The sequence below is a fragment of the Erythranthe guttata genome, chromosome 5 (genome assembly GCF_056151865.1).
Source record: "Erythranthe guttata isolate IM_541 chromosome 5, IM_541, whole genome shotgun sequence".
Lineage (NCBI taxonomy): Eukaryota > Viridiplantae > Streptophyta > Magnoliopsida > Lamiales > Phrymaceae > Erythranthe > Erythranthe guttata.
Window position 1 is genome coordinate 10,881,276 of NC_142537.1, and position 72,089 is coordinate 10,953,364.

The 72,089-nt window shown below is 36.6% G+C and overlaps 4 protein-coding genes and 1 non-coding gene across 6 annotated transcripts in view; 2 read left to right on the forward strand and 3 right to left on the reverse strand.

Moving 5' to 3' along the window:
- Nucleotides 1–208, reverse strand: part of LOC148770604 (uncharacterized) — a 591-nt gene extending 383 nt beyond the window's left edge. The window contains exon 1 of the mRNA XM_088817935.1: nt 1–208. This exon is cut by the window's left edge and continues 383 nt beyond it. Coding sequence (XP_088674061.1) covers nt 1–208 — 208 coding nt within the window.
- Nucleotides 209–45,522: 45,314 nt separating this feature from the next.
- LOC148770605 (uncharacterized) lies at nt 45,523–50,729 on the forward strand. 2 transcript variants are annotated; one of them, XM_088818798.1, is made up of 17 exons: nt 45,523–46,060; nt 46,258–46,365; nt 46,445–46,511; nt 46,592–46,755; nt 46,977–47,228; nt 47,746–47,829; nt 47,930–47,977; nt 48,068–48,132; nt 48,627–48,681; nt 48,827–49,022; nt 49,168–49,286; nt 49,450–49,530; nt 49,618–49,692; nt 49,808–49,862; nt 49,969–50,029; nt 50,153–50,302; nt 50,422–50,729. In XM_088818798.1, the coding sequence occupies exons 1-17, from the start codon at nt 45,626–45,628 to the stop codon at nt 50,477–50,479; spliced, it is 2,073 nt and encodes a 690-aa protein (XP_088674924.1). In that variant the 5' UTR covers nt 45,523–45,625; the 3' UTR covers nt 50,480–50,729. The 2 variants fall into 2 exon arrangements, with proteins under 2 accessions (XP_088674924.1, XP_088674923.1); XM_088818797.1 differs by having other exon boundaries at nt 46,258–46,314; nt 50,421–50,729.
- A 552-nt stretch (nt 50,730–51,281) lies between these two features.
- LOC148770606 (uncharacterized) lies at nt 51,282–56,345 on the forward strand. The gene is made up of 15 exons (XM_088817936.1): nt 51,282–51,950; nt 52,226–52,327; nt 52,420–52,486; nt 52,599–52,789; nt 52,914–53,171; nt 53,325–53,408; nt 53,490–53,537; nt 53,613–53,677; nt 53,820–53,868; nt 54,006–54,279; nt 54,432–54,907; nt 54,995–55,069; nt 55,451–55,554; nt 55,677–55,827; nt 55,917–56,345. Exons 1-15 carry the CDS (start codon nt 51,867–51,869, stop codon nt 56,115–56,117), a joined length of 2,229 nt encoding a protein of 742 aa, XP_088674062.1. The 5' UTR covers nt 51,282–51,866; the 3' UTR covers nt 56,118–56,345.
- Nucleotides 56,346–56,446: 101 nt separating this feature from the next.
- On the reverse strand, nt 56,447–58,843 carry LOC105975061 (uncharacterized). Its single transcript, XR_016031420.1, has one exon. It is a non-coding gene; the product is annotated as an uncharacterized LOC105975061 (transcript).
- A 10,352-nt stretch (nt 58,844–69,195) lies between these two features.
- Nucleotides 69,196–69,633, reverse strand: LOC148770607 (uncharacterized). The gene has a single exon (XM_088817937.1). It carries the CDS (start codon nt 69,631–69,633, stop codon nt 69,196–69,198), a length of 438 nt encoding a protein of 145 aa, XP_088674063.1.
- Nucleotides 69,634–72,089: the final 2,456 nt, after the last annotated feature.

Here is a 72,089-nt window from a genome sequence, read left to right on the forward strand (position 1 = left end):
GGAGGAGATTCCATGACTTGTGCCTTTGGGATTGGTCCGCAAAACTGTAGAATCTAGTAAAACGCCATTTCGTCTCATTCTCCTTATCATGAACTTCAACGTTAATATGATTAGGAGAAAAACTACGTAGATCAACAACCATATCTTTATTCCAATGTAATGTTAGGCCTCCTGATTGTCCAATACCATCCACCACTATACCAAACATATTCCATTTGCTTTTTAAGTGTTCGATTCTTTGAGCTGAAGCTTTGCTTTCAGAAAGGAACATGAAACACGTGGATTTCCACAATTTTTTTTTAACTCTCTTATTTTCAAAGTAAATTTTAGTTATGGAATAAGTAGTTCTTAGTGGGTTAAGTATAATGCTTAGTGGACTAAAGTATAATGCTTAGTGGGCTAAGTATAATGCTTAGTGGGTTAAATTGAGGATATTATCTCAACTACTAAACTAACCCACTAACCCATGTTCTTGAGTGTTCTTGTAGTCAGTTTTCTTGCAGATCATGGGCTGAGGAGTGGAAGCTTGGAATGTATATAAATATCGGTTTCAAGACTCAAGGAAAAGATAATTGATTCTAAGAAATAAAAACAAGAGCTGGAGAGAATACATGAGAGTTTTAGTGTGTTTTTAGAATCAGTTATACGTACTCCTCGTGAGTACATTCTTTGTAGTCTAGACTGTTTAGTATATAGTTTTTATGTTTCTAGATTTGGTTGTAAGAATGATCAAGATAGTGATTCATTCATAAGAAAGAAGTTCTTGTACTTCTTCTCTTTGTATTCTTGTAATACTGTTTTAATATTATTTTTACGTCCTTTAAAGGGCAAGTTCACAAGTTTTACTTGTGAACATTTTTTAAATATGAATATTGTGTTTATATTTCCACTGCATGTTTATACAAGTGTTGTAACACTTAATATAACACCCCTGTATTAAAAGAATTCGGGACCATAAACTCTTTCAGAATACAAGACCGGGGTGAAATTTTTGGATAATTTCTCCAAGGACGTGAATTGTCAAAAGCACCCCGAACACTTGGCAATTCCAAAACAAGTAACTCATTGATGTCGGCGGGACTGCTCCGCACTCTCCGCCGTTGAACTAGATTCTTCATCCCGAAGTACGAGCTTTTGTTTCTTGCCACTCCCTGATTTTCTTTTATCGTGTTGTCATCTCTCTTCTTCTTCCTGTTTGCATTCGGTACAAACACCATCTTCCTCTCTGTTGTGCCCGTAATGCCCTCAAACACCAAGGAGACTTCATTGGTAACTAAATTGTTTTCCTCAACAATGCCAAACTCAGATTTTCCTTCTCTCCTCTACCGTTGCGTTGAGCTTGGTTGTTCTTCGAATATGAGCAAAAATAAAAAAAACATTCCCTTCTCTCACCGAGTTCCTAGCCCCACCTCCGCCAATCTCTATAGAGTTAGGGTTCATTGTTTGGGTAATTTAGGGCTTCCAACGTCATTACCCAATGATGCCCGAAGCCACACTCCATATGGAAGATCCTCCCCAGGGTCTGCAAGACCATCCTCATAGTGAAGAGGGCATTTATTTTCCCCGTGCCCAATAATACCGAAGAGAAAGCAAAATTTTGGAGACGTTTGTAAGTAAAATACACCCATTGCTTGGATCTGTCGGCGCTGTGAATGTAAATACCTCATTTAAGATTGTGCGATACATCCATAACCACCTTAAATCTTGCAAATTGAGCCATCAGCAATTGCTTTTGGTTCAATACTTCCAATGCCTCTCCCCAACCCTACTCCCGATTTGCATAGCCACGTTATTGCTCTTCATGTGGGGTGGGATCTGGTGGATGCGATGAATCATCATAATTTTGTTAACCTCCACGGTGGTTGGGTCTTCGTCATATGGGATATCTTGGAAGAAGAGGGCGTGTTTGTCGAATAGCCAAGGGCAGCCACCTCAAGCGTGTTTATAGTCCAACACATGATTGAATCTGATAGTAAACCTATTTGTCCCAATGGAATGGATCTCGCACCCTTTCACCGGCTGAAGGAGCCTCATAATGTTGGCCTTAAGAGTGAGTTGAGAGTACTCTTTAATAGCCACCACTCGTCCCACCAATCTCAAATCATGAACTCGATCTACGGGAGTGTCATGTGAAACCTAGATAGTGATTCTTTCTTCTTCCTCCAACGTCAAACGAACTTCTTGGCCAGGGATTCGGTGATATTTTCCATAATTTATATGGAAAAAGTGGTCCTTTTGAAGAATAAAGATTCTCAGGTCCCTTAAAACTCAAAATGTACTTCTTTCTCTTTTCCATGTGACCGAAAAGGGCCGAAGAGTTCAAATAAAGAGGGTATCATCTACATTTTGTCCTTTACACAAACATGCCAAAAGGACCAAATAGTTCAAACATGCTTCCTTGTTGTTTCTTATCTTTTGAGTTTTGACTTTAAGCATACAACGGATTTAACGATCTCAAAAAAACTTTATTAAAATATGGAAAGCTATGCGGTCAATATAATAAAAGAAAATTGGATTTTCATAGTATATTACAATAGGGGTTATTACTTATTAGTGAGACCACCCTAACTCCTAACTCATTTGGATATATTAGGGTGGATCCATCACGTTTTGTGTTATTAGTGAAAGCTCCCCAGTTGTTTAATTAAATAAATAATTTACGTAATTATAAATGATATCAGCAACCCATTCCCCACAAGTCACCATATTCGCCTCTTCCATCTCTGCTCGCTGACTATGTACTATTGTCGTCGTTTCCATCTCCACCAGGTGCCGCTAAAAGCCGCGTATCAGCATCCGCATGATGAAAAATGCTCATCTTCACCTCCAGATCTGGAGACCTCTTCGCCGCCGCATCCGCTGCAATTCTCGATCTAGTTGTAGAAGACGACATCAAGTACTTATAAATTCCTCTCTACCTCCACCCCTTCTCTTTGCTGTCGGATTTGGTGACCTTGCCAGTGCCACCGCCATCGTTTTGATTTTTTTTATAAGGCTTTTGATGTTGGGTATCTTTCACAACAATATAATTGTTTTGTTATTATGCTATTCTTTTTATAGTTGTCAACAAGAGTAATATTGCTGCCAACCACAATAATATTATCCTGTTTACAGTAATTTTACTGTCAACCACAATAATATTACAATAGTAGACTGTATTGTAATATTATTGCGTTGACCGAGGTCAACAAATCAAACAAAATAAAAAAGATTGTGTTTATTATTACTGTGGTTGCCAATAATATTGTTGTCAACCAGAATAATATTAAACAAAATAGCTAGCAAAATATTGATGTGTTTGACGGTAGTATTATTGTGTTTACACTGTACAGTAGTTTTAACGTCAACCATAATAATATTAGAGTGAATTGCATTTACTACCCCTGTGAAATTCGCAAATGCACGATTCCCCCTGTCATAAAAAATTAGCAAATACCCCCCTATGCTTTTAAGTCAAAGGCGAAAACCCCCCTTGGAGCTGATCGTGCGACTCACTCGCCGCATTTGCGATTTTTTCTTCCCTTTTGCTTATGAAAGGACAAAACTACCCCGTGGTTATTTGCAATAAAAAATCCAGTCCTTAAACATATATATTCTTAAAGGGGAAGAACTAAATTGAAGTTTTAAAACAAAGGGCAAATTACCAAAACCCCCCTGAGGTAAGGCTGAATAACGAAAATCCCCCCCTTGTTTGCGTAATTACGAAAATCCCCCTGAGGTATGTTGTCATCTTACAAATTCCCCCTACGGTGTTACTTCTGACGGAATCTTTTTGATTCCATGGAATATTCCTCCGAAAATGACATTCTTGCCCTTGAGGGGTAATTGTAAGCATATTAATTACTTAGGGGGTAAATTGTAATGTATTTAAAAAATGTAGTTATTTTAATTTTAAAACTATAATGTATTTCTTCATTTTATAATTATTAAAAAGATAAAATGTATATAAAATAATTAAAGATAACATTAAAAGTTTTTATTTCTTTTTTAATTTTTTTATATATTTTTTTATTCAATAAAATCGAGGTTACGTATTTTTGAAATACTCTCGTATTTCTTATTTTATGCTACAAATATTTTTAATAGTTTTTTTAATATTATGGTAATTGTCAATGTTTTATTATATTTTTTCGTCAAAAGTAACACCGTAGGGGGGCTTATAATACTTAAAAAACGTAGTTATTTTAATTTTAAAACTATAACGTATTTCTTCATTTTATAATTATTAAAAATATACAAAAAGAATATATAAAATAATTAAACATATCTTGTAACATAATTTTTTTTACTTGTTTTGTATTTTTTTTTTATATATTTTATATTTTTTTATTCAATCAAAACGAGTTTACATATTTTTGAAATATTCTCGTATTTCTTATTTTACGGTAAAAATATTTTTAATAATTTTTAATATTTGTTTAATTATATTTCAATTTTAAACAAACGAAATGTAAAAAGTATATATTAAATACAAATAAATCATAATATTCCATTGAGGGGGATTTTCGTAATTACGCCTTACCTCAGGGGGGTTTTCGTAATTTGTTTTTTTTCTTTTATTTTTTACATATTTAACAGAAGGGTATAATAGACTTTTCACGTTTTCTGTTAAAAAAAATTGGTCAACCGTTAGTCAAGGGGGATTTTCGTAATTACGCAAACAAGGGGGGGATTTTCGTTATTCAGCCTTACCTCAGGGGGGTTTTGGTAATTTGCCCTAAAACAAATGCAGGGGTTAAATTGCAATTTTCCAGAACTTAATTAAAATCCTAAACCTATCCCCTAATTTCTTTCCTCGTCTTCTCTTCTTCCTCTCCAAACTTTCTGAACCTCAAGAATTGCAAGGATTAGCTTAGGAAGGTCGAGGAGAGAGAGGGGTTGAGAGGCAGAAATGGTGGATGAATAAATGGGGGGTGCTGCGAGGAAGACGACTGTTTGCAGGGAAGATTATTTTTTTTCCTTTTTATATATTTATATTTAATAAGTTTTTGTGTATTTTATTTGTTTAAAATAGAAATAAAAATTACGATTTTATTAAAGAGTTAATAGCATAGAACCCATGTGTAATTTTGAATTACCAAAAAAATCCTTGTATTCAAATAATTAGCAAATAACCCCCTATCTTGTGTTTTTTTGAGTAAATTCAAGTCCATTACAAGGAGAAGTAGGGGTGGGGGGACTCGAACCCTAGACCTTTACCCTATTGATAAAGACTAGGTACCAAGTACCAACTCTCCTAGTGAGAGTTGGTAGATTTTGCTATTAACTTAGTTGAAATAACAAAATTACCCCTTAATTAAAATAGAATAAAGTACCTCCCAAACTTAAAATTGTGAATGAAAAGTCAAAACTCCAATTCATCTTCCTCCCTCTCACACTATCACACACGGGTTCAGACTTCACTCTCACCGTATAACAAAAAATATATATAACAAAAAAGAATTAAAAATAAAAGAAAAACTCATACTATAATTAAACAACAGTAATAGAAGAGAACGAGGCATCATATTAATAGATATCTGACTTGTTCCTTCGTAGATAAATTGATGGATCATCCATTATCGGAATCTTTGTTAAATGTGTGGACGTTCCATTTGCTATTGGCGGAGGAGGAATTGATGGAGTTCTTGTGGCTGCACTTACGAGTGAGGGTCAGGGCGCAATAGAGGATTTGGTGAGATCGGCGGAGACATAACAGAGTGGACGGTCGTAGACAGCGGCGTAGTGTGGCGAGGCGGGCCGGCGGAGCCGAGGTGGTAAGGGGAGCTTAGGTCTGATGGAGAAGAGGGCTTATCCGAGTATTTTTTTCGACAATTAGAGATTACACAGGAGAGGTTCTTGAAAAAACCCTTTTATTAAATATAATGAATTTTTCCCAATGTGTAATATAAGAAACTTACTCAGGGTATTTTGGTCTTTTCATATCTGGTCAATAGACAAAAAGTAAATGGGTCGAATGTGGATTCTAAAAGTAAGGATAGGGGGTATTTGCTATTTTTTTTATGATAGGGGGAATCGTGCAGTTGTGAATTTCACAGGGATAGTAAATGCAATTCACTCAATAATATTACATTGGTAAACAATAATATTATAAAGTTGACCGGTCAATAAATCAAACAAAATTAAAACGTTAAAAAGAAAAAAAAAATATTGATGTGTTTAACCGTAATATTATTGTGTTTACAGTAATTTTTACTGTCAACCAGAGTAATATTACAATATTAGACAGTAATATTATTATGTTGACTGATTAGCAAATCAAACAAAATAAAAAGACAATTTTTTTTTAATATAATATGATTGACAATAATATAAGTGTGTTTAAAGTAATTTTACTGTCAATGACAGTAATGTTACTGTCGGGGAAAAACAATAAATAAAAAAGGCAGAAAACAATAATAATAAAAAAAAAATACATTATGCAATCACACAATCTGTACTGTGACCCAACAGTCAACACCATAGCTACAAACGGCAGACTGCTTCCATTGATTGAATTTTCACCTGCAGATACGTAATTAAACATCCAGACGTCAAGGTTGTAACTAATCATTGCATTCTTTGTTTAAATTGCAAGAAACTTTTCACCAAATTTGTTGCACGAGAAATAAAGTAAAATTTAGATTTATGTAAGAAAACAAAAAAAGAACATTCCTCTAGCTTTTAGAGATGTAAATGTGTTAATTAAATCCTCCTATTCAAGATGAAAAAAATAGTATAAATAATTGTATCTAAAACACGATCATTAGAGCTATTTAATTAATGGTTTTCTCAAAAAAAAAAAAAAGAAAAAAAAAATTCCCCTAAATGAAGACAAAAAGTAATTTAGAAGAGATGAATGACCTGGGTAGAAGGGTTGGAGTTGGACCTCGAGAGAAAGAATTTGGCGCCATCTTTTTGAAGACGGAATGAAGAAAACGGTGGTAAATAAAAGGCAGCAGCCTCTTATCAGTTACCATAAAAACCCAGAAGGGGAAGAATAATAAAAATCTAACAAACTCAGGGAATAAAACAGAGGCTAACAAACCAACAAGAAGTTTACCGGACCAGATCATACAATTGCTAGATATGACCGAAGCAGAGTAACCACCGAATGCAAAATCCAAGTGCCCGCTAATTGCTAAGAAGTAAACCAGCAAAGCGCAGCCTGCGAAGCTTATAGTGATGGTGTGATGGGAGAGTTGGAAACTCAAACCGAGAAGGGCGATTAGGGTCGGAACTGTGAATCGAATGCTTTCGTGAAAGCAATTCGTCACCGTCTGAATAGAAAGATCCCCCGGAAAAAAGTGTCGTAAAAATATTAGCGGTGGAGTAGACATTGCGAAAAGAAAAAAAGAAAAAAAAAAATCTAAGTGGTTTGAAGATTATAGATTTGATAAAGTATTTATAGAAGTTTAAATGTGGAAAATTCAACTGGAGTGGAGTGATGCTAGTATTCATGTCATTTCAAGGCCAAATAGTTCAAATTCCCATCGAAAAAGGCCAAAGAGTTCAAATGCATTTTAATATATATATATCCATGATAAAACGTGGTTGCGTTTTGTCATATATACGAGTGTTGGAGTAAGGCATGTTTATTCAGGCGCAACTTCTAAAAGGGCCAAAGGGTTCAAACAGCAGTCCAAAATGGACGAGGTTCGATATAGTATAGGTTCAACTAGTTCTTTTTTTTGTTCATTTAATTATTTTTGCTCAACTAGTATAAGTCAAATTCCCCAATTTCTCCTTTTAGTGTGATTCTTTCAATTGATTATCACCGAATAATCCTTACTGACATACACCGGTAGAAAAATTGCTCTTTAATACAATTGTCTTTGCTACAGTAAAAGTCCGTTATAAAATGCACCTTTTACTAGGGGACAATCTAGGAGTTGTAGTAAATGTTAGGATTTATCGTAGCAAAACATTATTTGCTGCGGCCGTTTTACCATGTCAAAGTTTTTGTAAGTTTTTGTCACACCCATATCTGCTACAGGGCAAAATCATAGCAAATGTGTAGCAAAATCTTTTTTTGCTACAAATTTAATAAACATCGGGTGGGTCTTCTGTTGCCACGTGGAATATTTAATTATTTATAATATATTCCCCACTTGAGTTTACTTTTAGGGGTTTTAGAAAATAAAAATAAAAAATGACACGTTGCAATAGAAGACCAACCATTGTTTATCACCGGGTGCAGGCCAGGGTCGAAGGAGCTGATAATTTGCTAACATTCTTCATAAGTTTACTATATTTATCTATTGGCAATTTCGGTTCTTCAAATGGTACCATAAACATTTCCACGGAAACATCCAGAGTTGCCCATGTGGTCCCCACCCCTGCACTTACTTATTTGCTAAAAGTGGATGTTTTGGTTCTACGATTACCTCTTCTATTTTTCAATATAATCCAAAAGGGGCAAAGAGTTCAAATAAATTGAGCTACTAAGCATCGTCTATTTGGTCTTGTACTCAAACATAGAAAAAGGGCCAAAGAGTTCATTTGAGTTCAAGTGAACTGAGGAGTTGTCAATTTGTACTTCTAGTCATTTGTTTACTTCTTGTTTCTTATCTTTTCGACATTGAATTTGAAATATGGGGCAATTGTGCAAATATCGCCGCTTCTTAAGAATTAAGCAGAAGTAGGAACGTCAATTGAGCCGGGCCTACCCGAAGCTCGATTGTTCGCCCCGATTTTATTTCAGTCGAGTTTCACTATCTGCAAGCCAGATCAAGTTTGAGCCATTCTATTAAATCCAAAAAGCTTATGAGCCGAGTCTAACTAGGTGTGAGCCAGATCAAGTTTGAATGTGATTTTATCAAATCTGAAAAAGTTTTGCACTTGAAATATTTGAAATGGGTGGTTGTGGCAAAACCTTTTCTTTTGGCCTGGATCTGATACCATGTTAAATGACCACCTCTACCAAAAGCTTAAGTTATGTATCATTTAACGTTAATATCTCCAATCGATTCAACTAAAACTAATTACACAAATACTCTAGTGATAAATGGAAATTTGAACTTACATTCATCCATTGTAATTGCTTTCAAGCTTATATTAAAGTAATTTATTGAGCTCAAATTATTTTAATACCAAATATTTACGCTTATCATTGATTTAAATTATTTAAATTATCTCGAATTATTGCAAATGATTAGCAAACAAAGCATTCATAAACAATCTTAGAATCTTAATACACGCGAAAGCGAGTTACGATTGATTTAGCATATTAGGGTAGTAATCTGAAATAATTACCTATATAATTGAACGAATTGAGCGATCAATAATCACACAAGGGGATGATAAAATCTTAGGCTCGTTTAATTTGATAATCTTCATGTTTACTTACTTTTCCTATTTGTTTCTTGCTATTTAATTTTAGAGAATTTAGTTTAACTTAAGATAAATCATATCGATTTTCGACTGTGTAGAGTGGGCTTGAACATAATTGGTAGAATCTAGCGCTTAGGATTAGACAATTTTATATTCTCTGTGGGATAAATACTCGGACTTTTAGACCACTATATTACTTGTTCGATACGTGCACTTGCGTATAAGTATTTTTACCAAACAAGTTTTTGGCCGCCTTGCCGGGGAATATTTTAAATTTTCCATTATATTCTAATTCTATATCTGAACAATTCTCACGATCTACATAAAATTTTAATTTTTTTTTCTTTCTATTTTTTGTTTTCCTACATAGAGTCTTGTACTAAATCCGATTAAGACCATGTTGACTCAACAATGAATACGAATTTTATATTCATTTCCAAACTCACTCACTCTCTCTCTCTCTCTCTCTCTCTCTCTCTCTCTCTCTCTCTCTCTCTCTCTCTCTCTCTCTCTCTCTCTCTCTCTCTCTCTCTCTCTCTCTCTCAGATTTATATTTTCCATTCGTCAAATTCATCTTCTCCGGCGAAAGATCGGCGCTCGGTGGATTTTCCGGCTATCAAGGGAGTTGTGCTTGGGAGGTCTTGAGGGTGTACATCTTACACTATCACTCTTCTACTCAGATATATGGCAATTTATGAGAAATTGGGGGCCCTAGACAAGTTTTAAGAATTTGTAAAAATAAGCCCATATTTTATTGTATAATATACACATTAATTCATTATAACGAGATCACGATTAGATAAAAAAAAGTTTAAAATCTTGAAATAGATAAAATTTGATAGAGAATCTCAATATCAAATTAAATATAATGAATCTAAGACATTCCACATCAAAAGCAAGAATAAGTGTAAAAATTTGCAACAAATACTTCAACTATTTAAAATAGTATAGTTATGGTTATTAAAATTGTTGAACTATTTATATATAATGAATATCATTGAATACTATGATTAGTGTATATAAAGAGTAAAAAATATTATTTGGGGACCCCTTTTTTTTAATACTTGGGGTTGTAAGTATTTATTCCAGAGCACGAAACTCTGCAAATTCTTGGAGTGTTCGTGCTCTATAGCTCGAAACCATAGCAAATTCAAGTTTTTTTTTCTCTCAACTCCTAAACCTGATTGTAAACCTACATTTGTTAATTAATTTGTAAATAAATTGCTTGAAATGAAATAAGTTACTTAAAATTACCGTAATTGAAGGTCGTAAGTGACGTATTGAATGCCAAGAGTTTAGTTGTTTGGAGAGAGTTTGGGAGAGGTAGAAAGAATTTTGAAGGAAAACAAGTTTCAAAAGACTAAAATCATACTGCAACAGTAAAAGTCCCATTGCAAATAGTAACCCCTAAAATAAGCATAAAGGGTATTTGCTAGTGTTTTTTTATGAGGGGGAAAACTGCTCACAGGGGAGATATTTGCAATAAACTCCTTATTATAATAAAGGATGCAACCAGTTTGAATTCTTTTAATAAAAGAATCGCTTATTTCATTAACCAAAGTAAATATAATAATACATCATACATGATTCAAATGTCTCTTTATTTCTGTAATTTCAAAAAATATAATGCAATCTCGTAATTAAAAGAAATTACACAGTACAATCAAACAATCTGTACTCTGACGGAACACCATAGCTTCAAACGATAGTATATATGCTTCCAGTAATTGAATTTTCTTGCCAGTTGCCTCGCCAGTGTAATATAAATTCACCTGCAGATATATAGGTAGTAGAAGTTCATTAAAAAGAAGAAAAAAAAAGTAATTACGAAGAGAATGAATGAATGACCTGGGTAGTAAGGGACCCCCTCGAGAGAAACAATTTGGCGCCATATTTGTAAAGAAGGGGCGAAGAAAACGGTGGTAAATAAAAGGCAGCAGCCTCATATCAGTTACCCACAAAATCTAACGAGGTCAGGTAATAAAAGAGAGAATAACAAACCAAAGAAAAGCTTCCCAGAGCAGATCATGAAATTGCTAGATATGACCGAAGCAGAGTAACCACAAAATGCAAAATCGAACTGCCCGCTAATTGCTAAGAAGTAAACCAGCAAAGCACAGCCTGAAAAACGCAGAGTGATGGTGTGATGGGAGAGTTGGAAGCTCAAGCCGAGTAGGGCGATAAGAGTCGGAACTGTGAATCGAATGCTTTCGTGAAAGCAAGTCGTCACAGTCTGAATAGAAAGATCCCCCGGAAAGAAGTGTCGTGAAAATATTAGCGATTGAGAAGACATATTGCAAAAAGAAGGAAAAGTGTTTTGGAGCTATAGAGCTGATACATATAACATAATGCAAACTGTATATATAGAGTTATTAGTAAGAGGGATGTTTTCTTCCATATAAGGAAAAGAGTTCAGAAAGTCAAATGGGCCCCATCTTTACATTTATTTATTACATAAAATTTATCAGGCCCTTAAAAGTACCTCATCTATTGTTCAAGTAACCCAAATAGGCCAAAGAGTTCAAATAAACTGAACTCACAATCGTCTATCTAGTCTTCTACTTAAACCTGTTAAAATGGTCAATTAGTTCAAGTAACCCAAATAGGATTTGTCAATTTTGAGACTCCCAAATATGCCTAAGAGATGGTTAGTTTGCTTTTTCAATATTCTTAGTGCTTTGAAATAGTTTTTACATATCTTAATACCCAGGCCCGGTTCTGATGGAAGACGAGAAAGGCGGTCGCCTCGGGCCCCCGATTTTTTATGAATTTTAGGGGCCCCCGATTTCAGAAAAATAGTCCTTACACCTTAGTATTTATTGATAATATATATATATATATATATATATATATATATATATATATATATATATATATATATATATATATATATATATATATATATATATTCAGAAAAGAGAAATAAAAGAACTATGATAAAAATTTGTCAAGTCTTTGTCTTTTATTCTCCGTTATCTCATTCTTCTTGTTCTAAGATTGCGTAAAAAAAGTCCAGATTTTCGTAATTAAGATGATCTTATATAGGTGTAATTAAGACTTGGATACTACAGTCGGGAGCACGGGAATTCTATTAATTTAGTGAATTATTAAATTACCGAGTTAATAATTTGACACATTTTCATCGTGTCGGGATCGAGAGAAACTATTATTTAGTCGAGATTATTAATTTATCGAGGTAGAATCGAGATTATTAATTTATCGAGGTAGAATCGAGATTATTAATTTATCGAGGTTCTACTGTATATAAGAGTTTCTTTGTGCAATTAAAATTCCTATAATGCGCCGTTGGGGAACTTCGGACGACTCTATTAGATTATTTTTCCTTTCGGGACAGCCGTCGAAGAATCAGCTGAAATCTCCAGACGACCGTCTCAGTTCTTATTTTGGTCTGCGGTTGGTTCTTTTGCCTTCATGCCCGTTCTATACCGTTCCATCCTCTAGACGTCCGATTTTTCAATTTGTACGTAAAATACAATAACCAAGTCATTAAACATCATTCAATCAATAAAATTCCAAAAAAATCCTCATAAGAAAATATAAAGTGCGTGTAAAACTTACACTCATGACTCAACACCTCTAAAACAAAATCGGGGGCGATGCCCCCTAACCCCCAAGTTTTTTAACCTACTATATTATATTACTTCGAACAAAAAAAATAAAGACAATATTGCCCTTGCTAGGGGCCCCCGTTTCAAAGATCTACATAGTTCGCCTTGGGCCCCCGAATTCCTAGGAACGGGCCTGTTAATACCAAGGTACGTAAAGATTTCTAGATTTTTTTTTTTTTTTTTTTTTTTTGTTTTTTGAGAAAACAGTATTAGAACTTACAAGTAATGAAATGGTTTCAAACTTTCACCTCAATTTCTGAATCAAGTTCCAAATAGGGGTGAGCAAAAAAATCGAGAAACCGAAAAACTGAAAAAACCGAGCCTATATGCACCGTCCCGACTTAAAACCGCATATACGGTAATTTTTTTTTTAAAAACAGAAAATTTCGGTTTGTGTATGGAGAATAAAAAAATTACTGAACCGATTACCCGAACCGAACCGATTTATACAAAACGACGTCATTTTGAAGTATAGTATTAGTATTTACCGTCTTCCGCTAGCGCGCCTATATCCTTCTGCTAATGGTTCCGCTAGAGATATGTTTTTTATTAGTTAATTTTGGGTTGTGACATGTTTTTTATTAGTTAATTTGGGGTTGTTATCTGCTAATTTTCTCAAACAAATGTAACAAAAGTCCAACTTCACTGTTAATCATATATCGGTTTCATGCCTAACCGATTCGAACCGATAGACAAACTCCAAACCAAAAATAAACCAAATTGATACCGAAACTGTTAACTGAAAACCGAAAAACTGATTTACACCGAACCGAAAAAAATCGACTTGTTCGGTTTTTAAAATATGAAAAACCGATATTATCGGTACATGTTTGGTTTATTGCAAAAATCGAGCCGTACTGACCCGCGAACACCCCTAGTTCCAATAGTAAAATAGTATTTATTTTTTACCCAGAATCGTAAAATAGTATATGATATGCGAAAAATTAAATGCAATGAAATAAAGTGCCTAAAATGAATGACACCAAATTTACAGTAGTTCGGAGACATTCTCCTACGTCCAAACTTTGAGGTCCTTCAACTTTTATTCGTCGTGCTTCCATATAAGGAAAAGAGTTCAGAAAGTTCAAATGGGAGTCCAAAAGAGTTCAAATGGGAGTACATCAGTTGTTTCAATTCAGGCTCATTTTTGTCTACCGCGCGTTAAAGTCAAATGGGGCCCATCTTTACATTTATTTATTACATACGATTTATGAGGCCCTTCTATTGTTCTAAGTAACCCAAAAAGGCCAAAGAGTTCAAATAAACTTACTATCGTTTCTCAGTTCTTCTAGTTAAACTTGCCGAAATTGCAATTAGTTCAAATCAATTGAGGATTTGTCAATTTTGAGACTCCAAATATGCTTGAGAGATGATTAGTTTGCTTTTTCAATATTTTTAGTGCTTTGAAATAGTTTTCACATATCTAAATACTAGCCCTGTGTTATGAAAAATCTGCACCAAACCCCCTTGTGTTAATTTTATTGCGTAAAATCTCCTTGTATTTTATTGTATCTTGCATGAAATCCCCAATTCGGTTACTGTTAACTATTTAGCAAGTATTTCTTAACACAAGGGGTGTTGGTGCATGATTTAAGCAAAAATATTTTATTTATTTAAAATTTTAAGTCAAACACATATATTCAACCGCAACATAGAAAAAATTAAAGACTAATGGTAAGGATGTAAAACAGGGAGAAAATAAATTTAATAAATTAAATGTCAAGTTGTTTGATTTAGTGGAAAATGAACCTCAAAAGTGTGTTTTGCAGCTTCTACTGGAGAATCTAAGTAATGATCGACGGAGCTCGAATGTAATATTTGAGAATATAAACGGGAGTTCAATAATTATTTGGTAGTGGAAAATAAATAATTATTTAATGATTAATTAAATGAATTCTTTTAAGAGTTTGGATTTAATTAATTATTAGTTGCCCGGTTTATATTTTTTCCTATAGTCCCTATTGTAGCCCAATGGATTTTTTTAATTAATCGAGAAAATAAAAGTTCAACCAATATTATATATTGGAATTAATATAGCCGAAAATTAAGTCTCTATTGGATTGCAATTTTCGACTGTATAGAGTCATAGAAGGAGTGGGATTTGTTTCCATGTAATCCTCTCTATGTGTGACTCTAATTCCTTGAGATATCGTTAATAGTGAATTTCTTAGTTACGTGAGAAATTTAGAACTATGTTTTTATTTGTAGCCATATTAAAAGCCTCTTGAATACATGCATATTTATTTGGATTATTGGTTAGTCTTCATGTTCGAAAGACTATACGTCTTTTGACAGTTCATGAATTCTTAGAAACCAAGATCAGTGGGAAACTGTGATCAACTTAATCAAGAAGAAATCTATTGAATTTTAATATTGAAATTATTATAGGGAATTCAAATAGAGTTTATTCTCCTCTGCAGATCGAAGAATGCACTTTTAGAAGTCATATTCGGTCAATCCTTCAATCGTCAGCTAGTAATTAAGCTTCTTGTCACTCACGTGACATCCATAATAGTAGTAACATTTAAGTATGTTGAAATCGAAAGTAGGATTTTATATTTAGAGATTATCATTTTATGTCTTCCAAATAGAAGGAATTTATTTTTATTTTATATGATGGTTCAAAATAAATAGTTTGTTTATTTCATAATAAATGACTTGGTCATTGTGGAAAATAAACAATTTTTATTAAGCCACGTTGATTGATAATAAATATATTGAAATCTTTTATTTCCTACACTACTATTATATTCAATGAATAACTCTATTAATTAACCTCAATAGAGTATATATATATATATATATATATTCATATCGCATCCATGGCATGATTATTTGATATTTACAAGAGGTTGGATTTTACTTTAAATAAATTATTGAGGCTGATTTACGATGAACCTTTACGGTTCATGAAAAGTGAAGGCACTGTCAGTCTAAGAATTTTATTTGGAAAGTAAAAGGACCATGTGACTGGTTGATGGGCCTAGTGTAAATAAGATCAAATAATTTTTGGATTTATTTTATTTTATAGTATGTGAACCTCAAAATACCCTAGTTAATACATAGTGATTCATTGAGTATTATTTATTTTTCTAATATATACATTTGAGACGGTTAATTATTTAAGAATTTAAGATCTTCTAAGTTAGTATCCAATGACTCTTGCCGAATTAAATATTGTTTAAACGTACAATCGGTGTAGTATTCGGAACAGGAGTCAGTTAGCATTTATGCTTCGGGAGAGCACGGTTGTTAGAAGATAAGTTAGAAATAAATGTCTCTTGTATGGAATAGTAATATAAAAATAATAGTGGTCCATTTTGATTCCTAGAGTTAAGAAAACATTGAATTGTATCAATGTTGGATTCTTAAAGGAAGATCATGTTTTGGACTACATAGCCTAATGACGAAGTTTTAAGGAAGTTTGACCGTCTTAATCTTCTAATATACCCTAAATACGTTATGATTTTCGCTTGTATTCTAGTATAGAAATTCCAATGCCACTTTCCAGTGGGAGGAATTTTAGTTACTACTGTTACATTTAGGGTGATTTATCCTAGTGGGAGGATTCATAATGAAATCGTAAGATTGTATGTTTATAGAATGTTAGTGATAACAAGATTCTTGATGAACATATAATTCTTTCCTAGAACTATGAATGAACACATATTTCTATAGATGCAAGAAATTGACTTAGTGCTATAAGAATTCAACATGGAAATGAGACTGAAAAAAGTGAAAACCTTTTAAAATTGTTAGGCTTAAAGTAAGAATGTTCTGTCGGAAAAAAATGGATCGACTACGAGAAAACTTTCTAGCTAGTAGCCACACTTTAGTCTATTCAAATTACTAAAATCTATCAGTGCCATGTTTTAAATTTGGTAGATGGATGTCAAGATTTTGTGTCTCTTGACGAGTGCATTTGACGATGCAAATTAAATGGATTTTAGCTTAGAGCCATATGCATTGTAATGCAAACTTAATAAATTCATTTTTGAACTTAAGCAAAGTGCGCATATCATGTGATACTTAGATTGATCATAGAATCAATGTTTTGATTTTGATTAGGAATTTAGATATATCACATTTTGTAACGGAAGCGTGGTGAAAGTCTTAAAAGACGTATTAAATAATAATTTCCTTTTAGAAAATGATTTGGAAATTATTTAGGTAAGGGTATTGTTTCTCGAGTCAAATCAATATATATAACTTGAGTGAAACTAGTTATGTCGTAGGGATCATTTTATATGATCTATGAAATAGGACATTAAGTTGTCACAGACAAGTTATATTGATTTAAATACTTGCCAAATTTAGCATGTACAAAATTCGAAGAAAGAATTGTTTCTTTCAGGCACGGAGTCACTCTATCGAGAAATTAGTGTCTTTGAACACGTAATGCGATAGAGATGATGAAGGTAGTTCTTTTTGTGAAATAAGCCTTACATATGTTGTAGTAAATAATTAAATTCAAGTTTTGCTTTGCATCTTGCATAGTTAGCAAATGTGAATTTATTTTGAGGCTAGTATGTTAGACTGCGGTAAAGTATATTCTTAAGTATTCAAGAATACAAGATTATATACTAGTTTACTAGGCGAATAGTCATGGTACGACCCAATAATTAATGGTCGAGTATAGTAATTTTCCTTTAGCATGTTATCACTTTGGGAGATTTATTTTCCTAAGAAAGTGAAACCGCATGGTGGGAAGTTTATGCAATCCTGCGATTGCGCAATATTCTGCCAGATATACAATGCATAATTTTACATCGGATGATAGCCCCATAGATATGTTCTATGAATCGGTTAGAGATGTTGAGCTGCGAGTCTTTGAGTCTAAGTGGGAGATTGTTAGGATAGTAGACTAAAAGTCTTGCTTTTAGCTGCATAATTTTATTATTGAATTAATAAAATAGTTTATTATCATTTTATGAGAATCTGTACTAGGGTCTTCAATGCATTTAATTGATTGTTTGTCAATTAATTAAAAGCATAAGTCTAATATTCAAATAGTATTCGAAATAGTGTGCTACGGCACACCGAAAAATTATTTTGAAAGTTCGTTAACAATATAAAGATAATCGTTCACGATCTAGATGGAAATGGACTATACATTGGTAAAAGATTGTATGACAATATTTAAGTGATTGGTCTTGATCACAGTAAACACAGAATAACTTTTGTAGTTATTTTTTTGACTTATTGTGCAAGCACATCCGGCATGTGTTGAACCGGACAACGTGAAATAATTATTTCATCACTGTTCATAAATGAAATTGTATTATTTCTAGTAGACAGTATATTACTTACTCTCTGAATCCCTAGATACTTAACGTACACATTTAATTGATGATCTCTACTTTGATGTCACAATGGGAGAAATTCCTATTGAAATATGGGATTGATAATAACCATTGAGTAGCTTATAAGATTTGTGTATGTCAAGTCCTGGCCAGGCGGATTTCGTATCCGGCATACTCAAATAAGTTATGCGGGTAAAACTCGTGAAAAGAAACCATTTAATTTATTAAGTAGTGAAAAAATTATTTGGTGGTTGTAAGATATCTTAATGTGGGGAGAATCTAAGTAATGATCAACCGGAGCTCGAATGTAATATTTACGAATATAAACAGGAGTTCAATAATTATTTGGTAGGGAAAAATAAATAATTATTTAATGATAATTAAATGAATTATTTTAAGAGTTTGAATTTAATTAATTATTAGTTGCCCGATTAATATTTTTTCCTATAGTCCCTATTGTAGCCCAATGGATTTTTTAATTAATCGAGAAAATAAAAGTTCAACCAATATTATACATTGGAATTAATATAGCCGAAAATTAAGTCCCTATTGGATTGCGATTTTCGACAGTATAGAGTTATAGAAGGAGTGAGATTTGTTTCCATGTAATCCTCTCTACGTGTGACTCTAATTCCTTATGATATATATAATAGAGATTGGGTTGATGAGAGAGAACAGTTTTTTACACGCCTATTTCTGTTGGGAGAGAAAATATTTTTTTCTTCTTTTTTTCTCTCTAAGTTTCTCGATTATAGATTTAGATTTCTTCAAGTACAAGTCCGCCCTTATAGAAGAATTGTTAATCCGGGATATACAATAGAAGATTATAGGTTTTTAGAGCAAACTATAATTCCCGAAATTTATGAGCAGTCCTGCGAGGAAATTCACCATAAATCAACCTTTCATCAGATAGGCTTCAAATTTATACAATAGCTTCCTAACCATAGTATTATAATCCTTCTGAAATTTTTCTCAATCAGATCAACCATCTCGAAGATATCGGTAAAGGAAGATAGTTGGAAATTTCTGGACAGCAGTTTTTCGAGAATTGAAGGCTTGACGTGGATCCTCGTTCGTGCGCCGAAGATTGAAACCATTCTGCTCGTGAAAAATGTAAATTGCTAGACTAGATTTATTCCACTTTAAACTAATCTAATCAAAGCATGTTAATAAAATTAAAACCGGTTAATCTAGAACCTCATGCAAATTTTCATTGTTGTGTTTTCTTACGCTACTCGTAAATAATCTATTTTGTATTAATGATAAATACCCCCTTTGCCATTCTATATCTTTCTCCCTTGCATAAGCATAGATATAGTCCTTACGGTTACTTAATTACTATAAATAGATCTAGTAGAATCGTGAGATTATTTATTTCAGTATAGTAACTGTTAAACATAGTTCCTAGTCAATGGGTTACGCCACTAATGAGGATATCAACCTTTCCCATTCGAGACTTGCACTTAGTGTATGTGTATTGCGTCTCATCAGTCAACGGTGTTGTGACTTCGGCCTACATAAGTGGGTCCTCATAAGTTGATGAGTTCACAGAACTCCCTCAATCTAGAGATCTCTAAGTGGTTCCCAATAATCGACTAGAAGTTTCTATGATATAATTGTACACCATTAATCCTTAAGACCCAGACATCACCGTGACTTCACTAGAGGACCAGGTGTATCGTGACTGTCCCTGAGTTCCACCGAGGACCGCCCCAAGGGCCAGTTTCGTGCAGTCTGAAATCTAGTGGGAGGTCTGTGCATTGTAGTAGGGGATTCGATCGCTTGATAAGTCATGGATATCCTGTGTGTTCTTGCGATTAATAATCCACGAAGTCTGTGGCCACATCTGAAAGTGTCGTGATTAGAGAAATGTGCTTCTCTAAGTCAAACACGAACGGATTATGTAATCAAGAACGTCCACACAGTTATTGAACTCATAAAGATGTCTCGACGAACCAATGCCTCTAGTTCAATCGGGATATATGTATCGAAGGGATCGTACTGTACGTTAACTATATCACACGGTTCTTGCAGACCCTTCATTTGTATCTAGGGAATCATGACGCGTAGTTGCTAGACGCCAATCTTGATTCGTTGGGTAGTTAACTTGAAACTAGCTTCAACTTAAATATAACTCTAGGGACGAGTTTAAACCACAATGTGTTGTGGGCCCACGGCTAGCTTACACCTGAACCATCGAGGGTCACACTGCTCGTGTACTTGAGATCCTTAATGCAACCAGCTAAGATTGACTAGTTACTCTTAGTGTAATTGGAAGTCAATGTGATTGAGTCCAACATTCGTGATTATTAATTACGGATGAGAATAAGTAGAGGAAAAGAATCCAACGGAAATTTAGTGAACTTTCTATTTTGGGAAGTTTCCCGATTTTGCAAGTCCGAAATTAGGGTTTCCAATTTCGGAAATTGGAAAATTGCAAAGTGGTACTCTTATCGACGAGAATTTGTGCTCGTCGTCAAAATAATTTTTTTATATTTGTATGAGCATTCGTTTGTTAGAAATGAGCCGAGAAAGAGAGTAGACTTAAGCTGTTGGGCCTGACCCTACTTAAGCCTGTTAGGGTTTTCACAAGGACCGTATAAATAGGACTTTTATGTCTTGTGAAAGAGACACAGCACAAGCTTGAAAACCTATCCTCTCTCCCTCCGTCAGCCATCCACCTTGCAGCCGAAACCCTACCTCTGCCACCAGCCGCCGCTAGTCGCCGACGTATCGGCATCTTCCTTTTCCCTTCGTTCTTCTTCGTTGTACTTAGCCTATCACGTATCTAGTGCTGCGTAGATAGTGGATGGAATATACGAGGTGAAAGCTAAGAGAAGGAACATTATTCTTCCGCCAACGCCGCCACCAGAGTCGTCTTCACGCGGCCCACGCGCCGCCACAAGCCGGTGATGCGATAAGGAAATTCTGAAAAACTGCTCTCGGATTTTCTGCGCAGTCCAGCGAGCAAATTCGCCATAAACCAACCGTTGATCGAATCAACGTGAAATTTTGACAGAAGCTTCATGACTCATGGGTCTACAATTTTCGAGAAGAAATTGTGCATCTATTCTATAATAGTGGAGATATTTAAGTCGGAGCAGACCCGTAATTTCAGATCAGAAAAGAGTTTTGATCAGTAGGAGTGGGTAGAGCAGCTAGCCATCTTCTCGAGTCTCCGTTCGATTCACGCTGCAAGGGTAACATCTCGTTTTCCCTAATTAATATACATATATTAATTATTTATATTAATTGAGATTAATGTATGTTAATTGATTATTGAATTACATGAATCTATGTGTTCGATTATGTGTTTATGTGAATCGTTCGTTGAACATTTTTATTATTTTATTTCATTTCGCGAGCATGCTATGATGACTTAATTTATTTTATTTAAATTAATTATATATGCAAGCATGTTTGCCGGTGATTGGAAGTGAAACGGTACGCAATTAATTGTTATTAATGTGCACGTGTTTATTTATATAAATTAGTTTATATAAATAAAATATAATTTTTTTTTTGTTTTCCGCTGTGTACACGTACCTGATCCCCAACATTGCTTACTTGGTATGAGGACCAAGCATGAGCCGGCCTATCCTTCTCTCTCAACCCTTTCTTAGTAGACGTCGCAAAACGGTTTGGGGTTCCGTTATGTCGCTTTTCTCCCAATGCGTTAAGTATAATGAACCCTTTTTTTATGATATGGACCCTCCTTAATATCCAAAATATCTGCGGCGGACTATTTGATTATTTTTTCTACGCCCGTCGCAGTGGGTCAATGTACAAGCTTTCCAATCGGCGAGATAAAAATATTTTTACCAATATCCCGAATAAAATCAACTACTGGCACCGAAAATTTGTCTTCGTTCGAAACCGTGAGTCTTGGCCTTTTAACACAATCTCCGGCGGTGTTCAAACTCCACCCCCCCATACCGAGGACATGCTCATCGATATCGCGTACATAGAGCTTTTTCTTCGTGTACACTACTTAGACATAGAAAATGTTATACGGACGCCAGGGCTTCTCGCCGCCTTTAGCTTGCTTCAACCTCAAGGTCCCATCATAACTCCCGTAGAACGCGGTAACTATTTTACCTTTATGTCGATCATCTTCTCTTGGTTATATTTATTTGTCTAATTATCCCCCCCCCCCCTTTTCTTTTACAGAGGTAGCGATGTTTGCCCACTTACGCTCCACACCCACACCCAAAAAGGCTCTCGAAGCAGCCGTCGCCGAAGCCCCCGTTGCTCCCTCTGCCACTAACGAAGTGAGCCCCGGACCTTGTGCCGTGGCCGACACTACTGTTGTACCAAAGGTCTCATGTCGCAAGCGCGGTGCCGATCGTCCCAGCGCTCCACCAGCCCCCAAGAAAACCTCGACGGCGAATCCGTCGAGCTCTAAGAAGAACAATCCGCCACCACCTGCGAAACTCCCCTCAACTTAAGCGACCGCCCTAGCTCGGCCATCTCCCAAAACCATCTCGGTACCAGCCTCCTTACTTATACCGAAGTCGGGCTCTAATGAAATGGTAGACTTCATTTGAAGCTTCCGATCATCAAACGATCAGAAGGGGCTTGAAAAGTTAGGAGAAGACGAGCTTCAATGCCAGAGTTGCGCTGCTCTTAGCCACCTGGTGGGCTTAATTGCTAACCGAGGTCTACCATCGGCCCAATCACAGCTTAAGAGATGGGCCTTAATCGGGCTATGTTTTACATTTCCTAGGCCCAAAGCCGCCATCCTACCATTGTCTACTCTGCCACGTGGCCAGTTACCATTGGTTCTTTTTACCGTCCCTCGGCCAGTGTAAGTCCGCCACATGTCCTTTTTCTTCTCAGAGCTGTCCCCGTACGGCCTCTGCAGTGTCGAGGAAGTACCCCTTCTCCGAGATATAGAATTACCTCGTCCAGTCACCTTGCACGTCCTATTCTTACTTCATCTGCAACCTTCCTGTCTACCTCGTCTGTCTTGGCCCATCATGGTATTGGGCGTTCCCGTCTTGGGCCCACAAGCTTTCTTTCCTTTCTTGGGCTTACTTCAGCTGGGCTTATCCCTTTTATCGTATGGGACAAAACAGTCCGGATCAATGTTTAATTAGGACTATCTGTTACATAGCTACATACTTTTCACATATGTGAACGGTGAACCCACAAATAATTGAAATAATCAAAATAAAATGTTGCTATGGATAGATGAAGGGAAGCATTGAGGTGATTTTAACTTTACTCCACTTTACTATATCAATCAAATAACAAATTATTTTAATGGGTTCATTTGATATACACCCCTCAAATGGAAAATATATAGGGATAGGTTCATCCCTAAAAATATTCCTTTGAGATACCTCTGAAGAGGCAAAAGTACAATTGTGCCCTTATGTGCAATCTTCGCCCAACTGCAGTCAGCATTTTCACCAACTGCATTTATCATTTTGGACCTGCATTAGTATTTTTGTACTGCATATATCATGATTTTTAATTTAATATTTTTTATAATTCATTTATATATATCGTACTAGTTTTCTATTATTATTATTGTATTTTTTTATGTTTTTTTAATATTTCGATTTGTTTAATTTTATAATTTTTAATTTCTTTAATTTTTAATTTTTTTAATATTTTTTATTAATTCAAATTTTGGAAAAAATATTGTACTGAAAGTATACTACACGTGACTATAGTGTCAATAGTCATGTATAGTTATATATAGTCGTGTACTGTCTTTTTACCCCAAAATTCATCTACACCAACAAAATTCACCATTTGGATCTTGATATTATAAATCAACTAACAAACAAATAATGAAAAAAACACAATCACATGCATATGTTTTTCAAATAGGAACAAGCATTATTGTGCATTAAAAAACCTATAGCATACATATAACTATATGTTACTACATGTGACTATAGTTATCTACAATCACCTATGGTTATATATAGTGACATAAAGTCTAGACAACTGTAGCATGAATCCAACTTCACAAGGCACTTCACCGCATCTTATTCTCTGCATGTCATAAAATTATAATAAAAGCAAAACATGCGACAAAAAAATATGAGTTAAAGAGCAAAATGGAACATGCAAGTTAGATTACATGAAAAATATAAAAAACATGATTTTTTTTTTTTTGATAAATTTACTGTACTAAAATCAATTACAAATGACTACAAGTCCTATAGTCATGTACAGTTATATGTAGCCATGACTATACATGACTACATATGACTGTATATGACTAGATATAACTCAAATCACCCATCTAAGTAACAATTACTGATTAAATTTCTACGACAGACAAACAATGCTCTCACAGTTGAGGCATTTCGAATCATCTCCAAATAAATACAAAAAATAAATTACATATGATTTATAATAAAAATGAACAAGATAAGAATCAAACAAAATAAAAAAAATCAAATTAATCCAAAGAAAAAGATTTTAATATTAATTGTTCACAGATCTTTATAAACATAGTAGATCTGGTTTTTTCTTATAAGAAATAGTAGATCTGGTTTGAGCCCTACCCAGCAAAAAAAAAAAAAAGACGAAACTAAAACAATAACATAGAAACCATTTCAAACGGAAGTAGATGATTTAATACAGAGTTCAAGGCGGTGGGAGGAGCAATGACGGCGGGTGCAAGCCGGTGGCGGAGCAGTGACGGAATGCGGTGGCGGACAGCGGCGGAATTCGGTGGCGGAGCTGCGGTGGGGGAGGAGATCTGGCCGCGGAGAGAGAGAGAGAGAGAGAGAGAGAGAGAGAGAGAGAGAGAGAGAGAGAGAGAGAGAGAGAGAGAGAGAGAGAGAGAGAGAGAGAGAGAGAGAGAGAGAGAGAGAGAGAGAGAGAGAGAGAGAGAGAGAGAGAGAGAGAGAGAGAGAGAGAGAGAGAGAGAGAGAGAGAGAGAGAGAGATGAAGAGAGAGGGCGAGAGTTCTAACGGTTGTGAGTGGAAAGAGAGAAGGGTGGGCTATGGTTTTATGTATTGAATTAGAACTAAAAGGGTAAAACATGTACTTTATATTATCCAGAGAGATCTCACTAACTAAGATCAGAATTTGGGTTTTTTATTAGGGCAAAATTTTTATTGAGCCTCCTTATATATATTTTCAGAACTACGGAGATATAACTCATTTCCCCTATTTTAATTTACAAATTTCTGCTTCAAATTCGTGGGTCGTAGATATGGGCGGATCCTTATTGGGGCAGGGGCTGTGGCCCCTCAAGATAAAAAATAAATAATTATTTTTAGTGTTTTATTATATTGTGTAAATATGAGCTTTGCTCCCCCCACCCCTCTCCCCACCCATACTTTTGTAAATCAAAGTTTTGGTCCATTTTATTTTTTTGTTTTCGGATCTTTACAAATAAGCCCATTAATGGGTACTTATTTATAAAGAGATCCAGATAATAAACTTCTTTATAAATAAGTCCACACATGGTCCAGATTTCTGTAAAAGATTAAAATAGCCCCTCATACTTTAATATGCTCCAATTTCATCATTTAATTTAATTTACCCTCAATTTGACCCTAAATTTCACAAACTATTCAATTTGGACCCAAAACATATTTTTATGGACAATTTCGTCCGTCACCGCTGGTCTTCGGCGCTAATTATTTTTTTCTTTCTCCTGATTTTTCCGCCACCGGTTTTCGGCATTGACCGGCGGTCAACGGCGATCTCGAGCGGTCAATTATTCGATTTATTTAAACAACAAATGTAAACATAATAAAAAGCCAAAAGAATTAATATTACTGCGAGTGACAATAATATTACTATAACAACAGTAATATTACAATAATAAACAGTAATATTATTACGTTACTCCGTGAATAACTCAAACAAACAAAAAAATTCAAACAAAATAATAATATTGATGTGGTTGACAGCAATATTACTATAACAACAGTAATATTACCGTCAACCATAGCAGTATTATTGTGTTTACAGTAATATTACAATAATAGACAGTAATATTATTACATTACTTCTTAAATAACTCAAACAGAACAAAAAACCCAAAAAAATAATAATATTGATGTTGTTGACAGTAATATTATTGTGTTTACAGTTATATTACTGTCAGCGGCAGTAATATAATTACATTGGCTCGTCAACAAATCAAAAAAAATAAAAAAAAATAACAAAAAATTAAAAATAATAATATTACATTAATTTAGTATCAACGACAGAACAATTACATCAATGTATTGTCAAGGGCAGTACAATTACGTTAATGTACTTTCATTGACAGTATAATTACGAATTTATTGTCAGTGACAGCACAATTACGGTCAACATTTAGTGGCGGACGTAAAAAAACAAAAAAAATAAAAAAAAACACTAAAAAAAGTTAACGCCAGAATCCGGCAACGGGAAAAAACAGACCAGAAAAAAAAAATCGAAAAATCAATGCCGGAGACTGGCGTTGACCGCCGGAATTCGACAGCAAAAAAAAAAGTTTTTTTGAAAAAAAAAACTCAAAATTGATTTTTTGTGGTCAAAATTGATTAAATTGGAGTTACAATTAAGAATTGGGTATAAATGGTTGGCAGTAATTTTGCCATATACGTGAATATTTCCTTTATTTATAATAAATATTAAATGGATGGGCTTAATGGTGAAAGAGATAGAACCCCTAAACCTAGAATAATAAAGATGTTTGATTAGGACCTATGCACAATAAACCCTTTGGTTCTAAATTGATTTTTTTTTTCTCTTAAATATTCGTCATTACAATATCAAATATTGTGGTTCAAAATCTATACAATTTTAAATAAAATTTATAAATATTGACTATATTTTTCTACTTTTTATAAATACCTTTAAAAGAATTCGGGGCGGTACCTTTAAAAGTGGATCTTTTGATTCTATTTCTCAAAGCGATCGAATAGGGCCGAAGAGTTAAAATAAAGCGAGTTACTAAGTTCGTATATTTGGTCTTCTACTCAAACATGCAAAAAGGGCCAAAGAGTTCAAATGAATTGATGACGTTGTCAATTTGTACTTCGTCATTTGTTTACTTGTTGTTTCTTATCTTTTCGACATTGAATTTGGAATATGGGCCAATTGTGCTAACATCAACGCTTCTTAAGACTTAAGCATAACTCAGAAGTAGGACCGTCAATTGAGATGGGCCTACCCGAAGCTCGATTGTTTGGCCCGGTTTTATTTGAGTCAAGTTTAACTAACTGTGTGAGTTAGATGAAGTTTGAGCCTTTTTATCAAATCCGAAAACCATATGAGCCGAGTTTCAGCCCGATCGGATACAAAATTAATCATTTAATATTAATGTTCCTATAATACACCCCTTCAAGTGTAGGGGAATTATATTTGAAGCCTTGCAATTGAAATATTTGAAATAGGTGGTTGTGAGATTCGAACTCAGGACCTTTTGTTTTTGGCTTAGCTCTGATACCATGTTGAATGACCACCTCAACCAAAAGCTTAAGTTGTTAGTGAAATGTATCATTTAATATTAAAATTTCCAATAAATTCAACTAAAACTAATTACACAAATATTCTGGTGATAAATGGAAATTTGAACTTACATTATTAATCCATTGTAGTTGCTTTCAAGCTTATATTAAAAGTAATTTATTGAGTTCAAATTTTTTTAATACCAAATATTTACGTTTATCATTGATTTGGATTATTTAAAATATCTCGAATTATTGCAAATGGTTAGCAAACAAAACATTCATAAAAAACTCGTCTTTATGCTATTTTAGAATATATTTACTACATGACAAAATTTGTGCATTAATTTTTTTTTAAGTAGTGTTATAAGTGCAATTAGAGCCTGATTTAAAAGCGAAGCCGAAATTTTATATGAGCTGAGTTTGAGCCTAAGGCTGGTGATATGTGAGTTTGAGTTTCTAACCATAGAACCAGGCGGTATTCGAGTTTGAGTCTCCCTAGGCTCGACTCACATGGCCTGATTGCCACCCCTAAGTAGAGTGATATATTTTTTATTCAAACTTACTGCAAACATGACGATGTGAAATATTTAATTGTTTGATTTCCCCCGTCGATGATCCTTGTACGTAAAATCGTCAAAGCCATCCACATCCCTCGAGGCGGATCGTGTAACACACACACACACTCGCGGTTTGTGTTATTATTTTGAACTTTGCTTTTGAAATGACTAAATTCTCTCTTACAAATAAATACATACTTGGTTACTTGGGTTTCATTTTGAATAATTTAATTTCTTTGCACCAAATTATATTTTTCAAAACTCTTTAAAGATCATATTTTCTACTAAACCTTCCTATTCTCTATACGACTCTAAAGGCCAATTCTGATTATAGGCGAGAGAGGCGGTCGCCTAGGACCCCGGGTTCTTAGAAAAAATTAGGAGGCCCCAAATAATGGTTTATACTCTTTATATATACATACTAGTCATAATATTAAATGATACTTAAAATTTATAAATAGTTAAACAATTTGAATAACCATAACTATATTATTTTACATAGTTTAAGTATTTGTTGGAAATTTTTACACTTATTCGAGTATTTAATGTGAATGAAATGTCTTAGATCAATTGCATTACAATTAGTTAGATATTGAGTTTTTCTATCAAATTTTTATAACCTTTTCTCTAGCAATCTTTGCATTTTTAATAACTTCAAAGTTTTTGACAAGTTGAATGTACTATATTTTATTTTATTATATTTAAACAAAGATTACATATATTTACTTGTTCAATAATATTTTTATACTATTTTCAAACTCAATATCGAATTAATTAAAATGGATCTACGACATTTCACATCAAAGCAAGAATAAGAGTTAAAATTTCCAACAAATACTTCAACTATTTAAAATAATATAGTTATGGTTATTAAAATTATTGAACTGTTTATATATTATAAATATCATTTAATACTATGACTAGTGTATGTATAGAGTAAAAATACATTATTTGGGGCCCCTATTTTTTCTAATTCTTGGGGTTGTAGTATTTATTCCAGAGCATAAAACTCTCAAAATTCTTGGTGTTTGTGCTCTACAACACGAAACCATTTCAAACTCAGGTTTTTTTCTCTCAAATCCTACACACAATTGTAAACCAATATTTGTTAATTGATTCGTAAATAAATTGTTTAAAACGAAATAAGTTACTTATTTTGAAATTACCATAATTGAGGGTTTTAAGTGACGCATTGAAAGCCGAAAGTTTAATTGTTTGGAGTGAGTTTGGGAGATATTTGCAAGTTTTTTTTTTTTTGAGTTTTTGTGCATAAGTCCATGGCCAACAATCTTTATTATTCTGGATTCAGGGGTTATATCTCTTTCGTCAATAAGCCCATCATTTTAATATGTATTATAAATAAAGAAAAAAACAATATATATGACAAAATTACCCCCAGCCCTTTATACCTAATTCTTAATTGTAACCAAAATTTATTCAATTTTGATAAAAAAAACAATCAAATTTTGACTTTTCTTTTAAAAAACAATTTTTTTATAATATTATTTTTTTTCATCGGTTTCCGGCGTTGATTTTTTTGATATATTTTTTTCAGCTTTTTCCGCTGCCGGTTTTTAGCGTTGGCCACCGGTCTCCGACGTTGACATTTTTTAGTGATTTTTTTTCCTAAATTTTTTATCCGTTTTTGTACCCCCCGCCGTTAAACGTTGATCGTAATTGTACAGTCATTCACAATAATTATACTGCCACTCATAGTGCATTAACGTAATTATACTGTCGTTGGCTGTACATTAACGTAATTGTACTGTTGTTGACAGTACATTTAAGTAATTGTACTGTCGTTGACAGTACAATTAGAGTCAGCGAATTTTTCTTTTTGCTTTTATTTATTTATTTATTTTTTATTTTGTTTGATTTGTTGACAAGTCAACGTAATTATATTACTGTCGTTGACATTAAACTAACTGTAAACAAAATAGTATTACTGTTAACCACATCAATATTATTTTTTTTGGGTGTTTTGTTTTGTTTGGGTTGTTGACAGAATAATGTAATAATATTACTGTCTACAAATATAATATTACTGTAAACACAATAATATTACTGTGGTTGGCGGTAATATTATTGCTGTTATAGTAATAATATTACTGTCAACCACATCAATATTAATTATTTTGACTTTTTATTATGTTTACCTTTGTTGAACAACCAACATATTAATATTATTCTATTACACAATGATAATGACTTTTGTTGTGTTAATATTATTATGCTAGAGATTAATATAGCAATTATTTTGTGTTAAACTGTAGTATAGTTAATATGATTGTATTTAACAGTAATATAGTTAATATTACTGCCAACGACAAAAATATGGTTGTTTAAATAGGGGCAATAAGATATTAAAGAAAGAAAAAAAAGTCAACGCCGGAGACCGGCGGTCAACGGTGGTGACGGACGAAATTGTACTCAAAATTTTGTTTTGGATCAATTGAATAATTTGTGAAATTTGGGTTCAAGTTAAGGTTAAATTAAACTAAATGATGAAATTGGAGCATATAAAAATATGAGGGGCTATTTTAGTCTTTTACAAACCTCTGGACAATGTGTGGACTTTTTTGTAAAAGAGTTTTTTGTCTGGACCCCTATATGAATAAGTACTCATTGATGTACTTATTTGTAAAGTGCCCTTTTTTCTATAACTGGGGAGAAAGTGTAGTTACGACTTTCAGAGGGGAGATATTTGCAATAAGCTTCTTGTTATAATAAAATACGGGCTATATGACAAACACCCCCCATTGAAATTTTACTTCTTGATAAATACTTTATTTGTAAATGATATTTGATATCAATCCAGTGAGCCTGAAAAATCACATATACCCCCACTAATTATTAATTAGTATCATTATTCAAATTAAAAAAAATTATAGCCATAATTTACACCCAAATTTTTTCCTAAAAATTATACCCCTATCACGCTTCAGATTTATGCCTAAAAATAATGCCCCCAAATCAATTCTAAAAAATCTCATTTTTATTTGTTTTCTTATTTACGATTCTTCATAAGAAAATTTTGAGTTTGTTTTGATAAAAATGTTAATTTGTCATTTTTTTAATTTTGGTTTTTGATTCTTTATACTTTTGTTTTTCAAAGTTAAATTAAGAAAAAAAATGTTTTTAACAAATTAAAATCCACTATAAACTTACCAAAAACCACTATGTGATTATAGTATTCAGTTACGAAAATATATTATAAACTTATAGAAAATCTATATGTAATTAATAAAGACCACTCTATAAATAATGAAAACCACTTTGTAAATTAACGAAAATCACTATGTAATTAGCAAATTCCATTACAGAAATTCACTAAAAACTTATCAATTAACAAAAACCACTCTATATTTATTGAAAAACACTATGTAATTAACGAAAATCACAATGTAATTAATAAATTTCATTACAAAAATTCACTAAAAAATTATCAATTAACGAAAACCACTATGTAATTGATGAAAACCACTCTGTAATTAATGAAAGCCACTGTGTAAATTAACAAAAATCACTATGTATTTAGCCAATTCCATTAAAAAAAATTCACTATAAACTTATCAATTAACAAAAACCACTCTGTAATTAATCAAAACCACCCTGTAATTAAAGAAAACCTTTTGGGCCCCTCCTCCTTCTTTTTCTTTAATCTCTTCGCATTATCTAAAATTCCTCCCCGCCGCCATCGCTCCGCCTGTGAAGAAACTTTAACAAAGAAAAATAAATCAAAGACATGCCAATTCAATTATTCAAAACATCCCCTTTCAAAGCAACTTAAAATTCGCTCAAATGTTATTGAAATCTACTATAAACTTATCAAAATTCAATTACCGAAATTCACTATAAAGTTATCAAAGAATGGCATGTAGAAGCAGATACTTATAACTCAATTCGAGCACAAATAAATAATAAAAATTTCGAAACAATTCCCAGAGGCATTGACCCGTGAGATGCAAATCCAGAAACATAATTAATTAATTATAACCACTTTAATTTAAAAGTCACTAGGGTTTATAATTTTATACTGACCCATTTCCCAATTCAGAGAAACAAAAAAAGATAGAATTTTGAAAAATTAATAAATAAATTGATTATCTTACACCAACGACGATGACAGTTCATTACTAATGGAGTCTTAATCTCTGTTTCAAAATCACTGAAAATCCTAATTAGCGTACGATATGAAGCATTGGCTGAAAGAGGAAGAGCACATCCGTCGCTTTGGTCTTTTACCACCATACAGAGATTGCATGGTGCAAATAGAGGAAAGGGGGCAACTGCGACTGATAGTGAAGAGATGGCGCGACGGCGATAGAGTTCCCAAAGTCTTGCATCTCTGTTGGGGCTCGGGGTGATGACTACGACTGACATGTTTTGAAATAAGGGAATTAATTGGACAAAGGTGCAAGAGCTCTTCAACAAGCCATCTGCCACGGACGAGAAGAAGATGCAAGGATATCTGATGTTTCTACTGGGGTCGGTTTTGTTTGTAGACAAAACATCTTCGATGATGAAGCCGTGGTGGATACATTATACGAATGATAGCGACAGAGTCGGCAAGTATTCGTGGGTTGCGGCTTGCTTAACAAACATGTACCGACAATTGGGTATTGCTACTTGCGCTGGGATGAACGGACTTTGTGGGTGCCCGATTCTCCTTCTGGTAATTATATTACTATTTTCTGACTTTTTCTTTATTTATTTATTTTTTGTACAGTATTTGGTGTTTTTAATACGAATTGTGGTTTTTATTTTTTTTTTTATTTTTTTTTTTTTTTGCAATGTTGGATATTTGAGTATTTCCCTTGCTTTCGACCAGAAGTTTTCCCGACATATACAGAGTTCGAGCTTCGATGCAAAAAGAGGGCCTCTAGCGGTAGTTGTAGGCAGAAATTGCAGTATTATCGGAAGATGCTCGACGAAATGTCAGAAAGAGATGTAGTTTGTAATTTAGATAGAGCATGCGTTCGTAATATGTTTTTTCTAACTTGTGCCAAACTTGTATAGGTTCACTGGACACCATACGGGGCTGATGCACATTACCAGATTCCCTGTAGTATGTATTACGGCACTATACAATTCATGGAGATAGTGGAGCCGTACATGCCAGACCGTGTTATACGGCAATATGGTAGAGTCCAGACAATCCCGTTTCACATTATCGAATTTGCTGAGCCCCACCACCGCGGTATGTATTCTAAGGGTTACAAGGTCACATTTCACGCACCCGGCGGCATGTGGGAGAATGAAGACGCCAACTTCATTAACTTATCGAACTACGAGAAAGTGTGGCCTCCTGAAACAGTTTATCCGAACTATATTCTAAGGGTTACAAGGTCACATTTCACGCACCCGGCGGCATGTGGGAGAATGAAAACGCCAACTTCATTAACTTATCGAACTACGAGGAAGTGTGGCCTCCTGAAACAGTTCATCCGAACTATATGAAGTGGTATATGAAACGTACGCACCAGTATTTGTGCAACCCCACAACAGTGACAACTTCAGTTCAGCCCGTTGTTGCCCCGCGCTCCCCCCCCCCCCCCCCCCCCCCCCCCCCACACACACACACACCAAATCAGCCGTTTGAGAACGAGATAGTTCGTCTCCTATTTTCGATCGTGTACAGACATAATGGGCTTGATGCGGCAGAACAATTTATGTCAATCCAACCAAAATTACTTGATTTGATGATGCCCCATGCTCAATATTTCCATCTTGTACCCAGGAGGGGAAGGGGTCGTAGGGGACTGAGGACTAGGGGTAGGGGATCGAGGGTTAGACAGTAGGATGGTTATGACAGTTGTTTTCCATTTTGACTATTGTTTTCCATTTTCATTGGTTTTGTACTAGGATGATTGTTACTCATTTTTCTATTTTGATTGTGTGGAACAATTAGTTTTTTTTCTGTTTTTGTATTGTTTTTAACGATTACTTGATTTTCTATTTTGATTGTGTTTGACGATTACTCAATTTTCTATTTTTATTGTGTCAAGAAATTGCTCTATTTTCTATTTTGTATTTTAAATATGTTGAAAAAAAAATTTGTACTCGCGTAGTTTTACGCGAATAGAGACCATGTACTCGTGTAATTCTACGCGAGCAAAAGCTCTCTGTTCGCGTAAAACTACGCGAGTACATTTTTTTTTAATGCGACTTAATTTATTCTTATTTTTTTTTAAACTTACTCGCGTGATTTCACGCGAACAGGGATGTTTTGCTCTCGTGAAATCAAGAGACCAAAACTTTTCTGTTCGCGTGAAATCACGCGAGTAAGTTTTTTTTTTTTTTTTTTTTAATTACGCTACTCGCGTGAGTTCACACGAACAGAGAAGTTTTGGTCGCGTGATCCAAATAAAAAAGTTCAACATTCTAATACAATAACAAAGTTCAACACCCAAATACCATAGATAAGTTCAACATCCAAATACAATAACAAAGTTCAACATCCAAATACTATAGATAAGTTCAATATCCAAATACAATAACAAAGTTCAACATACAAAAAATTAAAAAAAATTAAAAAAACGCCAAATCTACCTATGCCTAGTACTTAACGTCGTCCACAAAGCTAGTCGATCAGCGTAAAAATCTTGTAAGGCGAGTAAATTGGGAGTTGCGTAATACCTCCACTGAGGATGGAGACGAGGTAGAGGGCAGTAAATCGGTACTCGAAGAATCATGAAATGATATTTATGTAACGACATAGGAATAATATTTGATAACGCAGGATTCCCAACTAGAGGTAGATAAGTAAAACTACCGAACTCAATGAATATTAGCACCATTGCGTTGTATCTCGTAACAATTGCCAGTCCCATATATGTTGACGTCCATTTGGTCCGTGGCGCATGCCCGCTTTCATGACTGCTTGTCAGAATATGATCATTGACTGCATTACGACCCTCTTCATCTCCACTAAACATATCAGCATATAAATGATGACGCTCCATAAACTCTACAACTAAGTTTGTTCTTAGTTGTGTCCATCTTTCTTGACTTCCATAAATAATTTCGGCAATGCATCGGTACCTACAATTACCATCGGCCCTCACATTAACATATGAGGCTATAGATTGTGCGAGAAACGAAGGAAGAAAGGAAAAGAAATTGACCCGTTCTCTGGCAGTTACAACCTATTCTTCCGTAGATTTAGTACGTCCGCGACCACGACCTTTGAGCTTCGATTCAGGCGTTCCTTCAGTCAGTGCTTTAGTCAGGATTTTGCACCCCCTTGACCCCGAAGATGATTTAACTGCCTCTTTTCGATTCATGATGTGCTCATACACTAGGCCAAAACGCAAGACTGGCGACAAAAATTCGCGACGAATTCTATCTCGTAGCGACGTTTTATCACGATTAACGACGTTTTATTTTCGTCGCCCAATCAGTCAAAAATCGAGGCCAAACGCCCAGTCGCAAAGTCAGCGACGAAAATACAATTGCGACGCCAAGTGTGGCGACGAAAACACAACTTCCTCGTTAAAACCGTATTTTCTGAAAACAATTATTTTTTTTATTATTCGCGACGGATAATGCATATTCGTCGCCAGTGGTTGCTATGAAATTGCAGATTTCGTCGCAAGTTTACTGAATCTTTTGGCGACTAAATAGTGTTTTCGTCGCCCGGCTTTAATTAATTTGGCGACGTTAACGGAATTATATTTCGTCTCAAGTACTCATTTTTGTTTGTGATGATTTTGTTTTTGTCGCAAACTTTTTTTTTAATTAATTTATTTATTTTAATTATTTTCTATTACAAAATAAAATCAGCTGTTAAAAAAAATAAAAATAAAAAATAAAAACCAAAACCATATTTACTCAAAAATATTAAAATCCACGATTACCAATTAAATATCAAAATACAACACAAACATCAATTCAAAAATTACATAAAAACTTGAAACCATAAATGTATTAGTTCAAGAGGCACACTAATTTCTTCTCGTTTTTATACTCCACTATTAAAACGCTCGAGCAAGGTGTTCAAAATACTTCAAGTTTCCTGCAATTGCTCTTCTAATCGATCAACTTTTTCATGTTTAACTTTATTTTGTTCTTGCATTGTTTCTCGGGTTCCTGCAATTGTTGTTCCAATCGATTCACTTGTTCGTCTTTCATTTGCATTTGTTCTTGCATTGCCTTCATTTGAATCTCCATTTGAATCTCTACGTCTGATGGTGTTGAAGAAAAGCTCGACTTTCCAATCCTTGTGCTTGAACTTTTAATTCCAAGGCCTTGGCTCTTTCCCAAAACCTTTTCAATTGCAGTCAAGTTGGCCGTGCTTTCGTCACTTCCATCACGCACGGTCTCATCATAAACTCGCTCCAAATCAGCCTGAAAATGATTATGTACAAAAGTTTAGCCAAAAATTCGACAGCATAACATCTAAATACGAGCATACCCATAAAACATACTTACCAATACACAACAACTTGACATATTAAAAAAAAAATCCATAGCCACACATCTAAACTTCGTACTTAATTAACATATCAAACAATTAACATGATAAACTAAAATATCCATATAATAAACCACAACAGCATATCCATATTCATAGATAAAACCCACATCCATATCCATGTTAGAGTAGGTGACCAAGAAGCCAACATGTGGCTGTGGTCTTTCGTATTTATTATTGTAATAAACGAACCTTTATTCGTATTAATGATAAAACACATTGGCATTCTATATCTTTGTCCCTTTGTCACAAGCATAGATATAGTCCTTGCAGTTATTACAAGTACTAGTAATTGATCGTTAGGATCGTGAGATATTTACTTAAGTATTATAACTGTTAAACCTGTTCCTAGTCGAAGGGTCACGCCACTAATGAGGATATCGGCCTTTCCCATTAAGACTAGCACTTAGTGTATGTGTACTGCATCTCATCAGTAAACGGTATTGTGATATCGGCATGCATAAGTGGGTGCTCGTAAGTTGACGAGTTCACTGAACTCCCTCACCCTAGAAATCTCTAAGTGGTTCCCAATAATCGAGTAGAGATATCTATGGTATAGTTGTACACCATTAGTCCTTATGACCTAGACATCACCGTGACTTCACTAGAGGACCAGCTGTATCGTGACCTGTCCCTGAGTTCCACCGAGGACCATCCCAAGGGCCAGTGTTCGTGCAGTCCGAAATCTAGTGGGAGGTCTGTGCATTGTAGTCGGGGATTCGATCGCTAGAATAGTCTTGGATGTCCTGTGTGTTCTGAAAGTTTGTAATCATTCTAAGTCTCTGGCCAGAGCTGACTAAGTGATGATTAGAGAATTCGATTCTCTAAGTCATGCACGTGACGATTACAACACTTGGAACGATCGCACCGTCATCGAACATATAAAGAGGTCTCGATGAACCAATGCCTCTAGTTCGATCGGGACATATGCATCGAAGGGACCGTACTGTACGTTAACTATATCTAAAGGTTCTTGCAGGCACTTCATTTGTATCTAGGGAATCATGACGCGTAGTTGCTAGACGCCAATCTTGATTCGTTGGGTGATTAAGGTGAAACGAGTTTCATCTTAATCGTAACTCTAAGGGACGAGTTTTGACCACAAAGAGTTGTGGGCCCACGGCTAGCTTACACCTGAACCATCGAGGGTCACACTGCTCGTGCGCATGAGATCTGTGAATAAACGGTCAGAGATAAAATAGTTTATCTTTGCATAATTGGAAGTCAATACGATTGAATCCAACATTCGTAATTTGGAATTACGAATGAGAATAAGAAAAGGAAAAGAATAGGCGAACGTGTTAGTGAACTTTCTAAATCGGGAAGTTTCCAAATTTAGAAAGTCCACTGAACTAGGGTTTCCACTTTTGGAAAGTTGGAAAATAAGAGATGGCACTCGTAATGACGAGGAAATTATAATGATTCCGAAAATGTAATCGTTGCAATTTTTCGGTCATTGAATTGAGAGAGACGAGCGATTAAAGGAACTGACGAGCTTAAGCTGTTGGGCCCGGTCCAACTTAAGCCCGCTAGGGTTTTATGCAAGGGACTATAAATACATGATTTATAGGCCTTGCACACACACACAAAAACCCTAACCCTAAGCGGCCGTCCCCCTCTCTCTCTCTCTCTCGGCCTCTCTTTCCGCGGCCACCACCGCGCCGCCGCCGACGCCTCTCCGTCGCCGGAATCGGCCATCTATTGGCCGTTCCTCTTTCGGTATTCTTTCCTCTTTTCGTTTCTTCCGTTTTATTCTAACTACTTCGTGTCTAGTGCCACGTTTTAGTAGATCGAAGTATACGAGGTGAAATCCGAGAGGAGGAAGATCGTAGATCGAAGAATCGAGGAGCAACGCACGAGCCGAAGCCGCACGCTGCCCCACGCGCCGCCCCGGAAGTCCGCGCGTGAAACTCACGCGCCGCCGTGGCTTACTCAACGCCGCTGCTGCTGCACCGCTGCTGCCCCGATTGTACGGATTGGTTTCCGTAGCAATCTCGACTTGCTAAACGCTCCTACCTCACGCTTCAAGAGGTAAATACACGAAACCCTAGTTTCGGTTCGATTATGTTTAAACTATGATTTCATGTTTGTTTCGTATGATTTTATGTGATTATGTGTAATCGTTTTAAATCATTGCAAGCATGTTATTTGGTTTAAACGCGAGCATGTTAATTGATTTAAATTCGGTTAAATTTATTAGCATGTGTGTTGTTTTTAATTTCGCTGGAAGCGCAAAGGTACGCAATTAATTGATTTAATTTGTCGGGCATGTACTTGTGTGTTTTAAAGTCGTTTAAATCGCATAAAATTTTTGTTTTCCGCTGCGTATGCGTGCCCGAAACCCAACAGTGGTATCAAAGCTCGTTGCGCAATTAATTGCGTTCGTTTTCATATGCATGTTCGATTTATTAAAGTAGTGATTGTCGTATTATGTAATTGGGAGTTTTTGTAAGTTTAAAATATTTTTGAAATATTGTTTAGAATTTTTCCAGCTTTAAAATTGTTTAAAATTGGAAAACCGGATCTGAAATTGTTTTAAAAATGTCGGTTTTTAATTGTTCGGATCGAACCGGTCGAACCGGCCGGTTCGATGGTTGTGTGCGATCTAGTTGACCGAATCCACGTGGATTCGGGTCGGTCAGACCGGTTCTCGGTCCGACTGACCCGGCCCACTGATTTGGGTCAGCTGGACCGGGAAGAACCGGACCGCTTCGGTCCGAACCGGTCAGACCGGTTGGGCCGAACCGGTCCACTGAAAAAAAAAAATATATATATATTTCAGATTTCTAAAATTAAACTTAAAACAAATTGATTTTAATTTTTGGAAAATTATTTTCAATTAATCCCAATTAGATAATTGGATCGACAATCATCTATTTTAGTAAATAGGTGTTAGATTAATTAATTAATTTAAATTGTTAAATTGATTTCAATTAATAGAACACATATATAATATTGATTATAAATTCAACTTAATTAGTAGTACCTCAACATTATTTGAATGATTTATGCTAGTTGAGGTTCTATAATTATTTTGAAAAACTCGATAATTAATTAATGTAATTAATTATGACATTAGGTCGTATGTTCCTCTTAGGACAATATGCGCTTCCATATACCTTTAGAGAACATAGATGTAGGAATCACATAGACCAATCCAAAACCTTCTGATGAGATAAAACATTTCAATAAATTAAAAATCCCTCATTCTTAATTTAAGAATCATTTCAAGCTATAAAGAAAAACCCAATCTGTTGAGTTATTTCTTTCCTTCTGCCAACGGTTGGATTATGTGTAGCCCTTTACTATAGTGCAGTAAGCCGTGTTAGCGGGGAGTGCTATGGTAGAGTAAGGTGTAATTCAATTGACATATTGATGAAGGTAGCCATAGAAAAGGGTTATGTTGAATTAACGTGGTCGGCTAGATTAACTAGGGACTGCATTAGTTTGGCATAATCGAGTTCTATGAGCATCTTTGATTGGTAGGTTAGACTTGACACACGACGATTTTGATATTCGCGAGATTAACTTAGGTCATTATCAAGTGTGAGGAAAATTAATTTAGGGTCATATTGTGGATATGATTGATTGTGATCTACCTTTGGGCAAATATAATCGGGCTAGATTAACTACGGGTTATATTTGTCTATTGGACCTAAAGCCCATTAAGAAAAATCAGTTTTCTCGTTTGTCTACTAGAGGGAAGTGGAATTCGATAAAATTAGTGGGAGAACAATTAAATAACACAAGTCCAAACATTTAATTGTAACAATCATTTAACGCGAATCTCTAATAATCCTCTTCTCTATATGTCTCAGATAATCATGTCTAAGAATCCCATAATGTCAATCCTCGACAATAAACTCAATGGCCCTAATTACCTAGATTGGTTGCGTAGTCTTAAGCTTGTGCTAACTGTTGAGGGGCGTCTCTATGTTTTGAACGAGAGACTTCCCTCCACTATACCTGACACAGCGACTGATGCTGAAAAAGAAACTTATGAAGTTTGGAAGAAAGATGACACTCATGCTAGGTGCTATATGATAGCCGCCATGGAGCCCGCGCTTGCGAGGAAATATGAGTCTCACTTGCATGCTTTCGACATAAAGGCTCATCTCGATAGCATGTATAGTGAGAATATTAGGGCATCAAGGTACGCTGCTACAAAGGAGTTGATCACGGCGAGACTGCGCGAAGGGACTTCGGTCCACGAGCACTGTCTCAAAATGATCACTCTCCTTGAAAAGCTAGTGAATCTTGATGTCACCCTCCCGGCCGAGCTCTCGTTGGATTTGATCCTGTTGTCTCTCCCTAGTTCCTATGAATCGTTCATAGTGAACTTCAACATGAACAAACTAGATCCTCCCTTGGATGAGTTAATGAACATGTTGGTCAGCTTCGAGTCCACCATTAAGAAAGAGAAGTCTGTTCTCATTGCTGCTACTTCTGGAAAGAAGAGTTCTTTCCAAAAGAAGAGAAAGGAAAGAGTTCCCTTCCCAAACAGCAAGTTCGAAGTGGGTGAAGGTAGTGGGGGCCCCAAAGCAAAGGTTAGCAAACAAGTTGATGATGCTTGACATCACTGTGGAAAGAAAGGACATTGGCGCCGCAACTGCAAGGCTTACCTAAAGCAGAAAGGTTCTGAAAAGGGTACGTATTTCATTGACGTAAATTTGTCTGTCAACTCTTCTTCTTGGGTATTGGATACGGGCTGTGGCTCACATTTGTGCAATGATTTGCAGCTAATGACAAGAAGTCGAAGACTTAGAGCGGGTGAGACCTACCTAAGGATGGGGAATGGAGCAAGAGTTGCTGCTGAAGCCATTGGCACAATTTACTTAAAAGTTTTGGATTCTAGTTTTCCTATTGTTTTGAACGATTGTTTATTTGTTCCGTCGCTCATTAGAAACCTTATTTCTATTCCTGTACTAGATATTGAAGGTTTTACTTTTGTTTTTGGAAATTCGATTTGCATTATACAAAAGAATGAGAATTTGATTTGCAAAGGACGACTATTAAACAACCTATATGAACTAAATCCAAGTGAAATACCTATTAATGTTATATCAGCAAAACGTAAGGAGATAGATCAAAACCCCGCACAACTTTGGCACGCTAGATTAGGTCATGTCTCTTTAAGAAGGATGAACGATTTTGTTAGTGAAGGATTGTTCTCTTTGGAGGACGTGAAATCACTACAAACTTGTGAATCTTGCCTTAAAGGGAAAATGACCAAGTCACCCTACAAAGGGAAAATGGAACGAGCCGAGGGTCTTTTGGATTTGATCCATACAGACGTATGTGGTCCACTAAGTGTTAGTGCGAAGGGTGGATATAACTACTTCGCTACCTTTACCGATGATTATTCTAGGTATGGGTATGTATACTTAATGAAGTACAAGTCTGAAACATTTGAAAGGTTCAAAGATTTTAGACACGAAGTAGAAAAGCAACTCGGACGAAGTATTAAGAAGCTGCGATCCGATCGTGGTGGAGAATGCTTGAGCATCGAGTTCATTGACTATCTAAAAGAAAATGGGATACAGTCCCAATGGACTCCACCGGGAACTCCTCAACTTAATGGAGTATCCGAACGTCGGAATCGAACTTTATTGGATATGGTTCGATCAATGATGGGGTTCACAAACTTACCGGCATACTTGTGGGGTCATGCACTCCGTACTGCCGCGTATTTGCTGAATAGAGTTAACACCAAAGCAGTTAAATCCACACCTTATGAACTTTGGCATTCCCGAAAACCCAACTACAAACATATTAGGATATGGGGTTGTCCCGCTTATGTGAAGCGGTTAGTGGGAGATAAGTTGGATAGTAAATCCGACTTGTGCTATTTTGTGGGGTATCCCGAAGACTCGATGGGATACGAGTTCTACTATGTCAAAGAAGCAAAGACGTTTGTTTCGAGAAATGCCACCTTTTTGGAAAGGGAGTTTCTATCCGATAGAAAGGGCAGCATGGTAGAACTTGAAGTAGTTCAAGAACCACAAAGTGAAGTTCAAACGCAAGAACAAGTAATCGAACCAATACAACAAACCACTAATATACCTCCTGAACCTACGGTACGTAGATCCGAAAGAGTTCGGAAAATGCCGGATAGGTTATTCCTCCTCGAAAATGATGAAGATCATGTTGATCTTGGACGAGATCCAAGAACATACAATGAGGCCGTATCGGATGCGGACATGGGACATTGGCTAACTGCCATGAAATCCGAAATGGACTCCATGTACTCCAACAAGGTATGGACCTTGGTAGATCCACCCAAAGGAATTGTTCCTATAGGCTGCAAGTGGATCTATAAGAAGAAAATTGGAGTTGATGGAAAGGTATCGACCTATAAAGCTAGATTGGTAGCAAAAGGATACACTCAAAGGCAAGGTGTTGACTATGAGGAAACCTTTTCGCCAGTCGCGATGCTAAAGTCCATTAGGATTTTGCTGGCCATAGCTGCGTGGTACGACTACGAGATATGACAAATGGATGTGAAGACCGCCTTCCTTAATGGAGACATTGAGGAAGAAATTTACATGGCGCAGCCGGAAGGCTACATATCTTCTGGAAGTGAGCAAAAGGTTTGCAAGCTCCAGCGATCCATTTTATGGATTGAAACAAGCATCCCGCAGTTGGAATATTAGGTTCGACTCAACTATCAAAGAGTTTGATTTTGAGAAGAATCCGGAGGAACCTTGTGTATACAAGAAGGTTAGTGGGAGGGCAGTAATATTTTTAGTGCTTTACGTTGATGACATTCTACTCATTGGGAATGACGTAGGAATGCTGCAACAAACGAAAGCATGGTTGTCCACACGTTTCTCAATGAAGGATTTGGGAGAAGCATCTTACGTATTAGGAATACGCATCTATAGAGATAGAGCAAGAAAGATGCTTGGCTTATCCCAAAGCCTGTACATAGACACCGTTATGAAACGGTTCAGCATGGAAGAATCCAAGAAGGGATTCTTGCCAATGTCCCATGGGGTTCGTCTCTCGAAATCTATGTGTCCGCAAACACCTAGTGAAAGCGAGGAGATGAAAAGGACGCCCTATGCTTCTGCCATAGGAAGCATAATGTATGCCATGCTGTGTACGAGACCCGATATTGCGTATGCTGTGAGTGTCACAAGCAGATATCAGTCTAACCCCGGCCCGGCTCACTGGAAAGCCGTGAAAGATATCCTCAAGTACTTGCGAAGGACTAAGGATATATTTTTGGTCTATGGGGGTACCGAGTTGAAATTAGAGGGTTTTACTGACTCTAGTTTTCAATCGGATGTGGACGACTCAAAGTCGAATTCTGGATTTATATTCACGCTTAATGGTGGTGCCGTGTGTTGGAAGAGTTCCAAGCAAAGCACGACGGCCGATTCCACTACCGAAGCGGAATACATTGCAGCGTCTGAAGCTGCAAAGGAAGGGACTTGGATAAGGAAGTTCATCCAAGAGTTGGGTGTCATTCCTGATGCTAGTGATCCAGTACCGTTGTACTGTGATAACACCGGAGCCGTAGCGCAAGCTAAGGAGCCGAGATCTCATCAGAAGTCGAAGCATATTCTGAGGAAGTATCACGTGATCCGAGAGATCATTAATAGAGGTGAAGTCAAGGTTGAACGAGTCACCTCGGAAGAGAACGTTGCAGACCCCTTCACGAAGCCTTTACCGAGATCGGTCCATGAGAAACATTTCTAATATTATTAAAAGATGGTTATCGTTCAACCAACTGTATTAATAACATTTTATTAAGAGACTATAGAATAAATGTTGTAAAATTTTAAGTGGGTATCGAAATTATCAAAATAGTTAGTATTTTAAATTTAACACTGGAACTTTGAATTTCATAATCGTAGTACTTTTGTGCTGATAAAATGATGATGGACCGGTGGCACTAGGCCAAATTGATTTGTCGCATGAATTGAGACCGATAATCAACCGAGCTAATTCAGTCTCATCCCTAATTAAAGTTACTTAATTTTTTTATTCGATAAATGTTAAATTCCTTGATCAAAATTCAAAACTAAATATAAAAGTAAGTCGGGTGTGACAAAAAGCCCGCAATTAAACGATTTTATTCTTTTTTATCGATAAAATGTTAAATTCCTTGATCCGAATTAAGTATAGAAGTAAGTAAGGTGTAACAAAAACACCTGCAATTATAATATTGTCATTGACATTTTAAATGAGGGCCACCTTCTTTGGCTTGTTTTGTCCTTTGACCTCTTCCTTGAGCCACTTGAGTGTATTAGTCTTATAATTCAAGGAATAATCATAAAATTTATAAACAACACAAAAAATGCAATAAAAATAAAATTCAGATAGTTGGTTATTATTCCACAAGTTACTAGAGTTTTCCGAAGAAACGAGAAAGCAAAGCTATTTTAATCTAACTTAGCTAAATTATAAATTACACAGAACATACTTGGCGGTACAGTGACATAAACCATATTTTTATACAATTTGACAAAGGGCAGAAGACTCAGACTCGTGTGTTTGTGATGCAGCTGCTGAAACACCGTCGTTCTATTCCTCTTTTATTATCTGAAAAACGCCGAAAAACTTAAAGAAACGCGTAACACTTCTTCACTCCAAAAGACACCCTTCATCTTAATTGCACAATTTTGAATTTATCTTCACAAACATTATCAATGGAACCAATTGTGGCCAATGCTCACTCATTAGATCGGCTTGCATTTGAGCCAAGCCAAGCTTACATTAAAATGAGCCAAGCCAAGTTTATAGGGTTGGACCGGTCGGTTCTAAAGGAAGACAATAAAATCGGGTTACATCACTGATATTAAAATGAGCGCGCGTTAAATTTCTTTGATTTCAAATCGGATCGAAAACCCTCTGAAAACCCTCTGAAAACCCCCCAATAACCGCTTCCCACACCGAAAACACGCACCGCCGTTGAAAAATGGCGAGGAAGAAGAAGCAACAGCGCAAACAACCGGAAGAAAACTACGAACATCTGTTCAGGAGCCACGCGGACTTGACGAGCGAAGAAGATTGGGAGCAATTTTACACCAGTCGAGGCAGCGATGATTTTTTCGAGTGGTATGCCGAGTGGCCCCAAATCCAGAGCCTTCTCACGGATCAGCTCCTTTCTCCGTCGTCGTTGCTGCCGGAATCCTCCGGAGAGGCGGCGGCGCCGCCCGTGCAGCCGGGGGAGTTGAAAATTTTGGTGCCGGGATGTGGGAGCTCGAAGCTGTCGGAGCATTTGTATGATGCTGGGTTTAAGCAGATAACGAACGTGGATTTCTCAAATTATGTGATTGAAAACATGGGGAAGAGGAATAGCGAACAACGGCCGGAGATGACGTGGCATAGGAACGACATGACTGTTGTTATGGTAATTGCTGTTTCTGTTTCTTTGGCCGGAGATTGTTATATATATATATATATATATATATATATATATATATATATATATATATATATATATATATATATATATATATATATATATATATATATAATCGGATTTTGGATTTTTTGGTTGATTTGGGACAAAAATAATCCCATGGTTTTTCGTTGATTTCCGTTCAGTTTCTGGGAAAGAGCTTCCATGCCGTTGTAGACAAGGGATTGTTGGATGGACTAATGGTGCTTAACCCCGCCTCTAGTGGTGCATCAGTGATTTTGTATATGTCTAATGTGTGTATTATTTGAAAGTGATCTTGTTTCTTTGAGTGGTCCAAAAGCTTATTATTCTGTTCTAATTGCGCATTACCAGGTCGGAAGGATTCTAAAACCAGGAGGAAAATTTATTTGTTTCACCGTACCAGAATTCAATATCTTAGGTATTGTTACTCGTGTCAGATTTGTTTTTGTGCTGTTCTTAGCTGTGATTGTCTTTTTCCATTGTATATCTTTTCGTCAGATGTACTTTTCTATAAGTTCCGGTTTGGATGGAAGAGGAGTCTTTATACCATTTCTGAGAAACTGCATACGATTATGGTGGTTGTTGAGAAAGATATTTGTGCTTCTGTTTCTGAGATATCAGCGAACATGGATGGATACTCTGTTGCAATTCATGGGGATAAGGTAAAATCCCTCTTGCATTTTTATTTTCTTTTACACGCGGTTCCCCTCTCTAGGAATGAAATAACTTAAAATGGTTTTTGACGGAAAAAAAACACATGCATCTGGTCAGGAATATCTACTCAAATTTTCTGAGTTAATTTTATGCCTTTTGCTAGTTCAATTCAACATATTGTTTACGGTTATATCTGTAGGAAGAATTTAACCTTTTCAATGTGTTTTAGGCTCTTCAACTCAACAAAGCACTTGAAAAAGAACGAAAGTTTCGATCAGAGTATTCCGGTGACAGTGTATTACACGCACTTAAAGACCTGAATCTTGGGGAGTTTGAAGAGTATGTACCAGGTCGTAGGATAAAACTTATTCTAGGTGACCCAGAAGGACCCTATTTCTATAAGGGTTTACTTCTTGATGCTCAGCAAGATCCTCAGCAAGATCCTCTCTTGATTCCCTTTGTTGTTTACGTCATTCCAAGAGTTAGTTCTTTTATCTTACTCTTAATATCGCTAAACTTGATTTTTAAGTTTCTCATTCTGATTGTACTATCAAATCTCAGCAGCCTCATTTGAGCTTATATATAGAACAAAACATTTCTGAAGTAGAAATATTTTGAAATTGGACATCTTGTTGCGTACTTGTTTTTCCTATGATAGAATATGCTCTTCCTGTCATTTTAATTTACGATTCAGCTATTGTCAAAAGCACAACATTGCTTCTGGTTTTTCACCTCTGTACTTATGCCTTTGATAATTCCAACAAAAGCAGATTCAACTGTCATGTACCATACATATTTGATTCCCTTGTCTTTTTAGTGATTTGGATATTCCAATTACAAATTATGTGAGAGACCCTTATTGTTTTATTGTTCCATATTAGTAATTTGAAAGTGTTCCTCTGGTGCAGAAATGATGATTCCACTTAGATATGGGAATTTTTGGGTTATTTAAATTCTTTTCGAAGCCAACTGTCATGTGACTAAATTTTAAATTTCAGACGATAGCTGATGACTGTTACTTCTCATCGGAAGAAGGACAAAATTGCCTTGCCACAAATTTGAAGGCTGGTAGAGTGCTGCTTGTAAGATCTTTCCTGCACGGATAAACTTAGTGTATTTTCTTCCTTTATATTATCTTTTATATCTCATCTTTTAATTATAAAATTATTGGGATTGTTTTAGATTTTTCAGGATTCCAGCAATTATTATACTTCTGTGGGGTTTATCCGGGTAATATCTAACTGTTTTTTCAATAGCTGTAAATTTTTAGCTGGCATTACATTTGATGGCTTCTTAAAATTTTGGTTTTCCTCATTTCAGTTTCAAATCGATCACTTACTCAAGCAATTGTCTCCAAGCCATTGTCGTGATGAAGATCGAACTATGTAAGTGCTCATCATTATCCATGAATAGGATATCCAATAGTAGATTTCATTTGTGTAGTTCTTTCGGATCTTGCTTTATTCCCGTGCGAGTGTTTTAGACTTGAAAAGTGATATCGACATCACTGTTTATGTGTATTTTGTTTTCTAGTTTACAAGTTTTCATCAGTAAGTTTTTATCCGTCTATCTTTTTTGGACATAGTTACAGTTGTTTATGTGCTGGTGTATATGGCTTTGAACTCTGAGGACCGTCGTTTGTTCTGGATATTAGCCTTGATACCTTGCATGTGTTTTTAGTTTGATCTGCGTTTCATGAATAATAAAATGAAGCAGTCAAGCGTGTTTTATTAATTATGTATCTGCATTATGCCTTTTCCATTGCTACACGTAATGAGTATATGAGGTTGAAATGAGTTCAAGTATGTTGGCTTCTTGGTTTCAGAACTTTTTTCCTTTGTTCACATGTAGAGGTTATGATAAATGGATCTTTATTCAGATTTATGCTTCCAGATGAAGAAGGGGATTTCAGGCAGCAAAAAGTTATACACTGGGTTGGTTATCTACTATCTCTTGTCTCTTTTTACAAGATCTCTAATATATAGAATTTTTTTTCTTTCTGAAATGCAAATATGGGGCTCTAATAACTTCACTTCTCTCTTGTTCATTTTCGATATTTCTTTGGTTTGGTCAATCCAGGCTAAATCTACGTTGACGGGTACAATTACTGTAGACGAAGTGGTCTGCCGTAATAAGCATTCATACGGTGGTGATGATGGTTCAGTTTTCCGTCGCCTTACTTTCGAAAGATCGTGTGCGTTCTCGCAATCAAAAGCTCTTTTATCAAGTCAAGAAACTTCAAAAACCAAGAAGAAAGGAAAGCAGAACAAATCTGGTCAGCTTTGTGCTCTTTCTTGGTTAACTTTTGAGAAAAAAGTGTTCTCTCTTTTAGATACTAGGCTCGTAGACTATTTGTTGAATGCAGAGAAGTTTCCTTGAGATGCACTTTTTTAGAGTTACTGTTATTTACAAGGAAATAGGAGTCACAAAGCATCGAGTTGATCTCAACTATTTGACATTTCCGTACCACAATGTGATTATTTCTGGATTGATGTTGATTTCTCCACATCTCAAAGGATCTATCTCCACTGGGTCCAAAGTGAGCCTTCTACATTCTCTTGAAATTATGAGTTCTAACTACACTATTACTACTATTCTTAATTAGTGTACGGTACAATTATTTTAGTTATTATTCTAGTGGTTTCTTTAGTTTCTGGTCTCTCTCTCTCTCTCTCTCTCTCTCTCTCTCTCTCTCTCTCCAGGTGGAAACAGTGGTTATCGGTCTTGGAGGAGGATCGCTTCCTATGTTCATGAAGAAACAGCTACCTACTCTAAATATTCAGGTATAATGAAATACTGAACCACTCATCAGTACTATTTTGATTCTGCTATGTATCTGTTCTCATGCATGCAATTTCTTGATTTGACAGGTTGTTGGGATAGATGATGTGGTTTTGGATGTTGCTAAAAAATATTTCGATTTTACAGAAGATGAACGATTACGGGTAAAAGAATGATGTATTTTTTTATTTATAATTTCCTGGGATTTTTGTTTTCACTAAAAAACTAAATGCAAATCAAAGACCTAGTATGGTTTTCATCGTAACGAATATTTCTCAGGTAAGTATAAGTGACGGAGTTAAGTTTATCCGGGATAAAGCAGATTCTCAGGCAGGTAAAAAAATATATATAGAATTAACAGGTTGCACCTACAAATATGATAATAATATGATGACTACAAACAAGTTTCTAATAAATGTTTTGCACTGCGGTTCTTGCAGAAGGAGAATCGTCTCGCAAAATTGACATACTTATAGTTGATGTGAACTCATCAAGCTCAAGGCAATGCTAATAAATGTTTTTTTTTTTTTTAAAATTTAAATCTTTATTCTTTTGCTCTGTCTTCTAGCTTTTTTCATATGTACATGTTTCATCTTAGAACTCTGTTATTGTGCATGCATGCAGTTCTCCCTTGACTTTTCCTTCAGCAGATTTTGTTGATGAAACTTTTCTTCAGAACGCGAAAAACTCCCTTTCTGATGAAGGTTTATTCGTCATGAATTTGACCTGCTGGGACCCACTTTTGGGGGCTGCAATACATTGGATTTTAAAGACGTGAGACGAAGTCGATTAATATATCTCCCAAAAAAAGAGAGAAAACAAGAAAGATGATTCCGATTACAAAATTATTTTTTGTCGGTTTTTTATTATTAATTTTTTTCAACTGTTTGCAGGTATTTGGGGAAAACCTGCTCTCAGTCCAGCTTAACGACGACTCACCACAAGAAGTAGTTTTTGCAGTGAAGAACGATTGTTGGATGGTGACGAAGGATGATATTTCTAAAGGTTGTTCTAAACTTGAAAGATCATTACAGAAGCAAGATTCGGTCAACCGCAAGTGGACCGAAACAGTCATAAAGGCATCGAAATCCATGGTGAAGAGAGCACGTTTTGATTTTGATGAAAACTTTTGAGTCGATAATGTCTATTTCGTGTTGTCTGTTTGAACTTTGAACTATGCAATGATAAATTTTTTTCCTAATGATCTACTGCTATATTTTATAAAAAATAATAAAAATATAAATAAATAAATAAATCATTATATATGGAATTTTGATTGTTTCATTAGTAGCATGTGCATGAATTGCTAGTTCAAACTACTAAAATTTTGTTTCTCATAAATAAATATAAATAAAATTCCATATAAATAAATAAATAAAAAATCACCCTCTCCAAGAATTTATTTCTGAAATACAAAATCTCCTCCGCAAAATATATAATATTATGAGTAGTTTATGTATATAAGTATATTAACTTTATTTATTTTTTCAATTAATAAAGTTTTTAGAGAGTTCACTTATATTATTATTTAATTAATATTTGTAATTAAGCTTTTGTATTTTAGATGAATTAATATTTTTTATTTATTTATTTTCGTATTTACAGAATTCAACTTGATTATGTTCGTTTCAATAACGACTAATCAGTACTCAGCAGTTAGCCAGTTGTTATTAAAGTTGAGAAAACACATGAATTAATTTACTAACAGAAAACAGTTACGTTTTATTAATTATTTATATTTTTAAATAATAATAATAATTATTATTATTATTATTTATTTATTGTTTTTTTTCTCCGACTATTTAAATTGCCGCGCGCGTCAACTTTCTCATTCGCTCTCTCTTCCATTTCAAATCTGCAAATCAGAGAAAAGGGAAAAAAAACCCCAATAACCGCTTCCCACACCGAAAACACGCACCGCCATGGATAAACTAATAATGAGGAGGAGAAAGCAGAAGCAAAAGCAGAATCCACCGCGAGGAGAATCCGAAGTTGTTTTCCGGCCGCTTCCAGACGGCGTGGAAGAGGATGAACCACGCAGAGATCTGTTCATGGACTTAGGTTACCTCAAGCGAAAAGAGAATTGGGAATATTTCTTCAGGAGCCGAAAAAGAGACGAGTTTCTGATCGAGTGGTATGCCGAGTGGCCCCAAATTCAGAGCCTTCTCACGGATCAGCTCCTTTCTCCGTCGTCGTTGCTGCCGGAATCCGCCGGAGAGGCGGCCGCCGTACAGCCCGGGAGTTGAATATTTTGGTGCCGGGATGTGGGAGCTCGAGGCTGTCGGAGCATTTGTATGATGCTGGGTTTAAGCAGATAACGAACGTCGATTTCTCAGATATGGTGATTAAAAAAATGTCGGAGAGGAATAAGAAACAACGGCCGGTGATGAAGTGGCGTGCTACAAACGTTAAAGCACTTGAGGTAATTGCTGTTTCTGTATCTTCGTCTCGAACAATTTAACTTTCGATCGAGTTTTTTTTTTTTTTTTTTTTTTTTTTTTTTTTTTTTTTAAATTTATATAATTTCGATGGATTTTGGAATTTTTGGGTTGATTATTAAACTACTCCGTTTATTTTAATACAAGATATATATATATTTGCAAGCGAATTACTAGGAAGTTATTATTGGTCTATTTGTGCTGCCGACTTATCGATAATGTTGACGACTGATGGATGATGATTTTGGTTTGTGTTCAGTTTTTAGATAAGAGCATGGATGTGATTATCGACAAGGCAGCATTGGATGCATTTGTGGTGTCTGACGATGCCTTTACAGTAGAGACTCGTTATATATTGCAGGTGTATTATTTGAAAGTGATACCGTCTTGGATCTTGTTTCTTTGAGTAGTCAAAAAGCTTGACTTATCCTGTTATTTTTTGTGCATTACCAGGTAAAAAGGATTTTAAAAGATGGCGGAAGATTTATTTGCATCACCGTAGCAGACCCCATTGTGACAAGTACGTATTTTTGGCCTCATTTTGCTTTTATTCTTTTTGGTGAGTGTAAAAATATATATTTGTGCAGTTCATAGCTGTGATTCTCTTTTTCCATCATATTTCTTTTCCTCAGGTATACTTCTCCACCATTTCCGGTTTGGATGGAAAACGAGTGTTCATGACGTTCCTGAGGAACCAGAATCGTCCTCCGAAAACCAAAAACGGCAAGTCTTTATGTTCGTTTTTGAGAAAACTACGTGTGCTTCGGTTGCTTTAATATCAACAGACATTAGGAAATGTGAAAGTCGCGATGCTGAATCTCAGGTAAAAGCACTTGAAATGGTTTTTGACGAAGAAAAACACATGCTAATCAGATGCTTTAATCTGAGTTAATTTAATGCTCTTCTGCTAGTTCAATTCAACATATTGTTTACGATTATATCTGTAGGAAGGGAAGTCACGTTCTCAACTCATCAAAGCACTTGAAGACGAACAAAAATATCGAGATAAGTATTCCGGTGGCAGTGAAGTACTAAACACACTTGAAGACCTGAATCTTGAAGAGCTTAAAGAGTATGCACCAGGTCGTAGGATAATGCTCATTTTAGGTGATCCAGCAACATATGTTTATAAGGGTTTCCTTATTGATGCTCAGCAAGATTCAGGACCTTGCCCTTGCAACTTTGTTGTACTCTTCGTTCCAAGAGTTAGTTCTTTTATCTTACTCTTCATATCCTTAAGTCGATAATGTCTGATTCAGAGCTCGTTATTTACTTGAATTGATTCTGAGATGTGTTTGTAGTTTGATTTTAAACTTCTTTTAAAGGCAGCTGTCATGTGACTAAATATTAAATTTCAGAGTCAAGTTAATCACTGGATCCACTCATCAGAAGAAGGACAAAAGCGTCTTCTCGCAAAGTTGAAGGCTGCTAGAGCACTGATTGTAAGATCTTTTCTTCACTGATAAGCTTATTTTCTTCCCTTCCCTTCCTTTATCTTATCTTTTTTTCATCGATCGTTTTAGATTTTAGAGGATTCCAACAATTGTGAGGTTCCCTGGGATGATAAGAAGGTAATATATCCAGCTGTATTTTCAATAACTATAAATTTTTGGCTTGCGTTAAAATTTTGGTTTTCCTCGTTTCAGACTCAACTCAAACATATAGTCAGGAAACTGGCTCCAAGACGTTGTGATGTTGGAGTTCCAATTCCGTAAGTAAATTCCGTAAGTGAATTCTGTCTATCTTTGTTAGAAGAGTTGTATAGATACATGAACTTTTTGGACATTGTAAGTTTGTTCTGTATATTGGCCTTTTGCGCTGCTATGCATAATGAGTATGTTATCTTTATTCAGGTTTTTTACATCAGGTGAAATGGTGAAGGCGTGTCGCACTGTACACCGGGTTCGATAACTACTATCTTTTGTCTCTTTTTACAGTATCTCTAATTTTATTTTTCTTTCTGAAATGCTAATATGAGGCTCTAATTAAGTTTACATCTCTCGTTCATTTTACGATATTTATTTGGTTTGATAATCCAGGTTTTATCTACCGTGACCCGTATGATTATTGTAGAAGAAACGGTCTACCGTAAGAGGCTTGATTATGATGATCAGGATCAATATCCCGAAGCTTTTAGTCTTGATTACGATGATGATGATCTTAATTCTGATCCAAAAGATCAGGTATTCCGCCGCCTTATTTTCCTTCTCTCCGCGGGAATGACACAATCAGAAGCTTTATGTAAAGAAGTAGTAGAGGAAAACAAGAAGGAAATTCACACAACCAAGAAGAAAAAAAGGCAGATAATATCTGGTCAGCTTTGCGCTCTTTCTTGAGAAATAACTAGATGATTACTTGGCTGGATCTAGTTAAATAATACTTCAATGTGTTTACAGTTCTTTTGAGAAGTTTCTTTGTGATGTAAATCATAGATCTAGCATTATTTACATAGCAAATATTACCAGGAAGTAGCAGTAAGAAAGCATCAAATATTAAAAGGGAAATTGATCACGACTATTTGGCACATCCGTACCACAATGCAATTATTTCTGGATTGATGTTGATTTCTCCACATCGCAAACGATTTACCACCAATGGGCCCAATGTGAGTCATCTACATTCTCTTGAAATTATGAGTTCTAAGTATACTATTACTACGATTTTTTCAAAATATCAATACAATTGTTTTAGTTATTATTTTAGTGGTTTCTTTAGCTTCTGGTCTCTCTCTCTCTCTCTCTCTCTCTCTCTCTCTCTCTCTCTCTCTCTCTCTCTCTCTCTCTCTCTCTCTCTCTCTCTCTCTCTCTCTCTCTCTCTCTCTCTCTCTCTCTCTCTCTCTCTCTCTCTCTCTCTCTCTCAGGTGGAAACGGTGGTTATCGGTCTTGGAGGAGGATCGCTTCCTATGTTTATGAAGAAATGGCTAGCTACTGTAAATATTCAGGTATAATGAAACACTGAACCACTGATCAGTACCATTTTGATTCTGCTATGTATCTGTTCTCATGCATGCAAGTTCTTGATTTGACAGGTTGTTGAGATAGATGATCTGGTTTCGGACATTGCTACAAAATATTTCGATTTTAAAGAAGCTGCACGATTACGGGTAAAAAATGATGTAGTGTTTTTATTAATTTTAATTTCCTGGTTTTTTGTTTTCACTAGAAACTAAATGAAAACCGAAGGCCTGGTATGGTTTTCTTCGAAACGAGATTTCTCAGTTCTGTTTTGCTGAAACGCGTTTTAAAATTCCGATTAAAGATTTGTATGTGTGAAATGGGATTTGTATTTGTTTAGTATCTCTCTGGATTTCTTTCTTCTGCAAAATATGATAGTATATATTTAAATTTTTCGGAAAGATGAATGTGAAAAAATTGCATAACAATGGTGGAGCATCAGGAAATTATTTCCTGAGAAAATCCTTTAACCGTAGTTTGATCACATGAAAGCGTATTTATGCTCAATAGCAGTGATGTATTGTTTTCAGTTACATATAGCTGACGGACTCCTGTACGTTAAGGACAAAGCACATTCTGAGGCAGCTGGCAAACTTGACATACTTATAGTTGATGTGGGTTCACTAGACCTAAGGTAATGAGGCTTTTCTTTCTTTATTTTTTTTTTTTTTTTTTGACACATTCTTTATTATTCTGCTGTGTCTAGTTTTCAATTAATTTAGTTTCATCTTGGTACTACTGTAACTGTGCATGCAGTTTGGGATTGAACAGGCCTTCAAAAGAATTTGTTCAGGAATCTTTTCTTCGGGACGCGAAAAGCTGCCTTTCCGAGGAAGGTTTATTCGTCATGAGTGTGTTCTGCGGGCCCTCAGCTTTGAGGGCTGCGATACATTCGACTTTAAAGAACGTAAGAATTAGTGGAATGCATGTCAAAAAAAAAAAAAAAACGATTGGAAAGCTGCTTCGTAATTAAGTTGGGTTTGTTTTTTTTGGCAGGTATTTGGCGAGAGCCTTCTCTGCCTCCAGCTTAAAGTAGATGAAGAAGTGTTTTTTGGCCTGAAGAACGAGTCTGCTATAACGGAGGATTATATTTCTGCAGCTTGTGATGAACTTGAAACATCATTAGAATCGGCGGTCAACCACAAGTGGACCAAAAGAGTCATAAAGGCCTCAAAATTGATTCGCCCACTAAGATGATCAACAGAGCAACTCGTGTTTGTTGTCGACAGTCTGAACTTTTGAACTATGCGATGAGAAAGCTAATTGTGTACGTAAAAACTCATTGATTATTTTCTGGTAGCTTTTGACATGTGTTGATAATGTTTTGATGAAATACTTCAGTTACTCTTATAGATTCTTTTCTTTTTTCCAAGAAATAGTTGAATTCTTTCACAGCAAAAAGAATAAAAAGTGGTATTCTTGCAATCGTTAATATATAGGCACGATCACCGATAATTGTTTTTAGGATAAGAAGCACGACACACAACAAACCATTTTATGATACAGAACACTAAGGTAAAATGCAGAAAATAGTACCGTAATGTAAACTAAAAAATGATAATGCAAGGGCTAACAATACCTGTTTTCAGTATCAAGATTTCGTAAAATGCTGCGTCTTCTTGCAAAATAATCAGCCCCGTATTTCAACTGAAACTTGCTCAACATTGGATAGTGGATTTTCTGTGCCGTTGTTGCTCGAGGCCGAGACAGATCCCGGTGGATTCAATTCCATAAACGCCCTCCACTCTTCAATATCACCTGCTTTATTTGGATCCAATCTCGGAAGTTCGCGCTTCTCTAGAATTTCAAGGATCTCTTCACTCTCACCTAAAAGAATCGCTGCTTGCCTGACACTTTCCTCCCTTTCTTCGATAGCATTGCTGTGGCATTTCAAGATTATGACCGACACTAAATTGGTGAGGCAGGCTGCAAATATGTCTGAAATCATTACCGATAATCTCTCGAACAGCTCCTCGTTCGTTAGGCTATGGTCGTCTTTGTGCACTAGCATGATCGTTTGAGTTATTCGGTACATTGAACGAGCAGCAATAACTTTAACAGGCCAGATGAGAGGGTTCTGCATCATCAGAGGATCTTTCGTTTCGGTCGTGAAATCTATAACAATCTTTTCAGCAGTGTCCGAAAGGTTTTGCAGTGTTTCCTTGTGGGACCCACCTCCGAGACTTGCACTCTGGAGATCCTTATCCTGCCATTTCTTAGATAATTCAACTCCCACCCAAACCACATCTGCTGCATGACGAATGATTGCCGAATCTCCGTTTCTATCGAGAGATTTCTCTACGAGCTTCACAAAGTAGAGGCCTCTGCTCGCAGAACTCAATAGAAAATTACGCTTACGATCCGACACGTTGGGGAGTGAGATTGCGATGCTTGTTAACGTAACAACTGGCAGAGACCAGCAGTTTGGAGGTTCTTGATGATATTGCAAGATCGGAACTTCATCGGAGTCGAATTCTCTCACACCGTTGAAGTTGACAGATTTCTTTACAAGTTCGACGAGGTTCTTGGACTGCTTCTTTCGACCTATTTGGATCAACTTATCCGCCTCATTGCATATGTTCGTCAGCGTCTTCTGTGGCAGCTTCGACTCTCCCTCAAGCAGCAGCACATAACTGCTATAATCCAACGACCCCGTTCCAGTTCTTGATTCTTTGAAACAACAACACGTCTTTCGATTCTTGATAAATAAAAGTCCGTTCAAAAAGGTAGCCGAAAGGAGTAGAACTAGTTTGCTGGCAAGAACAATCGCAATCTGAACTCCAATGCAGAAATTCAGAAGCAATCCTTTCACATCATGAAGAAGCTTCTTGAATTTGTGGGATCTGATTTGTAAGGGCACGGGGCTCTCTCTCCAATCGACCAGAATTTGAGTCCAATAACTCTCGACTTTAAATTCGTCTTTGAAACTTTTACGACCCATTTCGAAGCTCTTGAATCGGGCAGCAATAAACCATCTCATAAGAGGAGCAATAGTACCCAACGCCACTCCAATAGCCTGGACCACGAGAATCCAATTAACCGACCACTTGTAACTAGAATGAGTCCGTACGAAATTATCGTACACAAGAGGCATTCGAATATGAGCTTCTAGAAGAGTTAGACCCATCAACAGGCACACCAATCCCGAAAAAACGGACCCCACGGAGCGTGCGATGACGAATTGGGAGCTCCCCGTTTCTGCCATAACCCAATATCTTCTCACAGCTACTCTGAGTTCACCGACACTAAATTCTCCTCACTCCACTTTCTTGTTATTCGAAACGACGACCCTCCTGCGCATCTCACGACACGCCTAAGTCTATGTACCGTTTGGCAGTGGGGACCACCACAGCCGAAGAGCATAATATCAAAAGAAGAAGAAGCATGACGAAAGTGGATCCGACTTCTTCAGCCAATATATCGCGCACAAAAAGAAAATGCCTCGTCTGGACAATGTGGATGCAGACATTCCCCGTGATTGTAATAACAAGAATGGATAGAGCAGCCAAGTTTACTGCAATCTCATCATTGGTCGTGAAATTAGCCATAGCGGTCGACATGAGAACAAGGCTGCTAACTCCGGCGATTTGGTCGTTAACTCCAACCACGAAATTAGTAAGATCAACGAGAAGTTTCATCGCCACGGCTAACAGTGTAAGAGAAAAAGCATTGAGAGAGAAGTACTTACACGGGAACCAAAACCTTCTGCTTCGAAAGCCTCTCAATGCGTCTGCTGCCATTGCCAATGTGCAGAGAGCAGTGGCTGCTGCAACATACAGGCCTATCCATGGCATTGGAGCTTCGAGTTTTTTTCGCACCAAGTTGTCGTACGCTTCATGATCAGATGAAACCATCAGCTTAACTTCTTTTTTTTTTTTTTTTTTTTTTTTTTTTTTGTAATAATCAGAACAGCTTAATTGTTGTTCAAGAAAACTACCGGCAAACAATGAAGCAAGCTATCTTAATAGGCAAGAATTCACTTTCAACTTTTAAGTCATTCTATATGGAAAAAAGATTAGAAAAAGTAAAAATAAAAGTATGGTGGTCGAATTCCTTAGTACTTTTTCTTTTATGGATGGCCTGTTATGATAATATTAAGTAGTTGTAGTTAATTGAGTAAATAATAGCGCATTAATAAGTCGATTAAGAGGGTATTTAACTACGCTTATGAGTTCTTTTAAAGATATCTTATAAGACAAACAAAGATACAGTAGTACATCGATAATGTAATTAATACTCGATTAATGAATAACGTCGCTTAAATAATATTTGTTTTCACTTCCCCGATTTGTGTACAATCGATATTGATATGAAGTCATGAACCTCTCTCTCTCTCTCTTTCTCGGCTGAATATGAGGCTGCTGTCAGACTATTACAGGCCATTGTTCAGAAAATAACTCCAACAATAAAACGATAATAAAAAACTAATCCAGAATGTCTTCAGCATCAACGAACAACTCCCCATCATCATCCGTATCAGAAATCGGAAGCATGCCGTCCCGTCTCTTCCACTTCCTGTCTCTTCGAAGATAGTGGACACTCAATCAGATCCTCGTCGGGTGCCACGCGTGGATGATTTGCCGTGCCGTCCGAGTTCATCTTCCGCTTCTGTCAAGTCCCGTTGTCAGGCTGCTTCTCCTACCACCAAACCCGTACTTTCGGATTTCATCTCTCATCTCTCGGCTGAATATGAGGCTGCTGTCGCTCGTGCAGCAGAACCGAAGAAAAAACTCGACTATTTTACTGCCCTAGCTCAGAAAGGGGGAGATTCTTCAGGGGGAGTTGACAAAGAAGCATCAAACCAGGAGGAACCGCATACATGGGGAACTGATGCAGCTGCTGGAACTGCTGATCCAGCTGTTGTACCATCAACTGTTGGGACAGTTGGAACAACAGTTGGATCAGCAGTTCCAGCAGCTGCATCAGCTCCCCCTTATGCGGTTCCTCCTAGTTTGATGCTTCGTTGTCAACTCCCCCTGAAGAATCTCCCCCTTTATGAGCAAGGGCAGTAAAATAGTCGAGTTTTTTCTTCAGTTCTGCTGCACGAGCGACATCAGCCTCATATTCAGCCGAGAGATGAGATAAAATCCGAAAGTACGGGTTTGGTGGTAGGAGAAGCAGCCTGACAATGGGACTTGACAGAAGCGGAAGATGAACTCGGACGGCACGACAAATCATCCATGCGTGGCACCCGACGAGGATCTGATTGAGGGCCCACTATCTTCGAAGAGACATAAAGAGGAAGTGGAAGAGACGGGACGACATGCTTCCGATTTGTGCATAACCTTGTCCACTCAGTAAACGGTAGATCAATGAAGGAAACGGGAGAGAGTAGATGGTAGACTGAGAGTCAACTTCGGCAACGATCTCCTCAAAAAGAAATTGCGCGAGATCACATTGGATGCCGCTGCCAATGTAGTACAGTAGAAGACCCCTCCTTCGAGTCAGAGTGCCTTGGTGAGCAGTGGGAAACCAATTGGTAGTGCCAATACCAAATAAGAAACGGTACTTCATGGTGAGATCCGTCGTCTTGAGAGGCCATGAGCTCAGCTTGCCTCCAGTGAGAGTTGATATCAGGTCAGGGTCAGCAACTGACGGAGCAACAGTTCCAACTGTTGGAAGATCAAAGAGAGCTGCGATACGAGTAGGATTGAACTCGTAGACACGATTAAAAACATAAACCCGTTCATAAAAACGACTTCGACTATCAGAGACCCCACTAGTTAGGTTTGCGTAAAAATCATGAACCACTTGACTTTCAAAGTGAGAGATTCTAGTCACAGTGGAAAAAATACCAACACGACGTAGAAAATCAGAAATTCCAAATTCATCAAACGAGGGACCCAAGGGACGCTCGAAGACAAGAGCTCGTTGACTTACCAGTTGCCACCGGGTTTGATGCGCTCGGAGAAAGAACCGATAATTAAAAGCATCGTCAGCAGAGATAGGCACCACGGGATCCGGTGCAGAATTAGCAGCGGTGGTGGGAGCAGCGAAGGACGAGGCAGAGTTACTAGTGCGTCAACGTGAGCGGCGGTGTGGCGGTGATGTAAAGGCAGGGCTCTTGCCTTTGTTGACCGATGAGGATGGCGGTGGTGGTGGTGAGGCCGGTGCTGGCGGTGTAGACGGTAGTGGTGACGATTGAGCAGCCGGCGATAGCGGCGGTGTGCGAGAGTGTGGCAGTGGAGGAGATGGTGGCGATGGTGGAGAGTAGGTGAACGGTGACGGCGGCGAGACTGGCGGCGGAGAAACCCTAGGGACCGAAATTATCGGCAGATTCCCAAAATTGGCAGCGGAGGCAGGCGTGAGGAGAAGAGGTGGCTCGAAAAATGCGAGGGGCATGGCCCCTGAGGGTTCCCCGAAGGTAGATCAGCAACCAGAGCGGCAAGGCGGCGGTGGATGCGCCGGAGATGTGGTCGCTAATCGAGAAGTCCGCCTTTTGGACGATGAGAATGAGACACCGGTGCTTTTTCGTCTCCCCATAGCGGTGTGCTTGGTTCCCGTTGATTTGTTTGGAATTTTGGGTGTTTGCTGCAGAAGAAGAAGGAAAAGCACCAGAGCAGTAGGGAAGAAGAAGAAATGTTGGAAGAAAACGTATAGGGGTAATTATCCAGGGATGACTGTTGGTCTGCTCATGTGTATTTTAGCAATTAGGAGGAGTATAGTGAGAAAATTGCAAATATTATTATGCCCACAATGAATTCAATTAATGAAGACCAAATTCAGATATAGCACACTTTCAACCTTCGCATATGAAGCCCAACACAGTTCAAGTAAACTTCGAGAAGAAAAACATGCTCAGAAAAGTGGGTTACTCCGAAGAAATTGATTGCCGCCAAAAAAATACGAACCCACCCCGTTTTTTTTTATTATTATTTTTTTTATGCCTAACATGGAGAGACGAATAACTAAGAAGAAAAAAATAAACGTGAGTGAAAAAAAATATGAGTGAATAGACACAAGTGGATAGGATACCATTAGGACTATCAAACCCATGGGGTTTATCTTCAATTTTAACATAAAGCAAGCTCCAGGAGTCAAACTAAGAAGACTAACAACAAATTTAGTACCCTCAAATCAAGCACAAGAATGCTCTTATTTGGTAGCATACAAACACTTCTAATGGTAGCTTTTTCATGAAAGATAGAGCAATTAACAGAGCGAGATTAAAAGTGGTCGTGCAATGTGTAGTCCTCTGGGCTTTCTAATTGAGCCGTGTAGTGAGTGTTCGGTCATGTGGTTTACTGGCTCAACTCAACTAGGCTTCGAACTATTCACTGACCATATATATAAGTTTATAACAGTCGTGCAATGTGTAGTCCCCTGGGCTTTCTAATTGAGCCCTGTAGCGAGCTTTCGGCCACGTGATTTACTGACTCGACTCACAAAAGCTTCGAACTATTCACAGACCAAATGGATGGAATTAGATATATTTTATTAACAGTAGTTCAAGAGTAGCTTTCACTCATTAAGCAAGACAACTTTTCCTAATGAGAGTGTCCAACCATGACAAGACTATAGAGAAAAGTAAATAAGATAAAGCCTCTGTAGCTATCAGTTGGAGATTGATGAAGTTCTACCTCACAAAATTCGAAAGTACACATAGTATCCAATACACATGAGTTTTCGTCACATGCAGTATGTCTAATGCATAACCTAGATGAACAAAATGCAGTATGTATGATGTGCCCATAATATTTTAAAAGTTGCAAGTCTAGACACAGATTGTTGCAACAGTTTATGCAGCTGCACAGGTCAGACAATACAGATTCCAAGCGAATTTCGCAAGGAATCGAACCTTTGTGCATCTAGGGGTTTAGTAAAGATGTCAGCAAGTTGATTTTTCGTTGTGACATACTCTAACGAGACAGTTCCTTCATCTACCAAATTTCTAATGAAATGATGGCGGATTTCAATATGCTTAGTTCGAGAGTGCTGTACTGGATTCTTGGAGATATTAATTGCACTCATATTGTCACAATAAATATGCAATAAATCTTGACTAATACCATAATCACATACCATTTGTTTCATCCATAAGAGTTGAGCGCAACAACTACCTGCGACGATATATTCTGATTCGGCAGTGGAGAGTGAGATATTGTTCTGCTTTTTGCTATACCAGGAGACGAGATTATTCACAAGATAGAAACATCCTCCCGTCGTGATTTTTCGATCATCTGCATCACCTACCCAATCTGCATCACTAAAACCTGCAAGTGTTGTGTTAGTATCCATAGAACACCAAATACCAAAATCGGTTGTTCCACTTACGTAGCGAATGGTTCTTTTGACAGCGCTTAGGTGACATTCCTTGGGATTTCATTGATACCTGGAACAAACTCCAACACTATATCATATATCTGGTCTGCTAGAAGTAAGATATAGTAGATTACCGATCATGCTTCGATACAGTGTGGAATCTACAGAGGTTGCATCCAACTGTCGCGACAGTTTGTCGTTCGTTTCCATAGGAGTTCTAACAGTTTCTGCAGATTCCAAACCAAAGCGTTTGACAAGATTTTTAGCGTACTTGGATTGAGTTATGAAGATTCCATCACTCATTTGTTTAACTTGAAGACCTAAAAAATACGTAAGTTCCCCAACCATGCTCATTTCAAATTCACTAGACATTTGTTTTACAAACTCTTCAATTTTTGTTTGAGAAGTAGACCCAAAAACGATATCGTCAACATAAATTTGAGCAATCAAGATGTCTCCCTTCGATTTTTTAAAGAAAAGAGTTCGGTCAACGCTACCCCTAGTGTATCCATTGTGAGCTAAAAATTCTGTAAGACGCTCATACCAGGCTCTATGAGCTTGTTTTGAGACCATACAGGACTTTGTTCAATTTGAAAACGTGCTTGGGATGATGTGGATCTTGAAATCCTTTAGGTTGCTCAACATAAACTTCTTCTTTTAAAATACCATTTAAGAAAGCGCTTTTGACATCCATTTGAAAAAAAATGATTTTTAGAAAACAAGCAATTGCAAGGAGTAATCGAACAGATTCTAGTCTAGCTACACGGGCAAAGGTTTCATCAAAGTCAATGCCTTCGATTTGACTATAGCCTTGAGCAACTAATCTAGCTTTGTTACGAACGATATTTCCATGTTCATCAGACTTATTTTTAAAGACCCATTTTGTACCTATTATGTTGATATTATCAGGCCTAGGAACCAAAATCCAAACGTCATTTCGAACGAATTGTTCCAGTTCCTCATGCATGGCTTGAATCCAATACTCATCTAATAAGGCTTCTTTAACAATTTTGGCTTCTATAGTCGAAGTGAAGCATACATACCTTGCCATTTCCTTGTAGTTGACCTTGGGTTTACCTCTGGTTTGAATTCATTCTTCTACCGTACCAATGACTTGCTCCAGTGGATGATTCTTCTTGACTCTTTTTTAGGCTTCCTTTTGAGTTTGGTCATCCAATTCGAGAGAGCTGACTTCAGCTTCATCTCCAGTTTCAGAATCAGCGCCACTTTCTTCTAAAATGGTACTAGTTGCATCAACTGTTGGAACTGTTGTTGTGACACTAGAGCGATTATCTGATTCCTTTGTTGGTTCCTTTTCCAGTGGACCTGCATCATTGTTAAAATCATCAAATTGAACATATGCAGATTCCATGACAGACTTTGTTCTTAGATTGAATATTCTATACGCATGGCTATTTCGAGAGTAGCCTAAGAATATCCCTTGAACACTTCTAGCATCGAATTTTCCAAGTTGTTCTCTGTAATTCATAATATAACAAGTACAACCAAAAGTACGAAGATAGCTGAGTTGAGGTTTTTTACCTGTCCAAATTTCGTAGGGAGTTTTAGTGGTACCTGGTCGAAGATAAACTCGATTGATAATATGACATGCAGTGTTAACTGCCTCTGCCCAAAATCGAGGAGCAATCTCATTTGCGTTCATCATGACCCTGGCCATTTCTTGGAGGGTGCGATTTTTGCGTTCAACCACTCCATTTTGTTGAGGTGTTTTAGGTGCGGAGAATTCATGAGATATTCCAAATTTTTCACAAAGTTAGAAAATAAGGAATTTTCAAATTCTCTCCCATGATTACTCCTAATTCTTTCAATGTCAAGCTGTTTCTCAACACTCACCTTTTTGCACAAATTTTTAAACACATCAAAAGAATCAGATTTTTCCCTAATAAATTCTACCCAAGTAAATCTGGAAAAATCATCTACACACACGAATATGTACCGCTTTCCACCTATACTTTCTACTTGCATTGGTCCCATAAGGTCCATGTGTAGAAGTTCTAGGTTTCTATTGGTTCTAACATTAGCTAAAGCCCTGTGTGAACTTTTGATTTGTTTACCCATTTTGCAATCACCAATTTTTTTCCTATTTCTTTAGTGAGTTTGGGTAGACCTCTAACATACTCACTACTCGAGATTTTTATCAGATTGTCAAAGTTCAGACGTCCTAACCTTTTGTGCCATAGCACTGTAGAGTCTGACGAACTGTTGAAACAGTTCATACCTGCAGATACTAAAATATAGCAGTTGTCAGATGATCGGGTTCCTTGAATAACACAATTCTCTTCTTTGTCTAAGACTCGACATGCGAATTTGTTGAATCTGACTTCAAGATCTTGATCACATAGCTGACTGATGCTTATCAGATTTGACGTGAGTCCTTCTACAAGTAGTACATTCTTCAGCTTTGGCAAATTCTCATGATTTAGCAATCATTTCCCCGATACTTCACCCTTTTTCCCGTTTCCAAAGGTAACAGCTCCACCGGTGATTTGTTGATAATTTTTCAGCAACTCTTTAACACCGGTCATATGTCGTGAACACCCACTGTCAAAATACCAATCATTAGCAGTACTTGCTTTTAAAGAGGTAATGGCAGATAAACATTTAAGCGTGGATTTTTCGACCCAATTTTTTTGCGGAGGCCTATTTGAAATATCAATCTTATTTTTGGGTTTTTGAGGGGGTGTAGGAGAGTATCCAGCCCTAGCCGAATGCAGAGAGTGAGCCACTAGTTTTTTCACAAGTTTTAAATATTTGAAACATCTAGGACGTATGTGACCTGGATTTTGACAGAAAAAACAAATGGGAATAAACCTTTTCTTTGAATGGAGCGCCGTTGCTTCAACAGTTGCAACTGTTTGTGCGACAGAAGTTTTTTTAACAAAGTTGATTTTTCTGTTTTGATCTTCCTTTTGCTTTAGATCAACTTTGGGCAGCTGACTTCCTCTTATGCCTAGACGATTATAGTTTGGTTTATTGTTGTTTAGGATTTCATCTAAATTACCTCTACCCATGTTCAATTTTGCAATTGCTTCTTGAGTTTGAGTAAGTTTAGCTTGCAAACTATTTTTCTCTTGATCACTAGATATGACCCTCTTCTCAAGAGTAAAGATTCTTACCTTTAGTGTCTTGTTTTCATCTACAAGCACAAGCTTCTCCTTTTCTAGGAAGTTATTTACCTTAACAACATCAAGCCATTTTTGGTACATTTTTTTCATATATCTCCTTTACTTCGTCTAAGGTTGGTTCTTCCTCATCACTGCTGCTGTTCGGATCCTCTGCAAAAGAAGAATTTGTGTTTAGATTTTTGTCATAATCAGAACACGCATTTTCATACCTGGATTCTGTTTCACACTCTGTTAGAACATTTGATTCTGAGTTGTTCAGAGGAACTTTGCTGTTGAATGCTACAAAGTTAGTGACTTGATCGTTGTTTCCTTGGTCATCATCAGAGTCTTCTTCATCGCTCCAAATAGTAGTAAGTGACATTCTTTTCTTTTTCTTCAGGGTGTTTACGCATTCTGATTGAATGTGACCAAAGCCTTCGCATTCTCGGCACTGTATTCTTCTCGGTTTTGACTCATCTGAGTTATCTTGATTTGAATTTCTCCTAGAATTTTGAAAGTTCACGGGTTTCCCTATGTTGGGAAGGTTTCCCCTTTTTCGGATCTTTTTGAGAAATTTCCAAAAAAATTTCGACAGTAGTGCCAAGGATTCTTCAACCGTCTTCTCATCTTCTTGAGTTGACGAATTTTGGAGTGTTGCATATGAAGTTTCTTCTTGAGAGGCTATCTTCTTTTCTCTAGGCTTTTCACGATGATTTTCACCATGATTGAGTTCTTGTGCTAGAAGTTTCCCCATGAGTTCGTCTAGTTTGAGTGTGTCAACATCTCTGACTTCTTCAATGGCAGCAATTCGGTAAGCAAATATTTCAGGTAAGATCGCATCGCTTTTCTCACTAATTTTCTTTCTGAGTAAGGTTCACCGAGTGCGTATGATTCATTGGAGATATCACATAGTTTAGCATGGAAGTCAGTGATCGTCTCATTCTCCTCCATCTTCAAATTTTCAAATTTGGTGGCCAGCATCTGTAACTTGGATGTTCTTACAGTTGACGTTCCTTCGTATATGACTTGAAGGATTTCCCAAGCTCTGTTTGCAGATTCACATGATGCTATTAGTTTGAATTGATTATCATCAACGCCACTAAATATTGCGTTTAGGGCCCTTGAGTTGTAGTTTGCGAGCAGTATCTCTCCATCACTCCAATCTGCTTCTGGTTTGAATACATCCACTTTGTCTTCTCCTTTGATCATGGGAGGTGTCCAACCAGTTATGATGGCACGCCATGCTCTCTCATCTATGGATTTGATAAACATTTTCATTTTTGATTTCCAGTATGAGTAGTTGGAGCCGATTAAGAGAGGTGGATGAGTAGTTGAAGCTCCTACTCGTTGAGTGTTCATATCTGCACAAAATAAGAGTAATTAGTTCCCAAAATCTCACTAGATGTATTTAGTGACAGGCTCTTGATGCCAATTGTTATAATTATTTCGTGCAAATTAATTATATATTTGTGTCGGATGAATCCCAGATTCAGTGTTAGATAATGTTTGACTGTTTTACGAAGAGTTGCAACAGTTAATAAAACCATAATAAAAAAGACACAAATTTTAAAGTGGTTCGGATACAATTGTACCCTACATCCACGGGGACCTGCAAATGAAATTTACTAATTTTTAGTTTTACGAATACAGTAATCGGACTTAATCGAAATACAAAGACTCCATCTTTGTCGACGTTGTTCTTGTATACTACGCTGAATTGTCAATCTTCACTTTGCAGCACGTCCCTTGTTCCGCACGGTTGAAATTCCTTCAACGCTGAGTCCCTCAGTCGGTGGATCGACCTCCTCCCGAGATCTTCTGAGTTCTCCTCCCGAAGAACCGATCTTCTTTTCACGTGAAAGAAGCAAATCTTTGAATATATTTTTTCTTCTCGAATAAGATCAAGTATCAGGAGCAGCAACGTAAAGAGCAAAAAATTATTTTTCTCTCAAATAAAAGGGACAGCACTACAACACGTTGATGCTCATTTATTTATACTCCCTTAGTTGAATAGAAGAGCCCTACAAAATATTAGAGCCCATTAGGTTTCAATCCCATGTAAGGAAAAAATAATTTGTGTAACAAGGAAAGTCTTTGTCAAGGAAATTCCTTGTTACCACATCAGTTATGCAATTAAATAAATTAATGACAAAATAAGAGTTTGAAGCATTAAGGAAACTTCCCTAGCTTTAGACACACGTTTTTCACACACGTGCTGAAAAAGCAAAATTAGATACCTCTCGGATTCTAACACATCAAATACCCATCAAAACTATTAAAACCTGCCATAATATTTGTCAATCTGTGCAACGTCTCAAAAAAAATTTTGGAAATAATGATAGTAACAATGAACACTTGCGAAAGTGATAGAATTATATAGATATGAAATAACTGATACAAGAACCACCCGGGAAGCCTTAACACAGAAAGAGTTTCGAAGGTTAAGTTCAACAAACAATCAGACTCTCGGAGAAGACGAAGATAGACACACAAAATCAGCTGCCTTCTCCATACTCACTCTTACTATATATATAACCCTAATAATAGAAAGTGCTGAATAAAAACAGAAAACGTGAAATGAAAACACGATTCCAAGTTGTTGAGTGTGAGCTGGAAGTTAGCTCCTAGGTTGCCGCGTGTCGGTCTCTCATTCGCCGTTTCTGACATAAGAAATATAATAGACGCTACTACTAATACTAAAAGAAACGCGTTCATGAAGTGCGTTTTAGTTCAATACGACTTAACCCTACAAAAGTAATTAAAATTTTGCATTTAACAACACCATTAAAGTGCATGTCTGCGATGCATGGCTGATCTCTCTTCTTCCTTAATCCGGATGCCGTTTTTCTTGCACGTAACAATTTCCTCTTCTCAAACTGTCCTTGTCCTCAAGGACAAAACGATGGATAACGCTTCTGAAAATCTTCATAATCTTCCCAAGTGGAGTCCTCTTCTGCCATGTTGAACCATTTAATCAAGAGTTGAGTAGCTGCTCGGTTGTTGCGCTTAACCATCCTGCGATCAATAACAAACTGTGATTCAAGTATAATGTGCCCGTGTGCAGTGATTGAAGTGGGGAGGTGTTTTTGACTGATATGTGTGCCTATTTTCTTCTTCAATTGAGAGACATGAAATGTAGGATGAATCTTAGAGCCTTCTGGCAATTCCAGTGTATATGCCACCTCTCCAACCTTATGAATCACCTCATAAGAACCAAAGTATCTTGCTGACAATATATGATACGTGTGACCCCTTACTGATTGTTGTCTATACGGCTGTAACTTCACAAAAACCCAATCTCCTACTGCAAAAGACCTCTCACTCATTTTCTTGTCTGCCTGCACTTTCATTCGATTTTGTGCCTTCTGTAAGTGATCCTTGATGATGCGAAGTGTAGCTTCCCTGTTTTGTAAGCTTCAGTCCACCATGTCATCGAGTGATTCCATGGGCAAATAAGGTAGGTGTAAATGAGGTTTTTGCCCAAACATGACTTCATAGGGTGTGGTGTGAATAGCTGAATGGTAGGTGGTATTATACCACCACTCTGCCAATGATAGAAAATGAGCAATGTAGGATCTGTTTTCACTCTAGATAGACCATCAGCCACTACATTCTCCTTTCCCTTTTTGTACATAATGGTAAAATCAAACCCCATCGGTTTCACTAGCCATTTTTGCTGAGCTGGAGTAGATACTCTTTGATCCATGAGGTATTTCAAACTTTGATGGTCAGTTCTGACCACAAAGTAGCTGCCTATAAGATAAGGTCTCCACTTTTGGATAGCAGTTACCAATGCCAAGAGCTCATTTTCATAGGTAGATAGTCCACCTTGCTGGATAGTTAGAGCCTTACTCATAAATGAAATAGGTCTTCCTTGTTGCATGAGTACTGCTCCTAATCCACTTCAAGAAACATCTGTCTCTACCACAAACTCTTTGGAAAAATCTGGCAGTGCTAGAACTGAGGTTTGTGTCATGGCTTGCTTCAGCTCTTGGAAAGCCAGCTGAGCTGCTTCATTCCACTTGAAGTTATCTTTCCTCAAAAGAGCAGTCAATGGTTGGGCTATCCTTCCATAATTCCTCACAAATCTTCTGTAGTAACCTGTCAAACCAAGAAACCCCCTTAACTCCTTCAAAGTTCTTGGTACTGGCCACTCCACCATAGCTTGTGTTTTGGCTGGATCTACTGCTACTCCAGTAGGTGTTATGATATGCCCCAAATATTCAATAGAAGTAGTGCCAAATGAGCATTTACTATTCTTAAAAAATAGTTGATTTATGTGCAAGATTTCCAAAGTTTCTCTCAACTGTTTCAAATGGAAACTCCAATCCTTGCTGTAGACTAGAATATCATCAAAAAATACTAGTATGAATTTCCTCAATTGTTGTTGAAAAACAGTGTTCATCAGGCTTTGAAAAGTTGATGGTGCATTAGTTAACCCAAATGGCATCACTAGGAATTCAAAGTGGCCATGGTGTGTTCTAAAGGCAGTTTTCATCACATCTTCTTTTTGCATTTTAATTTGGTGATACCAAGATCTTAAGTCTAGCTTAGAGAAGACATTGGCTCCATATAGTTCATCCAAAAGTTCTTCAATCCCTGGAATAGGAAATTTGTCCTTGATAGTATGTTTATTCAACTCCCTGTAATCCACACACATTCTCCAAGTGTGATCCTTCTTATTTACCAACACCACAAGGGAAGAAAAAGGGCTGGAGCTAGGTCTGATTACCCCTGATTGCAGTAACTCTTCTACTATCTTTTCAATTTCAGTCTTCTGAACAGTAGGATATCTGTAAGGCCTCACATTCACTACTTCAGTGCCCCCCTTCAGATGAATTTTGTGATCATGTGATCTATTGGGTTGTAAGGACTTAGGTTCCATGAATTTCCATACTCAGTGAGTAAGTGTTGTAAGGGTTGGTCTTGATAAGCTTCCAATGACTGAAAGCTTGCTTCAATGCTGGATGGTTCCTCTTCAATCTTTCCATACTCCTCACATTTTTGTATTGTGCCAATGCATTGGTAGGTAATCTGTGAAGGGTTCTGCAGGATTTTGTTAAGTTTCTTGTTAACATTATTCTGATGGAGACCTCTAAGCATCACCTTCTTGCCCCATAGTTAAACTCCATTTTGAGTTCTTGATAGTTACTAATGATGTCTCCCAAGGTTGCTAACCATTGTATTCCCAACACCAGATCACAAGTGCCCAGTGGTAAGGTCATCACATCTGCTGTAAACTCCACACCATGCATCTTCCACACAAATGCAGTTTATTTGTACTGACTTCTCAACCTGTTACCTCCTGCCACTGTAACTGAGAATGGCTTCGACTCCACCAGTTTACACCCCAGTAATTTAGTTGTCTCAATGTCTATGAAATTATGAGTGGCTCCATTGTCAATCAATATCCTAATGCTCTTTCCTCTAGCTAGCCCTTCAATCTCATAGTTTTGTAATCATGAGCTCCAGTTATTGCATGCACAGATACCTCATCTCCATCCCAATCTTGTTTTTCCTCAGAAGTCAACGTGGATGGAGATTCTAGCTCACTTTAAGGGCTCATCTCCCATCTCCAATCTCCATTACATACATATGTCTTCTCTTTGGGCAGTGGTTGTCTCTGGAGTACTTTTCATCACACCAAAAACAAAGACCCTTAGTTATGCGTTCATCAAGATCTTGGTTAGGTATTCTTCGGTTTGACTCATAGAAAGGGTTCTGAATGGATAATTATGTGGTTTAGGTAGTATAGGAGGTGAAGAATGAGGGTTGTGGTAGG

Coding starts and splice junctions, on each gene's coding strand:
- LOC148770606 (XM_088817936.1), top strand. CDS start 51,867: ATGGTGATTAAAAAAATGTCGGAGAGGAATAAGAAACAACGGCCGGTG. Junction 51,951..52,225: donor CAAACGTTAAAGCACTTGAG/GTAATTGCTGTT, acceptor GTTTGTGTTCAG/TTTTTAGATAAGAGCATGGA. Junction 53,869..54,005: donor CGTGTCGCACTGTACACCGG/GTTCGATAACTA, acceptor TTGATAATCCAG/GTTTTATCTACCGTGACCCG.
- LOC148770607 (XM_088817937.1), bottom strand. CDS start 69,633: ATGAGTGAGAGGTCTTTTGCAGTAGGAGATTGGGTTTTTGTGAAGTTA.
- LOC148770605 (XM_088818797.1), top strand. CDS start 45,626: ATGGCGAGGAAGAAGAAGCAACAGCGCAAACAACCGGAAGAAAACTAC. Junction 46,061..46,257: donor ACGACATGACTGTTGTTATG/GTAATTGCTGTT, acceptor ATTTCCGTTCAG/TTTCTGGGAAAGAGCTTCCA. Junction 50,303..50,420: donor ATACATTGGATTTTAAAGAC/GTGAGACGAAGT, acceptor CAACTGTTTGCA/GGTATTTGGGGAAAACCTGC.